This window comes from Magnolia sinica, chromosome 12, assembly GCF_029962835.1.
Source record: "Magnolia sinica isolate HGM2019 chromosome 12, MsV1, whole genome shotgun sequence".
NCBI classification, from domain to species: domain Eukaryota; kingdom Viridiplantae; phylum Streptophyta; class Magnoliopsida; order Magnoliales; family Magnoliaceae; genus Magnolia; species Magnolia sinica.
In genome coordinates, this window is record NC_080584.1 from 7,482,120 (window position 1) to 7,554,208 (window position 72,089).

The window sequence follows — 72,089 nt, forward strand, 5'->3', positions numbered from 1 at the left end:
GCTCTACTCGAGTTCGAGCTTGGCCTCAAGCTCAACATTGAAGCTTGACTTGTTTATCAAAACTGTCGAGTTAAGTTCGAGTCGAGCTAGTGGTTTGAGTCGAGTTGAGTTTACCTTGAGCTTGCTAGGTGAGAGAGTAATGGATTCTGTTCTTGATCCTCCTCCATTGATGAAAAAATTACAAATCTTACGAGAATCAAAGTAAAATTCGACGGAAAAATCAAACAAAGCTTCGAATCGGATGAGAAAACCTGTAAGAATCGATCTGTTATTAATCTTCTTCCACCAGCAGAAATCCAAATACTAAAAAAGAAATAGAGCAGAACACATATCAGAAATCCAAGTAAAGAGCTCTAGCCAATCAGAGCATTGGATTTCCTTGAAGAAGCTTCAACAAATCTGAGAAGAGCCCATCTCGGATTTCTTAGGTTTCTCGCTCAAGAAGTATATCTCAAGAGATTGAAATCATACTATTGTGGAGCTGAAATGAAAACTAGTGGTGGTGGTCCGGGTGAGCATACGGTTGGAAGCGGATAGAGAAAGAGAAGAAAAGGAAAGGGAGAGGGAAAGGTAGTTTACTTTGTTCTTTTTTTTTTTTTTTTTTCTTTTTTTTTTTTATAAAGTTAAAATATATATATATATATATTTATTAATCGAGCCGAGTCGAGTTAGAGTTCGAGCTTTGAATCGAGTCGAGTTGAAATGCCCCCTAGTCGAACTCGGCTCGAACTCAACTCGAGCATCAAATAAGTAAGTTGACTCAACCCGAATCGGCCATTCAAGCCGTGTCAATCCAAGCTGGCTTGATCCGAGTCGAGTGAGTTTTTCGAGCTAGGTCAACTCGTGAACAATCATGAACATTGATTCAACGGTTACAAACATAGTCTCATTCGTGTAGTTCAGGACTATGGAATTTTGGTGGGCCACCATAGAGACAAACAGAGACATTGATCTGGTGGGCCACCGAAGATAAATCTGGTCTGTTGATCTGGCCGCCATCTAGCCAACTGGGTTGATACGGTGGGATACCAAGTGGATGGGCTACGGCTCAAATTTGCAAGGGATCGAAGGACAACAACCGTTAGATTGTTGCAATCTTTACTTGCAGAATCTGGACTGTTCTTTTACTGGGTCAACTTTTTGGTAGTCATCCATCGGCAGTCTGCTGATTGGATAGATACCTTAGTCTGATTAATTACTCTAAATGTACGGTAGAGATCAAGGTGCATTTGCCCTCCCTCTACGATAGAAACATCTTGAAACTTATGAATCGAGGCCGTCCATCTAGTGGGGCCTATCATGGATGGACCACTCTTCACAATCCAAACCTATCAGGCCATCCTTACTGTCCTCAGTTTAATCGCTGACTAGATTGCTTTCTTCAGTCGGGTTAAAGGACATTGATTGGATGGCCAAGATCGTTTGGTGCAATTCTGAAACATTCTCCATCTACATTAGGGATGAGGGCGACATGATAGACGGTTCAGATTGGTAAATTCCCATGACACGTGTACATAGGAGAGATAGCTCTACCATATTTTAGTTCTTAATGCATGCATCATATCCTTGCTTCAGTTTCAGGGTCATGGTGTGGCCCACCTAAAAACCGCCCATCATCGGCATGCGTGCAGTCGAAGAGGAGACACGTGGCAACACAGGACTAAGTCATATTTGTTAAAAAACTCAAATACTCTGGCGGAGTGTGACGGATGATACGCGGGCACCTAGAAATTGCATACGTGGCATCGAGATAACTCAAATTAAACCGTCCAAAATGTGGCTACCAGGTTAGATGTATCTTGAACCAAAAATGAAAATTATTTGATCATGTGAATATCGGATTGATGGACATTTATTGGACGGTTAAACATGAAACTAATGGTTCCTATTTCAAGAACCAAGTGTCCACGAATCAGATCTTACGACAGTTCAACCAATCTGATTTTTGGAGTATGATTTAACAACAGTATGTTACACAATTTAGACGATTTAAGTTTAGTTGATTAGTGATACGTGTACAGTTTCTGAGTACCTGCGTATCAAATGCCCCAAGTGCCTGAGTATTATTTTACTCCACTTATTCCCATATTTTCTAACGGTTAGTTAATTAAGAGAGGATTAATTACGGTTAGCCGATTCTCTCGCACTGGATATAGTGATTATCCAAAACGTTGGAAATGATACGGTAGAATCGTCTCTATGAAAATACGATATAGCCACCCATACACCATACACGTGGCATGGAAGATGGTGGATCGGAACCGTCTATCTGGTTGGGTCTGCATTGGATTGACTACGATTTGAATATAATACCAATAGACCAATCATATCCGTCCCATCCATTTGGAGGACACTGATTGGATGGGACAGATCATCCATTTGGAGTGAATTTCTAAACATGGTCCTTCACTGTTATGCTGCCACGTGGACACTTGGTTGTTGATCTGGGACATACCATGGATGGGATCCAAAGCATCCAATCAATGCTTTGGATGTGGACCTTTTTTTTTTGTACGTTTTCGTTTCCCTATTGATCTACGGTTAGGATTCTTCCCATGTAATGTGTGCCCAAATGCATGTGGTAAGCGACTCATCCATACATCCAAGCCGTCTACCAAGTGGTCCATTGTGTAAATTCTCGGACATAAGATCAAGATTCAAGATGGCCCACTATAACGCCCTGGAATTCGGGGGCCGTGCGTACACTCGGCTCCCGAGTTCTTAGGGTCACTTATAACCAATTTTTATTAGTTGCGTTCAATCGGGTTTAATTGCGTATCCTAGAATTTCCTGAATATGAAACACAACCACACAAGTCTACTGAAATGAGAGAGATCAAGTATATATATACATGTCCAAAATATACATGGGTCGCACCAAGCGTTGTCCAACAAAATCACAAAAGAATGTTATGTCCCAAAAAAATAAGACTGAGTCCACAACTCAGCGATCTAAATTTCACCCTCAAGCCGATGAAGAGCCACCCATCAATTGAAAGTAGGATAGCTCGTCATCCTCGTCTAAGCTCGCGTCGACAGGCTCCTCGTACTCCTCATCTAAGCTCGCGTCGACAGACTCCTCGTCACCTATAGCTACAGTAGAGTCTGGTTGGTATTTTAAAACACCGTCCCAGAGTGGGAGTGAGTGATTAAATCAGTGGGTGCTATTAGTCTTAAGTTGTAACAAGCATCAGTTATAACATGAATTTAATGAAAAGCATTCATTCATAAACAACTAACTACTCTTATTAATGTATGTGCATGATGGATGATATAATGCGTGCCCTCGCCACAACACTCCCTCAAGCCACTCCATCTAACGATCACATATGAACGACACTCTCTCAGAGCGACCTCAACTGCCGAGTCACTACCCTATCTAATGCGATGCAATGCGATAGTGTTAGTCGAGTTCTTAGTTAAGCCTATTCATCCAGCAGGTTGGGGATTCTATTAAACCCCGCATATCAAATGTCTTGAACTAGTTGCGAGGTCGAGACCCCCCAATGTGTGAGGCCGACGCCCCGCGGTCCTAGATCCCATCGAGTTCCCCATCCCCGACTTCAAGCACATGAGGAGTGCCGAGAAAAAGGGATTTATCGCGATCATTACGGGGAGGCGCAATACCCCAGCGTAGGCCGACAACTCGGACACAACGTCCCATTCCACCATGCCCGGCCCACGAGACAGTGGATCAGTTTTTAATTTGATTATCGATGGGCTATAACGGTTGTAGGGTGTTCTAGGGTCCATACATATGTGAGTATACAGGGTTAACGAATAAGGTTGGTCAGTAAGTAGGCTGGACCGCACGAGTCAGGCGAGCAAGTGACGAACGACATCGAGCGCAAGAGGCCCATGTAGTCGAACTACTGCCGCCCATGCGCATCCGCCCAACTCCATGGATTTAGCCTCAGGGTAGCCCTACCAACGGAACTATCGTCTTTCCTTGTGTTTCCTGACCAATCCAAAAGTTTGAGAACGATTCATAACATGCCAACCATCAAGGTGATCAATTAGCGTAACAGTATCATGTTTACGTACATCTCAACATATAATTCAAATACTCCTAACAAGCAAGCTACAACATTATGAACAAGGTGCATGTGAGTGGTGTGGATTGGGGAGGAAGTTAAGCATTTCCTACACCTCAAGAGATTAATTACATAAGAGTAATGAATTCTACACGCTATGAAGCAACACATATGAGAAAAATCAAACAACATGAGCATGTAATCATCCACACTAAATCATGTGAGAGGCAAGAATCAACATCATATGAAGGAAATCAAACAAGGCATATAACTTCATGCAATTCCCAAACAAACCAAGCAATTCTTAGGTTTTCTCTGAATTCTTCATTACAATATCCTAAATAAACAAAATCATTAAACTCATGGTATAATTGGTGCTAGGCCACCTAAGGATAATAGTCCGCACCTATGGATCGTTGAGATCTTGGAAACGACCTAGGAGGGTGGATTTGGGGTCGATCGGCCGGAATCCCTAAAACACATATTTACATGTTAGAAATCCATATCAATCCCTTCTCAACACAAGGGTTTTAAGAAAAAATGATGAGGGATCTTACCTAAATGATCAACGAAACGATTCTTATGGTTGTGGTGTAGGGTTTCCCTTTGAAAAAGGGATAGGGAGTTGTAAGGTTTAATTTTCCTTGGGCCCCACCTCAATCTAAGGTCCACCAAACTCTCCCTCACACTCACTTTCTCTTCTCTTCACTCTCTTGCTCTCCCTTTACTCCTTGGTAGTTGTGGTAAATGAGAGAGTTATGAGAGAGCTAGAGTTTATCTCCTAGACTTGGGCCCTTTGGCCTTAAGTTCTAACAATTTTCCAAAATAGCCCCCTAGGACTCCCTATTGGTGTTGGGGCCACCCTAGCACCCATTATATACCAAATTTGGTGAGCAGGTGCCTCATGGCCCGATGAGGGGTCATGCAAAGTTTGGGAGTAAATGGATGAACGAATATAGGGTTTGATCATACGGTTCCGATCTTTAAATAGCCCTATGAGGTTCATTCCGGTGACTGGAGCGGTTCTGGTGGCCCTCTGGCCATGAAACTCGTAGGATATGGTGCTCCATGACCCGATGACCGGATATAGGGTTTGATCGTACGGGTCCGGTTTATGATCAACAGTCACCGTTCCACGATCGAGTCCCAGACTTTGTGGATGGGCGTAGAAAAATACATTAGACTTTCACCGTAAATGTAGAAGAGATCCGACGGTTGGAAAGCCTAGTATCTCGGTTTTATTCACAAGTGTCAGATTCCAATTTTGGTATTGGTGGGGTGCATTTGGCAAGTGCTGGATTCCAATTCTGGATATCTATTGGGTCCGTGGTCCGCGATGGTCCTTAAGCCCAGTGGAGTCTATGATTCCCTAAATTTTTATAATTTTCTGACCTTCCCGCGTCTCGGTATAGCCCGCACGGGTTGTTGCTAAGTGTAAATAGCCATCTGGCTTGGCGACCCGCACTTGGTCCTATCATGACCCGTTTGGTCTACTTAGTTGGGATAATCCTTGATTAATTTAATTGCGGTACCGCACCACGAGTAGTTTAATCGAACAGTCCTGCGGCAAATCCTACATGGACGCCCCAGGACATTGTTCTGGTTGGATGAGACATTACACCCACTATCAGGGCATCGACACCGTGGGACCTGCCACATGAAAATCTTCATTGACGCACACATACCATGTTGGCACATCTGTTTAGGAAGCAAACTGGTTGGGGTACCTCACATCAGCTATATAGCTATTGTATTTACGTCAACAAGTTACGTGGGTTTGATCATGAGGTATATGATATATCCAAACTGTTCATCCGACGAGCTTGTTTTAAGGCTTAATAAGCAAAATAAGAGAGATATAACTATCAATTGGACCACACAGAAAAAAGTAGTGGGGGATTGAACGTCTACCATTGAAACCCTTTTTAGGGTCACAAAAGTTTTGGATCAATACGAAATTTGTTTTTCCTCTTAATTCATGCTTATGTGACCTCATGAACAGATTGGATGGAAAATAAACGTTATGGTGGGTGCTATGAATTTTTTAACGGTGAAAATCATTATCTCAGCTGCCATTTATGGTGTGGTCCAGAAGATCTTTGGATATGATTTATTTCTTGAGTAATGCTATAAAATGATCTCTAAAAATAGATGAACGGTGTATATATAATAAATACATTGCTGCGGGCCAACATAACTTTGATCTCCTTTGAATCATTCGTACAACTCGGAGGTCGAGGAGCGTCAGTGCTCGTCTTCGCACGACACGTACCTACAGCAGCTATATTGCTGGTGTGTGCTACACCAGCCAATCCGCTTCCGTCCGTTTACGAGAGAAAATGATACTCTGTCAGATGCAGCGCAGGTCCTTAGAATTTACGTAGAAATTGCATAGGTGGCATGTAAGGCATTCAAATTAAAATGTCTAGATTATGGGCCCCAGCTTATATGTATCACAAGCTGACAACTGCTTTCATCTGACCATCAGATTATCAGATTGTTGGAAATTTAATTGAATGGTTAAAATGAAAAAAATCGGACGGTCCACTTAAAAAAAGAGTTGTCTACGAATCAGAAATTACAATTGTTTAACCTATCCGATTTTTTAATTGTGACTTTGCAACAGTTCCTTTCACAATCTAATCCGTTCAATTTGAGTTACTATGCGCCACGTGTATAACTACTCAGCGCCTGAGTATCAAGTGTCGCACTCTGACAGAGTATCAAATAACTAAAATCTGATACTCGGGAAAACAGCGATGGATGAGGCACTGAGAAATTGTACACCTTAGTATATATGTAAATCAAAATTTAACTGTACAGATTACGTGTATAAGTATACATTTTTCATAAACCCAAAATTATACTCATTCGAGCATATATTATCGGATTGGTGGACATTTATTGGACGCATGAATTAAAAACTATCCAAGAAAAGAGATTTTAACCAATCTGATTTTAAGATTATGACTTAGTTACAGTGGGGTCTACAATTTAAACGGTTTGATCTGAGTTAATATATGGCAACTATAGTGCCTGCGTATCAAGCATCATCTAACGCCAGGGTATCAGATGAATCACGAAAGATAAGAGAAATTGACCAATGTAAACCACCTTTTACCCAACGTCTTTTCAAAGCGCTCCCCGACATTACTTTCTCAGACTAAAACATTCTGTACGGACACACTATTTGCAGGCGAAATTGCCTTTGCATTAACTACCTATAGCTACGGATTATAACCGTAGCTATAGGTAACCGTGAATGCATAGATACTTTTGTCTGCAAATAGTGTGTCCGTACAGAATGGTTTACTTTAGGAAAGTAAAGTTTGGGAGCGCGTTACAAAGACGCCGGGTAAAAGGTGGCGTCTACAATGGTCAATTCCTCCGAAAGATAACGTAAGCGTCCTGCCCGGAGCTGTGGCTTGAGAAATCATTTGCATATGTACTTTCGTATTTTAATTTTCGTATTAAAAAAGGCTTCTTTGTGTATTATTTTACACCTAGAAGTAGAAAAAGGGGAGTGTGTATCAAAAAAGAAGGGTGTAAATATCATTTCTACAATGTAAAACGCGCGAGTTTGCCTGGAGATCAACGTCAGTGATTCAAATCGTTAATGCAGTGGGGCCCAAAACTCAATGAATGTCAATCGTTGGTTTTTATATGTTAGATGTCCAGTTTCGGCCCACTAGGGCTAGAGATCACCCAATAGGTAATATCTTTGTGATTAATTCTATTAGCAATCAGGACCCATGAAATGAACGGCTAAAATATCTTGAGGATGGTCCCTATACTACAGCAGGTTTTAATCTTGCAGATTGACGGATGAATGGCTTAGATGCTGTACATGGATCCAAGTGTACGATTATAGATTCAGGAGCACCAATTTTCAGTGTTCACGAGGTGGAACTCAGGTGGGCCCACAAATGATTAGCAGATATATACTTGGATAGAGGAATCGGGATTGGATACGCAGCCATACAACTAGCTTCATTTGTAAAGACAGTAGAAGTAAAATTTGTTTTACTGTCCATTTTCACCCCATTATTTGAATGGCTGTGGTCATTTGATAAGGGTGATAAGGGGCTGGGCCGCAATCAATGGTGGATCTGTCACATCCAACGGCTCATGGTAATCATAGGTTGTCCATTTGGACCCCACATGATATCTTCTTAAATAAATGCTAAATTAAAGAAAATGAAAAATAGTAAATCCATTTCTTGAAAAAAATACAAATTTACAAGAAAAGGATTACAACAACAAGGTAAAAAAAGGTGGAACATTAATATATACAAAGGAGGAAAAACACTTTTAAAAAAAATTCCAACTCTTGGATTGACTTGAATTAGCTGACTCATCATCCCATTGATTGGACCAAGAGATCAAGATCCCTGGAAATGGACGGTCTTGATTGAGTCTCTTGATCTTTTGCAAGTGCTTCAACTGGTCCTTTTGGGACCATGCATTTCTCTTCTTCATAAAGCTTCTCCTGGATTTTGGAGATGATAGGAGGATAGGCAGCCCTTCCGTACGTGGTGCTGCCTTAGATTCCTGCATCTACACACCAGGTGCATGTTAGCAACAGCTAAAATAAAAGATAGAATCTAAATAACAAAAATGGGAAGTCCAAAAAAATATAAAGTCATGGAAATGGCCAATTGAAGCCAATTCGTATTTAGTGGTGGGCCAAACAGATGGACGATGGAGATTTTTGGGCCCACCAAATGAATGGTTGGGATCACAAAACTGCTAAAATAAAACATCTGCATTTTCAAAAATAGGAATACCCAAAAATACAAATGATGGAATTGGCCAATTGAAGCCAACGGTCCATATTAAGTGGTAGCCCCCAACAAATGTTTGGGATAATCCAATGATGGGGAATTCTACCTCAATCAGGGCCCACCAAATGAACTGTTTGGAACACAAATTTATATATTTATACCTACTCAATTCAAGTGTTTCCTATGGATGGTGAGGATGAGAAGATTCACCTGAGTGGGGCCCATCAGTTCAAGAATCCCAATCTGTGCTTGTAAGAACTTCATATACTTGAAAGCTGCATGAAACATCTCAGCTGTATTTAACTTATTCCCTCCAGGAATAATCTTCCCAAGCTCTTGAGTCTTCTCACTGATCTTCTTCCTCCTCTGCCGTGCGGCGACACTCCAATCGGTTTCTTCGAGCCATCGAACCCATTGGGAAAACCCATCACTGGAATTTGTAACTCGGGCGGAGAGAGTATGAATTCCGACGAGAACTCAGGTGAGGAATACCAACTCCCCAGAGACGAACCGAACGTGAAATCTGTTGATTGGAAGTCGCTATCGCTCTTAATTCGTTTTGGGCAGTAGTTGAATTCAAATTCATCAGGCGGGAAGATTTCAGGCGGGAAATTGAGTAAAGGGTCTGTGGTAGAGAACTGTGGGAGGAGATGGGTGTTGTTTTCGGACTGGATGAAGTCGTCTGGATTGAAGAACGGGTCGATTAATGCATTCAGAACAACGCAGCCATCGCAGAAACAGAGATCTCTCGATGCATTTGAGTGCAGAAGAGTAGCCATTTCTGGATTTAGATTCTGAAATGCAGCCAAGTTCGAACAGTAGCTCAACGCCATGAGAAGATTAGAATCTGAGAAACCCAAAGAAACAAGAAAGTTAGAAATCTTCCAAGTAGAAAACAAAGTATTTTGCTCTGTTTCTTCTGTTAGTGAAATCTAACGGTTTTAACTATCAAAACACTAGTTCCCAACATGAAAATCATTCCAACAGCAACAAAAAAATGAAATAAAATAAAAACTATAAAACTAACAAAAAGAAAAAGACCCATGTCTATAGTTACCTGCGAAGGGAAAGACTTGAAAGATACTGGTCAAGGCAAGGTAGATTTTGGAGTGTAAGATGTCTTGTGTAGAAGGAAATAACCGACTTAAGAGAGAGAAGGTGCAGCTAACGGCCCTCCGAGATGAGTGGAGAGTGGATTAGGTGTTACACGGGTAATACTGTAATGGGTGTTGCCGTGACTGTGGGGCCCACCTTGATATACTTGTTGTATATCCATGCCGTACATCGGTTTCCCAGTGCCTGCGTATCAGGCTTTATATGCTGTCAGAGTATCAAATAACTCGCCTTTTACTAATGTTCAGTTAGGTGGTGAAGGGTGTGGGGTGCATTTGTAAAAAGGAAAAAGAAAAAAGAAAGAGAAAATACTGGGGGCCTGAATTTCTAAACGTAGGCTTCTTGGTTTTGTAATCAAGACCATTGATCTGAAGGTCCTTGCGTTGAATGACTCACAGCCAGAAAATATCGGTGTTGGACTACCGAAACTCTCCAAACGTTGGATAACAACTGGGAGTGTATTCCATTAGATCAACAGTCAGGATGTTCAAACTGTAGGCCCCACAGAGGGCTACACATATCTCCCTATGGACTTATAATATTTTAGCTGTGATCTCTCGTCAACAGGACATGTGATCTAAACCATTGATATAATGGTTTCCAGTGTGGACGGTTAAGGGTGGCAATGGGCCGGGCAGCCCATGACCCAACGACTCTGACCTGGCTTTGGTTCGAGCCATCCAGAGTGGGGCCCATCAAATGAATAATACGGATCACTAGACCATGGCCTTACTCGTACAAACTGAAAATGATAGTGTATCGGACAGACTCTTGGCTTGAGCATTAATGCATAGTACTTCATCAGACTCACATACATATTGGCCGTAAATACAAATGTGCGGTCCACCTTGGATGGATATTATCCTATCGGTGTGATTGTAGACCATGGCCAATCCATGGAGGGACCCAAGATGAACCGTCAAGATCTGGCAAGTATTACTCCGCCTGCGGCATAGATATCAAGTGCAAGGAACGTGTACGCACCATATCATGCCAGCAACCTGGTACGTGGATGGGACCCACGTTGTTTTTCATATGCAATCCAGTCCATTCAGAATATGTAACCAGCCAAGATGAACGGACACGCTAAAAATTGGGATATTAAAAAGCTCAGGTAGGTCACACAACTTGATTTATTGGGTTTATGCATGATAATAAGTGGTGTGGTCCATCTGAGTCTTGGATTAACTTTATATTTGGATTCGGATAATAACATGACGGGATGCCCATGATGGACGGATTGGATATTGTATAAACATCATGGTGGGTCACCGTAGATGCATCAGGGCTGTTAATCTGGCGGCCATTGAGCCAGCTGGGCAGTTTATATGGTGGGATACCAAGTGGATGGGCTACAGCTCAAATTTGCAGGGGATCGAAGGACAACAACCGTTAGATTGTTGCAATCTTTACTTGCAGAATCTGGACTGTTCCTTTACTAGGTCAACTTTTTTGTAGCCATCCATCTGCAGTCTGCTGATTGGATAGATACCTTAGTCTGATTAATTACTCTAAATGTACGGTGGAGATCAAGGTGCATTTGCCCTCCCTCTACGATAGAAACATCTTGAAACTTATGAATCGAGGCCGTCCATCTAGTGGGGCCTATCATGGATGGACCACTCTTCACAATCCAAACCTATCAGGCCATCCTTACTTTCCTCAGTTTAATCGCTGACTAGATTGCTTTCTTCAGTCGAGTTGAAGGACATTGATTGGATGGCCAAGATCATTTGGTGCAATTCTGAAACATTCTCCATCTACATCAGGGATGAGGGCGACATGATAGACGGTTCAGATTGGTAAATTCCCATGACACGTGTACATAGGAGAGATGGCTCTACCATATTTTAATTCTTAATGCATGCACCATATCCTTGCTTCAGTTTCAGGGTCATGGTTTGGCCCACCTAAAAACCGCACATCATCGGCACGCGTGCAGTCGAAGAGGAGACACGTGGCAAACGTGGCAACTTAGGACTTAGTCATATTTGTTAAAAAACTTAAATACTCTGGCGGAGTGTGATGGATGATATGCGGGCATCTAGAAATTGCATACGTGGCATAGAGATAACTCAAATTAAACCGTCCAAAATGTGGCTACCAGTTTAGATGTATCTTGAACCAAAAATTAAAATTATTTGCTTATGTAAATATCGGATTGATGGACATTTATTGGACGGTTAAACATGAAACTAATGGTTCCTATTTCAAGAAACAAGTGTCCACGAATCAGAGCTTACGACAGTTCAACCAATCTGATTTTTTGAGTATGATTTAACAACAGTTGGTTACACAATTTAGACGATTTAGGTTGAGTTGATTAGTGCCACGTGCACAGTTTCTGAGAACCTGCGTATCAAATGCCCCACGCGCCTGAGTATTATTTTACTCCACTTATTCCCATATTTTCTAACGGTTAGTTAATTAAGAGAGGATTAGTTACGGTTAGCCGATTCTCTCGCTCCGGAAATGGTGATAATACAAAACGTTGGAAATGATATGGTAGAATCGTCTCTATGAAATACGACATAGCCACCCATCCGCCGTACACGTGGAGTGGAAGATGGTGGATCGGAACCGTCTATCTGGTTGGGTCTGCGTTGGATTAACTACGATTCGAATATAATACCAATAGACCAATCCTATCCGTTCCATCCATTTGGAGGACACGGATTGGATGTGACGGATCATCCATTTGGAGTGAATTTCTGATCATGGTCCTTCAATGTTACGCTGCCACGTGGACGGTGGAAGTTGGGAATTATCTTATTATGACGATGGAGTCTGCTCTAAGTGGACACTAGGTTGTTGATCTGGGACATACCATGGATGGGATCCAAGGCATCTAATCAATGCTTTGGATGTGGACCATTGAATGTGGACCTTTTTTTTTTTTTTTGTACGTTTTGGTTTCCCTATTGATCTACGGTCAGGATTCTTCCCATGTAATGTGTGCCCAAATGCATGTTGGAGGTGAATCATCGATACATCCAAGCCGTCTACCAGTTGGTCCATTGTGTAATTTCTCTGACATAAGATCAAGATTCAAGATGGCCCACTATCAGGGCATCGACACCGTGGGACCCGCCGCATGAAAATCTTGGTTGACGCACGCATACCATGTTGGCACGTCTGTTTACGAGAGAAAATGATACTCTGTGAGATGCATGATACGCAGGCCCTTGGAATTTTAGTAGAAATTGCATACGTGGCATGTAAGGCATTCAAATTAAAATGTCCAGATTATGCTCCAACCTACATGTATCACAATCCGACAACTGCTTTCATCTGACCATCCGATTATCAGATTGTTGGAAATTTAATTGAATGGTTAAGATGAAAAAAATCGGACGGTCCACTTAAATAAAATAAAAATAAATAAATAAATAAAAAGCTGTCCATGAATCAGAAATTACAAGTGTTTAACCTATCCGATTTTTCGATTGTGACTTTGCAACAGTTCCTTTCACAATCTAATCGGTTCAATTTGAGTTAATATGCGCCACGTGTATAACTACTCAGTGCCTGAGTATCAAGTGTCGTACTCCGACAGAGTATCAAATAACTAAGCTCTGATACTCGGGAAAACAGCCATGGATGATATTCAGGCACTGACACCTTGCATATATGTAAATCTAAATTTAACTGTACAGATTACGTGTATACGTATACATTTTGCATAAACCCAAAATTATACTTAGTTGACCACATAATATCAGATTGGTGGACATTTATTGGACGGATGAAATTAAAACTATCCAAGATAAGAGATTAGGATTGTTTAACCAATCTGATTTTAGGTACAATTTAGACGGCTTGATCTGAGTTAATATATGGCACGTATAGTGCCTGAGTATCAAGCATCATATGATGCCAGAGTATCAGATGACTAACAAAAGATAACGTAAGCGTCCTACCCAGAGCTGTGGCTTTAGAAATCATTTACACATATACTTTCTTTTTTCACTTTTCGTATTAGAAGAGGCTTCTTTGTGTATTATTTTACGACTTAAAGTAGAAAAAGGGGTGTGGATTAAAAACGAAGGGTGTACATATCATTTCTACAAGGTAAAACGGGCGAGTGTTTTAGTTCGAAAGAGTACAACGAAATTATGGAGCCCAACGTACAAATCGTTAATGCAGTGGGGCCCACAACTCAATTAATGTCAACCGTTGGTTTTAATAGGTTAGATGTCCAGTTTCGGCCCACTAGGGCCAGAGATCACCCAATAGGTAATATCTTTGTGATGAATTCTATTAGCAATCAGGCCCCATGAAATGAACGGTTAAAATCTTTTGAGGATGGTCCCTATAGTACAGTAGGTTTAAATCTTGCAGATTACCGGATGAATGGCCTAGATGCTGTACATGGATCCGAGTGTACGGTTATAAATTCAGGAGCACCAATTTTCACTGTTCACGAGGTGGAACTCAGGTGGGCCCACAAATGATTAGCGGATACTTGGATAGAGGAATCTGGATTGGATACGCAGCCATACAACTAGCTTCATTTGTAAAGACAGTAGAAGTAAAATAAAAATAAAAATTAGTGTCCATTTTCACCCCATTATTTGAATGGCTGTGATCATTTGATTAGGGTGATAAAGGGCTGATCTGCAATCAATGGTGAATCTGTCGCATCCAACGGCTCATGGTGATTATAGGTTGTCCATTTGGGCCCCATATGACATCTTCTTGAATAAATGCTAAATTAAAGAAAATGAAAAATAGAAAATCCATTTCTTGAAAAAATACATATTTACAAGAAAAGGATTACAACAACAAAGTAAAAAAAGTGGAAGGTTAATATATACAAAGGAGAAAAAACTCTTTAAAAAAATTATATTAAAAAAATAAAATCCAACTCTTGGATTGCCTTGAATTAGCTGACTCAACATCCCATTGATTGGACCAAGAGATCAAGGTCCCTGGAAATGGACGGTCTTGATTGAATCTCTTGATCTTTTGCAAGTGCTTGAACTAGTCCTTTTGGGACCATGCATTTCTCTTCTTCATAAAGCTTCTCCTGTATTCTTGGAGATGATAGGAGGATATTGAGCCCTTCCACATCTGTTGCTACCTTAGATTCCTGCATCTACACACCAGGCGCATGTTAGCAACAGCTAAAATAAAAGATGAGAATATACAATTATAGAATAAATAACAAAAATGAGAAAATGAGAAAACCCAAAAATACAAAATCATGGAAATGGCCAATTGAATCCAATGGTCCATATTTAATGGTGGCCCAAATAGATTGATGATGGAGAATTTTGGGCCCACCAAATGAATGGTTGAGATCACGAAACTGCTAAAATAAAACATGTGCATTTTCAAAAATGGAAATACCCCAAAATACAAATGATGGAATTAGCCAATTGAAGCCAACGGTACAAATTAAGTGGTAGCCCCAACAATGTTTGGGATAATCCAATGATGGGGAATTCTGCCTCAATCGGGACCCATCAAATGAACGGTTTGGATCACAAAATTGTATATTTACTCTACTCAATTCAAGTGTTTCCTATGGATGGTGAGGATGAGAAGATTCACCTGAGTGGGGCCCATCAGTTCAAGAATCCCAACCTGTGCTTGCAAGAACTTCACATACTTGAAAGCTGCATGAAACATCTCAGCTGTATTTAACTTATTCCCACCGGGAATAAGCTTCCCAAGCTCTTGAGTCTTTTCACTGATCTTCTTCCTCCTCTGCCGTGCGGCTACACTCTGCGCCGACACTGATGTTCCGATCGATTTCTTCGAGCCATCGAAGCCATTGGGAAAACCCATCACTGGAATTTGAAACTCGGCTGGAGAGAGTATGAACTCCGACGAGAACTCAGGTGAGGAATACCAACTCCCCATCGACGAACCGAACGTGAAATCCGGTGATTGGAAGTCGCTATTGCTCTTAATTCGTTTTGGGCAGTAATTGAATTCAAATTCATCAGCCGGGAAGATTTCAGGTGGGAAATTGAGTAAAGGGTCTGTGGTAGAGAATTGTGGAAGGAGATGGGTGCTGTTTTCGAACTGGATGAAGTCGTCTGGATTGAAGAACGGGTCGATTAATGCATTCAGAACAACGCAGCTGTCGCAGAAACAGAGATCTCTTGATGTGTCTGAGTGCAGAAGAGTAGCCATTTCTGGATTTATATTCTGAAATGCAGCCAAGTTCGAACGGTAGCTCAACACCATGAGAAGATTAGAATCTGAGAATCCCAAAGAAACAAAAAAGTTAGAAATCTTCAAGTAAGTAGAAAACAGAGGATTTTGCTCTGATTCTTCTTTTAGTGAAATCTTATGGTTTAAACTATCAATATACTAGTTCCCAATCATTCCAACATCAACAGAAAAATGAAATAAAATAAAAACTATAAAACTAACAAAAGGAAAAAGACCCATGTCTGTAGTTACCTGTATAGGGAAGACTTGAAAGATACTGGTCAAGGCAAGGTAGATTTTTGGAGTGTAAGATGTCTTGTGTAGAAGGAAATAACCGACTTGAGAGAGAGAACGTGCAGCTAACGGCCCTCCGAGAGGAGTGGAGGGTGGATTAGGTGTTACACGGGTAATACTTTAATGGGTATTTCCGTGACTGTGGGGTCCACCTTGATGTACTTGTTGTATATCCATGCCGTACATCGATTTTTAAAGAACATTTTATAGGGTGGTACAAAAAATTAAGGAGACCAAAATCGCAAGTGGTCCACACCAAATGAAAGAGTGGTCCTTGAAAGCCCACCTTAAAAACTTCCTAGGGCCCACATTAATGTTATTTTCCATCCAAACTGTTGATAACGTCACACGGACCTGGATGAAGGTGAAATGCATATATCATCTTGATCCAAAACCTTTTTGGGGCACATGAAGTTTTTAATGGTGGAAATTTAATCCCTACTTTGTGGTCCACTTGAGATTTATCTCTGCTTATTTTTTGGGAACATGATCTAAAATGGCATACAAAAACGGATTTACGGAATGGATATATAATATGTACATCAATATAAGCCCCACAGTCAAGGAAACACCCACTAAGGTCATGTTACCCGGTTAACACCGAGTCAGCACGTGGCCGCCTCTAATTTACTGCAGGATTTACCCGCGCAAAACGGTTACGTAGACGGATATTGTGCTATCCATACACGCACTACTCCACACGCACATACTCATACAATCATAGCGGGTGAGTAGATAATCGGAGCCGTTTATCAGGTGGAGCACACCATAGATATTACTTGGACAAACGTTTACATTGTTAGGTTATAAGATAGTCTACAGAATTTACGAAAATAATGGACGAACAAAAAACTTACTATTTATTTTTATTTGTTCATTCATTTTAGCCGAATATTTTGAGAAGAATCACCTATGATCTGTGGACAAGCATGATTAACGGATCGGATCTCGCGCATATATATCTTAGGTTGGTCCTTGCCACTGCGTATGGAAGTGCATGTGGGGATAGCAAACAGCCGTTGAAGCCCTAACGTTCGGGGTGGTATTTGATGCTCTGGCTGCGTTTGACGCTTGATACGCAGGCACTTAGAAATGGTACATGTGGAAAATATTTAATCAAATTAAACCTTTTAAATTGTGAATCTCACTGTCTCTAAGCGGAATTTTAGAGATCAGGTTGGTTGAAAGATCATAACCTTTGATTCATGGAATTTGTTTTTTTCGAAACAAGATCGCTGGGCTTTTTTCATTTCGAGCCGTCTAATACGTGTCCAGCAATCAAATAGTTAGGTCACCAGACAATCATAAATTTTGGTTATTGATACATCGATGCTGATATATTAATTTGGATGACTTATTTTGAATAATTATTTTTTAAGTACGCAATTTCTCACTTATTTCTAACTGCTTGCGCATCATCCATCACATTCTGCCAGCGTATAAATATTTCACTAACGTTCATTAGAGAAAAAGAACGGCTTGTGATTGATATTAATCACCAAAATGCAACTGGAGTTTTGTTCCATAATCTGTCAGAGTTTGATTTTTCATGGTCATGCACACTGAAATTACAAAAGTGGAATGTATGTGAACATTTTTTTTTTTACACACGCAAACACACCCCCCATGTACACACGCTGTAGTGGGATTTCACCACCCATGGATGGTCGAACCCTTGACTGGGTGTTGAAACTCGGGTGTCCACCACCGCAGCAAGAGTAAGGAATGCATGCGAACTTAAATAAACCATTCAAACGACTAATTGGCTTTTGGATAATCTTAATTGATCAATGCGTATTTGTTTTTTCAGGAATTAAATATTTTTAATATATATATATATTGCATTTTCATAATGTTGAGAGTAGCTTAAAAGTACATACATTGTTTGCTTTTTGAAGGTAGTCAAAGCCTTCCTGCTTGTTTGTTGGTTGTGCAAGAAATTTGATTATATTATCTACAGAATTCAATTAAGCATTGCTCAATTTAATTTTTGTAACGTTTTAGATTTTTGATATTTTGAATTTTCAAAAACCTTTGAAAATCTTCGATATGACTAGCCTGCATTGTCGCTTGAAGTGAACCTATACACGGGTGGTACTGGTAAAGAACTGCATAAATCTTTTTAATCAATCGTAAGAAACCAACGAATCTGCCCGATCACTTAAACATCGAGCTTAGCCTTGAAATTTGTTCACGTATGGTCCAAATCTAGTTGACCTATCACTGACTAATTGAGATGACTGTAATTAAATAAAGACCTGCCAAAAGTTGAGTCAACTAGGGGTCAGATCTTAATTAACAAACCAAATCGATCCAGTTACTTCTTTAGCTTAAGAACAAACAGTTTAAGGTTACTAAGATTGAATCATTGTTTCCACCAATTACAAATAGGTCACCCTATGTATATAACTAATCCAAACTCTAATCATTGTGCATAAGAAATCTCAATACCCAATTCATTTTAGAAATGCCTTGATTATCTAAATAAGCTCTAGACCACTCGTTAGTGGGCAACTAAACCTAAGGCTATAGAAATATCTTCGTCTTAGTGGGCTTGACGTCTACCGCGAGACATCAAGCTAAGATCGTGTCTCGAATCGTTCAACTTGGACTCGCAAGTCGAGTACTTAGGTTGTGTAAATACCTAGCTTATATAAAAATATGAAACTTATGTGAAATTAGGGGTGCACACGGGTCGGTTTGGTTCGGTTCTGGGGTGGAATCGAAACCGAACCGTTCCTAACGGTTCTATAATTTTTAGAACCGGAACCGGACCGTTAGCACCCTGGAACCGAACTGGAACTAGACAGTGAAAAACGGTTCGGTTTCGGATCGGTTCCATGTTTCTGGACTTTTAAAAATCCAGCCTAGTTGTGAGGCTACCTTAAATGGTTGTCCCCAATTCCCGTCGTATATATGGCCAAGTAAAATGATCAGAACCTTTGAACAAGTGGGCTCCAACAAGGATGGGCCAAGGCCCAAAAATCACGACCATCGAAGAATCCAGTCTGATCAATGGCCTCCACACAGACAGTTTTAAAAAGTAGTAGTATGATAAGAAGAAGAAGAAGAAGAAGAAGAAGAAAAGGCCAACAGTTAATATTAGAAGACGAAATCCATTTATTAGACTTTGTGGCCCGCCAGATAGATGGCAACAATCGACAGGCATCAACCATTTGTTCAGCGGCTATTGTAGCAAGCCTCATTCTGTGTCTTTCTTTCACAAATCAACCAATAATACCAGAAAGAAACCTTACTTAAAATTGGGTCGGATGTAAGGCTTTGCCACCATCTGATCACGTTTAAGCATGAAAACCTTCTGAATCTCCAAGCTATCAGACCACACCGAGCAAATGAATTCCAAGACATCGCAATTCTCCCCCTTCAAGACATCAACAATCAAGCTGATGTGCAGCTTAACATCATCACTGTTGCCATCATTACCCGGTCTCGCAGCAGGAACGGAGCCATCAAACATCGTAACTTCAACTTTAATCTCTTCCTTCTCACCGTGTTTACTCCTCAATTGGATCCATTTCTCTCCCAGCTTATCTTCAACTGTAAATGAATTGAATTCTATAACAGGCTTTATTTAAAAGAGCAGATAAATCAAGGGTCTTGATATAGCATAGTTAACCGTGTTGTACCTATGATACAAGGGCGGCAATCGGTGAGAGAGAGGGCAGGAGCAGGGCAGGGGTGGCAACAATCGGACTGGAGAGTTTAGATATTTAGGGTTTTTTTTTGTTTTAAAGTCAGGGTTTAGATCGACAGTTCGGATCCACGGTTCTGGTCATGGTTCGGACCAACGGTTCGGATCTACAGTTCGGATCAACGGTTCGGTTCACAGTTCGGTTTGGTTTAGTTCTACAAGGCCCTAAATCGGAACCGATTTGTATCCAACGGTTCTCAAAATTTTGAAACTGGAACCGGTGCTGTCTAGAACCGGACCAAACCAAACCGATCCAACGGTTCCGGTCCGGTTCTACAGTTTTACCGGTTCGATGTGCACCCTTAAGTGAAATAAGTCCATTTGTTCTTTCAAAAAGTTATAACTTTCGGACCGTCAATTCACGACCAAAGTTGGGGTACCAACTAAAGATATTTTTCCAAACATATCAGTATAGTCGCGGCCCCAATCGACTATCGGTGACCGTTGAACAGACTTCTAATCATATCTGTCGATTGTCGCATCCAAATGGTGAGCCGATCATATCCATATATAAATCATCATTAGGGCTAACTATCTTATGATGTGTATCGATATGTACACCCCGTAGTAGGCCCTAGAGGTTAGAAATATCCTCCCATAGGGCTAGTATAATGAAAATCCAGCCCTTAGGGCCATTTGCACAACTTCTTGAACTATGAGGCCTCCATTTGGGCACCCCATATCTCCATACGAATTTTTCCCAAGAAGGAAAGAAAAAAAAAGAGAGAAGGAGAGGAGAAGGGAGATCTTGGGGTGTTCCTAATGAATTCCCTTCGATCAAGTCCTAGCTTCGACCGTTTTTCTCCATCGAATCTATCTCACTCACGATTGAGAGATAAGATACGAACCCTACTTCCCAACGTAGACTTTTTATGTTGAATTGCATGAATCTCACCTAGTTGCTTTGAGATTGGTGTAGAAATAATTTTTTTCTCAAATTTCCAACCTTAGGAGCTAAAAAATCGAAGATTTCTTCTTAAAGGTGTAGATCATTATGCCTAGGTTTCCATTTATCGACCCTTGATGATCTTAGTTAATGATTAGTTGCTTGTAGGTAAATTTGCATATGTTAATATGTTAACATTTTGATTTTGACTATAATATATTTTATTTGTTGGATATTGATGCTCACATGTTTGATGAAATGTCTGAATGGTGGAATGTGTTGCTTTGTCAATACTCATGTGTTTGATTTAATGCTTAAGTGATTGTATTATTATAACACCTCGTACTTTTCAGTACTTGGGTGTTACCATGTGAACGAAGTCTCGCAGATCAACGGATAGGATTATCAAAATAAGCTTAACTCTACTGTCAGAGCTATATTTTAAAATTGTACCTAGCTAGTGGGAAGAAGGCATTGACCTTAGAACAATCCATCCATTGATTTTTAAAATATAATGTCACGTTATTTGAAGGACCTATATCTTTAGTAAACCTAATCATCCACTACAAACCTATAGTATTGGATTATCAAATCCATTAATCTTTACCCTTAGAAATGGGTCATGAACGATACACAATTAGACTATAGGAATTGGGCCTCAAATTTAGCCATAAACCACTAGGCGGATGGTCCTTAGACCCCTAAAATGCTAGATTAGTGATTATCAGATCTAGGAGAAAATCTGATCATCAGATCAGTGTAAATCCGTGATTAAAGTCTGAAATTTTAAAGTATGGCCCTCCTGAGCCTTGGATTTGCCTGGATTTTGGTCAGAGACCCTGATGGGGACTCCCAAATCAAATGGATGGTATGGATCTGTTGAGCACCTCATTGTGGAACCCACATGATGGTGCATGTACACGAAGGTTGTGTGCGCTTATGCCACACCAAACCAAGAAACCCGGTCAAGCGGGTTTAACCCGCCAGAAGCTGAAAGAAGAAAGGATTCTTCTTCCTTTCTTTTTCCCGCCTTCAAGCATTTTAAATGTACGTCCATTTGGATGTGATTGGGCCCACCATCAATGAAGGATCTAAACCGTTCATCGTATCCATACAATGGTTCCAAACAAACCCCAAGTGGTTGTAGATGTTGGTGCGCATCTATATGCACATGACTAGCAGCGTAAGAGGAGTCATGCGCTCGGATGGCTTCTGAAACCAAGAGTTGTTTCTTTGGTCAGTGGGCCACCATCTTCGACGTTGAAAATGATATGAACCGTCCATTGGGTCCACTTGATGGAGCCGAGAAAAACTCCATCGATTTCGCATGAAGTTGTACCTATGCATGTACACAAACTCTTGTGTAAAAGGAGTTGCGCATGCTGCGTGTTTCCAAAAATGGAAAACCTCTTCCTTGTGTAGCTGGCAATTTGCATGCGTCTACCTTAGGAAATCTTGGCCCTCACCTTAGCGAATCTTAGCCATTCAGTTCGAGCTAGCTCTAGGGCATCTGTAGCTACCATTTGAATCCTTCCACCGCCACTGCCTGAACCCAAACACATTAAGTGAAAACACTAACACCCGTCCGTTTGGAGGGTCCCATAGTGATCATGGGACCTATCCACACCATCTAAGTGCCTTAGATCGAGGGATGGGCCACTCGATCAAAACTCGTCATGATTATGGCCATCATCATCTCCGTCCGTTTGAAAAACCCACCACTTGTACGTGGGTCCCACTTGCTGATCTCGACCATCCTTTAGGTAGGTCAAGGTCCCAAAAATTCATTCCCGAGGTCTAATTGAAGCCATGCAAGGGTTTAAGGGTGATCAACATCTAACTGACACAATAACACCAAGTTTTCGCATCACATACATAGCACTGAGCATGCAATCGGTATAAGTATGCTTCTGGCTTGCCAACATAGTTGTATCCTACTCATCAGAAATTTGGGCTAATTGATTTACTACTTTGACAAGTGGAGAAGTTGGAGTTGATTTATTTGACTCGAACCAAGGCTTGTCATAGGCATTGCATTTGACGCAACATACATAGCTAAGCACCCAATCGGTATAAATGTATGCTTTTGGTTTGTCGACATAGTTGTATCCTACTCATCAGAAATTTGGGTTAATTGATTTACTACTTCGACAAGTGGAGAAGTTGGATTGGATTTATCTGACCCGAACCAAAGCTTGTCATAGGCGTTGCATTTGACACAACATTACACATATTATTACATCTACATTGCGTGAGAACTAATCCTCAAAATTAGACATATCCGATGAAGTAGATACCATGCATCTATACGGATAGAGTGGATACCTAACACATTCCTTCTTTGTAACCGTGGTCTCTTACCTCAAATCTTCAGTCGCAGATCAAGGAATCACTTTAGGATTGAGAATCTTCGGATCCTCTCTCCTAGCATTTCTATAGGGCTTTGCCGACTGTGGAGACGAAATAATTGATTAATGGCAACTCCAGTCAGATATAATCTCTCTAAATACAACACAAAGCCCTTAAGAAAGGAAACCCATCAAAAAGTGCAATCTACTCAGAATCCAACGTCCACAGGGTCATGGCCTAGACTGATCTATCAAAACAGATGGACAACGTGGATGTTGAATACATACATTAAGGTGGGCCTATAGTAAGGGTTGCATGAAGTTGAAAAAATCATTTTCCCACTTGAATTTTCCTAATCTATTCATTGATCAAGTGGGCCACACGTGCATAAAGAAATAACTTTTTTAGAGATGGCATATTTATAGAATATAATACCTGTACATATAAAGTCGAGCTAGGCCAGGCCGAAGCCTAGCCCAAAGATGGTTGGGCTCTTGGTCGGCTACCCTTGCCCATTGTCACCCTTAAATTATTTCAATAGTACAACTTTGTATTGTTGCTAGAAAGTTAAAAGAAATGGTTAATCCACCAATATTGGTGGGCCTAAATAGTATCTCAGTTTAATCATTTGATTGATCGAGTTTCTTGCATCGTGCATGCCTAAAGAAATCATAATCGCAGATATGGTGGACCACCACAGTGACATCTCATAACATGAAAAATCAGGTGATCAGATAATCATCCCCTAACCAACTAATCGCCATGATTATTTATACAAGGACCGTTCAAGTAGTGACCCACAAGGTAACCAATTTCAGCGGCTGTAAGAGTTCTTCATGTTGACGGTGGAGATTCGCTAGGTTCAAATATTATATAACTGAAGAGGATTGCGCGGTGTGCCTCACAACATCCACCTCGGTGACGTGTTGATGTCACTTTTGTGGGTCCCACCATGATGTATGTGTTATATCCACATAATCCATTCATTTTGCGAGATTATTTTAGGGTATGGGCTGAAAAATAAGTAAATCTAAAGCTCAAGTGGACCACACCACAAAAGGCAGTGAGGATTGATTGCTTACCATTGAGAACTTCTTGGGGGCCACAAAAATTTTGGGTCAAGCTGATAGTTGTTATTTCCCTTGCCCCATATGTGTGTGACCTTATAAACAGGTTGGATAGAAAATGAACATCATGGTGGACTCTAGGAAAGTTTCAACTGTGCCTATCATTGTCCCATTGCCTTCAATGGTGTGGTCAGTTTAGCTTTATATCTGCCTCATTTGTGGAAAATTTATCTCAAATCATCTACAAAAATGTATGGTTGGTATAGATATAACACATATATCATGGTTGTGACACACTATGAAATTCACGTCTTATATAATATATTAGTTCAAAAAGAACAACTTGATCGCGTGGCCTAATGGATAAGGCGCTCGCCTCCGGAGCGGGAGATTGTGGGTTCGAGTCCCATCGCGATCGTTTATTTATACATTTTAACTTTTTACGATCGACCCCACCGAATCTATGCGCCTTATATCCACGCCGTCCATCCAATTCATCGGATCTTTCATCCAGATCTTTGGAACCTTAGTTTTGGTTTTGGATGAAGATGATATTTGTACGGCCCTTTCATCCAGATCTCTGTGACGTTATCAACGGGTTGGATGACAAATAAACATATGGAGAAGTTTTTAACGTTGGGCGTTCAATCAGCACTGTTTCCTATGGTGTGGTCCACCTGAGATTTGGACTTGCTGCGTTTTTTTGGCTCACATATTAAAATGATCCGATGAAACTGATGGATGGTATAGATATAAGACACATATTACGGTGGGCCCCACCGGCAAGTGGTCCATCAAGATGCCCGTTAGTAATCCACTCCGTCCATCGTTTCCCAAGCTCACAATAGCACACGAGTCTAAAAAGATAGGTAGATGAAAACTCATGTTGACGACGCCACCAGAACAGCGGGGATTGAAATCCCACCATTCGAAACTATGTGGGGCCATGGAAGATTTTGATCAAGATGATATTTTTGTCTACGGTTCATCCCAGTGGTAATAATCTTATGAACGGTTCGGATGACATATAAACATCATCATAGGCTCTGAGAAGGTTTCAACGGTAGTTGTTTCCCATCGGATCTTCCTCATGTTTAGACTACTCTCCTAATATGAGCTTTCGAAACTGATGGACGGAGTAGATTTCTTAGGGGCATTTCGGTGGCCCCACATGGCCCAGCTGAAAATCAAGGGTGGGACTTTACCCGTCACCCGCATGTGGCCAAACCATCACGTGGATATGTTAGAGGAGCCTGAGGGGAGGTGGGACCCATATCGACGTTCATGTTTTATATACGAATTTCATTTTATATCGGCCCAAACATTCTTGCCACGTGTTACGCTAACCGTGTGGACCCATGTCGATGTATTTATTATTATTATTATTATTTTTTTGTATATCCAAATCCTCCCCATGTTTTATAATTTCATTTTAGGAAGAGATCTCAGATGTTAAGAAGATACAAAAATCAGGAGGATCATATCATTAGAAACAGTACTATGATATTTGTGGGCTACAAAGGTTTTGTAGGAAGCTGATATTTGTATTTTCCCTTCATCGAGATCTTCAACAGGTTGGATTGCAAATAAATATTAAGAAAACCTTATGATAAGCTCTTTGGAATTTTTCACGGTAAGGCTCTCAATCACCATTGTTTCTGGTGGCGTGGTCTACCTGAGATTTGGATCTTCATACTTTTTAGGATCCCATCCTAACCACTGTTTCCTGTGGTCTGGTCTACCCAAGATTTGGATTTTCTTGATTTTTGAGATCCCATCCTAACCACTACTTCCAGTGGTGTGGTCCACCTGAGATTTGGATCTTCATAATTTTTGGGATCCCATCCTAAAATGGGCCGGACAAACGGATGGACAGCGTGGATATACAAAACATCATTAAAGTGGGCCCCACGGCAAAGTTAACACTCACTGAGCTGCCACCCATGTAACACATAATCCGCTCCCACACCCAGGATGGTACGGCCCCTAGGGCCCACCTTGATGTATGCTATATTAACATCGGACCTCTGGTTTTTCATATCGTTTTAAGGCATGAGCCCAAAATTCGACCTCGTGTTCAAATCTCAGCTGGACGTTAGGAAATAGTGGTGATTAAACATCCCATTGTTAAAAACTTCCTTGGGCTCACAATAATGTTTTGGTGACGTATATTTTCCATCCAAGCTGTACATAAGCTCAAATAACATATATATATATATATAGCAAAACTTGTGGCCCACAAGAAATTTTATAGTCAGTAACTATTGTTTCCTTTGATACAGTCCAGTTGTGATTTAGGCTTCGAGTTGGGCCCAGGCCAATGTCAATAATAAATGGCCCAGTCCAATAATCAAGTGGACCACTGCTATACAAAAAAAAAAAAAAAATGATTTGAAGGCACTTGTAGTGATCTCATTCATGTACATGTACATGTGTAATTTAAAATTATTTTAGATTTAAGATCATGTTTCTATATAGAAATGGATCCCCCTTGCAACAAACGAAAAAATAAATCATACTTGTTGCAGTTTAATTGGACTACATCATCATAGATAACATATAATGCAGTAGTGCTGATAATATCAGTGATAATGTGGACCCACTACAAGAAAGTAGGCCTTTAGCCTCAATTTTTTAGCCTCAGTTGAAAAAATGGAGGCTAAATGTGTTTTTTAGCCTCAGTTGTTATGGAATTGAGGCTAAAAGTTCATTTTTCGCTTCAGTTGCTACAGAACTGAGGCTAAAAGTCTACTTTTTAGCCTCAGTTGCATAGTAACCGAGGTGAAAAGTCTACTTTTTAGCCTCAATTGCATCGGAACCGGGGCGAAAGGTTTACCTTTTAGCCTTGGTTGCATAGGAACCGAGGCAAAAGGTCTACATTTTAGCCTCAGTTACATAGGAACCGAGGTGAAAGGTCTAATTGTTAGCTTCAGTTGCATAGGAACCGAAGCAAAAAGTTTACTTTTTAGCCTCAGTTGCATAGGAACCAAGGCGAAAGGTCTAATTTGTAGCCTCAGTTGCATAGGAACTGAGGTGAAAAATCTACTTTTTAGCCTCAGTTGCATAGGAACCGAGGCGAAAGGTCTAATTTGTAGCCTCATTTGCATAGGAACCGAGGCGAAAGGTCTAATTTTTAGCCTCATTTGCATAGGAACCGAGGTGAAAAATCTACTTTTTAGCCTCAGTTGCATGGGAACTGAGGCGAAAGATCTAATTTGTAGCCTCAGTTGCATAGGAACCGAGGTAAAAAATCTACTTTTTAGCCTCAGTTGCATAAGAACCGAGGCAAAAGGTCTAATTTGTAGCCTCAGTTGCATAGGAACTGAGGTAAAAAATCTACTCTTTAGCCTCAGTTGTATAGGAACCGAGGTGAAAAGTCTACTTTTTAGCCTCAGTTGCATAGGAACCGAGGCGAAAGGTCTACTTTTTAGCCTCAGTTGCATAGGAACCGAGGCGAAAGGTCTACTTTTTAACCTCAGTTGCATATGAACCAAGGCGAAAGGTCTACTTTTTAACCTCAGTTCCATAGGAACCGAGGCGAAAGGTCTAATTTTTAGCCTTAGTTGTATAGGAACCAAGGCGAAAGGTCTACTTTTTAGCCTCAGTTGCATAAGAACCGAGGTGAAAGGTCTACTTTTTAACCTCAGTTGCATAGGAACCGAGGTGAAAAGTCTATTTTTTTAACCTCGATTACACAGGAACCGAGGCTAAAAGTCTACCTTTTAGCCTCAGTTGTATAAGAACCAAGACGAAAAGTCTACATTTTAACCTCAGTTGCATAGTAGCCGAGGCCAAAAGTCTACTTTTTAGCCTCTGTTGCATAAGAACCGAGGCCAAAAGTGTACATTTAAGAATATTTAAAAAACAAAATTGAGAATATTGAAAGAATTAATAATTTTTAAAATTTTTGACAATTGTGAAAAAATTGAGAGTTTTGAAAAAGATTTGAATTTTGAATTTTTTTAAGAACTAAGAATTTTTTAAAATTTTGAGAACTTTTAAAAAATTAAGAATTTTTTTTGAAAAATTAAGAATAAAAAAATGATAATTATGAAAAAGTATGAATTTTTTTTTAAAAAAAATTGAGAATTTTAAAAAAATTAAAAATTTTGAAAATCTTTGAAATTTTTGAAAAAAAAAAAATAGAATTTTGAACTTGAGAATCTTGAAAAAAATTAGATTTTTTTTTAAGATTGAGAATTTTCAAATAATTGAAAATTTTGAAAAAAAATTAAAAAAGTTAAAATGAAACGGGACTTCTTAGCCTCGATTGCATAGGAACCGAGGCCAAACATCTGCTTTTCAGCCTCGGTAGTTCAGGAACCGAGGTCAAAAGTCCAATTTCGAAATATAAATTCACAGGCGCTCTGCTTTTTCCCCGACTCGAGTGAGAGAGATCTTCGTTCTCTTTGTAGGGTTTTCCCTTGGGATTTTCACATCTCGATCGTCCATCCTTTTTTTTTCATAGAAAACCCTAGCTCCGGCTCCTCTTCCTATACTGAGATTCTCCAACGCCGCCGCCTGGCGTAGTTTCTACCGAAGCAGCTAAAGCAGAACCCTTCCATGGCAGCGGAATCCGTTGCTCCGACTGCAAGAGACCTCCCGCCGAAGGTCTTTGGGACGGAGACTCCGCCGGAAAAGCCCCGGGGTCGGGTTCTCCCATCCAGATGTTCAGCAGATGGCGATGCTGGAGCTTGGACCCTCTCGAGCATAATGCAGAAACTATCCAAGGGAGACGAACTTGAAAGCTCGCATGATCGGTATGAATTTTCATTTCTTTCGTCGATATAGGGTTTCTGCTTTGAGATGATTGTAGATTTAGCGTTTCTGAAGGTTTGTGATTGTTTATGGGGCTTCATACATGCTGTTGAATTCGAATTTGAGTGTGGATTACAGAAATAGGAATTCGTTTTAAATCTAGATTGTTAATATTGTTAGTTTGTTCACGTCAATTTGATAGCACCGATTTGGGATACGCTGTTCTCACTGAAAACATGGAGGGCAAAGTCGACTGGCCTCTAGAACGGTCCAAGGCCTATTTCTTATTATAAAATAAATAGGCCAATATAGAGTGAGCTCTGTTCAGTCCAAATCAGATAGTTAGGTTTTTTTAATAACTGTTTCCTTAGAGATCCTCTGCTTGGAGTGAATTTGGAGAAAAATGTGGCTTTAAAGCAGGATGCAGCCCACGGTAGCATTTCAAATCCCAACTGTATATTTGGAGTGGATCCACGTCAAGCCTCATTTGTTTTAGAGAAGAAAAAACCTATGTTTCTTTCTAAGAAATGGAGAAATCTTCTTTGCAAGTGTAATGCTTGCACAGAATTCTATGTCCAAATGGGCATTGGCTATCTAATTGATGAGGACTCAATTGAGGAATATGAAAAGGTGGCAAAGGAAAAGAGGAAGGAGAAATTGGAGCAACAGGAATGGGTTCTATGTCCAAAGGTATGGGTTCTATGTTCCGAATTTCCTGTTTTTATATGTGATTTTGTCTGTAATTCTGAATTCTTATTTTAAAGGGGCTACTATAGGGGAGGGCCACAAATTTCATTTTCTTTCATCTGAAATTTCTTTTTTATCGGTTTATGGTTTAGAGTGCATTTGGTTGCATCAAATATCATGAAATTTCATGATTAGGTGCAATTAAATGCACAGCTAGTGAGAAAAGGGAAGTGCCATTTTTAGGTCTTCCATTTAATTGGTATTGAGAGTTTGCAGAGTTTTAGATCATAAGGACTTGAAATCAGTGTTGATATTACTTCAGATTACAGGTAATGCACTTACATCTTTTTGAAAATTTTATATTTGGTGCTATTTGTTAGGGTTTTATAGGGGGGGTCCTCATATTACTAGCTTAGGATGCTTATGAGTGTGAGGGTGTTGAATCTGCTGGTTTTGCATTAGTCTGATGAAAACAGATGAGTTCTTGCCTTTACTTGACATCTTATTTATTTGAATAAAAATCAGGGGCTATCTTTCATGAATTTTCTCAATTGTTTGCTTGTAGATACTAATAAGAGTGTTAGGAAAGAAACCAATGCAAGAAGAAAGAACACAACAAAGATCTACATATAATAAAAAGGACTAAAAAAATCAAAAAGAAGCCAACACCTGCAAGCTGCATCCCTTTTCTGAAGTATTCAGACCCTCTTTCTCAGCAGACTTGCATGAAAAGATCCATGGAAAACCATTTTTTTTTGTATTGTTTATTATGATGAAAATGCTTTCTTTCAGTTTCTTTTGTTTTACAGAACAAAGGTATATTTCAGCAGTGGGTGATCCAGGCATGAGAAGAGATGGATTGAGAGTGGCATTTGAAGGCTAGAATTTTTGCAATGAAGTTGGCAATGAAATTCCTGAGATGGGAAGTCCTAGAGCAGCTGACTGTTTTGATTTCTTAAGTAAGCTCAAACAAACATTTATGGTTTCAAAAATGTATTTCAAGCTCAAAACCAACAGAGAAAAATCTTTATGGTTTTTGTCTATGACTCAATACTGCATTTCAACATCCCAATAAATAGACCAAAAAAAAAAGAAAAAAAAAAAAGAACTAGTCTCTTTCTGTGATGTCAAAACTGCATTTTAAACTCACAAGCAACATGCATGAAAAAAAATCCTGTGGGTTCTTTACCAATTTCAAAACTGCATTTTAAGTCCAAAACAGATGGATGATGGAACTTTCCTATTTCCTAGGATTTCAAAACTGAAAATGGAATGCAAAGAAAATTCTTTGTTGGTTTCTTTCAATGATTTTATAATTGCATTTAAACATACAAAAGAAGCAACCTTCATGGGTTTCTTTCTACGACTTCAGAACTACATTTTAAGCCTAAAACAAACATGCAGAGCGAGTTTTTCATGGTGTTTTCTTCTTCATCTTCTTCTTTTTCTTCATATGCAATCCTCATCACAGTCTTTGTTTCTCTTTCGATTGAGCTGATAATTCTTTGGAGCATAAAGTAACAGAAGAACAGAACAAACTTGGGGTAGGAAAATCATTCCCAGGTTTGAACCCAAAGGCTCTCAACAATCCAGACCTTAATGTGATCATTTGACATAGCTGTTCTTAAGGAAAAATCCCGACACATTAATCAGATATACTGCATTTTTACATACATGTATGGGTCATGCAGTTCAAACTTGGCAAGCTGACATTTAGTCAATTCATTTGCATAGGATGTCTTTTATATTCATGATACATTGTTTCTGGATTCCATGTTCAGCATTTGTGATTTTGTTGCCTAATCATTTAACTCTTGTTAGCTATGAGTAAAGAGAAAAAAAGGAACTCCATCATTTTAGCTTTTATACAGTCATATTATAGAAAGAAAGAAAAGAAAAACTTATTGTGACCCACTTGTAAGTTATATCATGATGCTTCTGCCAATTTTTTATGCACTCTCTGAAGATAGCAATTGTGTTGTTTCTTTTTTCCTTGAAATTTCATTCATTTATTTATTTTGTTAATTTCTTCTTCCTCGTCTTCTTATATCTACTACTGATAATGCAATCATATTGGTGCATGTCATAATCTCAACGAAGGGCTTCTTCTGTGCCAGAAACAATGTTTGTACCCATCCTGTATGTAGATGATTATGCTTGAAGGTGCAAAGGCAACAACAGAAACTGTAGATGCTCTGAGGACAGGAGCATCAGCAATGAAGTCTATCCAGATCTCTTTGTAAGTTAAATCCTCACCATCAAAATTCTCAACACCCATATCACAAATAGTAACTGGCTATGGCATCTGATCTGAATTCTCTCGGTTATTTGTTCTCATCACACCAAATTCACCAAAAGCAGGAGCAATCTTTTTACCTCAATATCTCGAAATATTCACGTATGCACCGTAGTTTTGTTGTTGCATATTGTTAAACATACCTGGAGCAGTCTATATCCACAAGAGCCATATGAGTTTGCTTTCAACATTACTTTCTCAGAAGGTAGTGCTGTTAGAAGGCAGAGCGTCTTCTTTTATCAGGTAACTCATGCATTTTGAGTCTTCACTTTAATATACTGACAGCTCGTGTTGTGTTTTTTTTTTTTTTTTTTTTGTCACAGTTATGATTGTTACAGACAAACCCTCTTGTGTGCCTTCAAGTCTTGTATCCTCCATCTCATGTTTTAGAACTTTTTAAATTGATATCTTCTTAGCTTATAGATGTTAGTAAAATATTCTTGGCATGCATTACTATGGTAAACAGTGAAACAATGAAAGAGATGAAACCCAAGCACTTGAAGATCCTCCTACCTATGTGCACTAAAAAAAAATGTTCTCCAGTAGTGTGCTGGAACTGGAAACAGCGTGAACCATGGTGCATCAATCAAATCATGTAATAGTCACCTTTGAACCCAATTTGAATATCAAAGAAATAAGTTTTTTGAAGAACTGTCTATCGCAAGGATGAAATAACATGAAACTATGCAAATATGGGGTAAAATGATTTCTCTGCTCATGTAATTGTCTATGGGCTCAACTTTTAGCCTGATAGTTTTGTTATTCTATCAAAACATTGTTATAAAACCTTTGAATTTCTTCTCTTAATACTTTAACTTGAATGTCGGCTTAGGAAATATACATGAGCCTTTTGCAGCCTGTCTTTACCTCTTGCATGCTCCATGATTTTCCTTGTTCAGCTTTCCTATTCATTTATAAAGGAATGCTTCAGTCTAAAATAGATGAGCTAGGACTCAAATCATTCACTTCTTCTTCTTATCCTACTTACTTTATCTTTGGACAGGTATCAAGACCCAGTATGCATGATGATTGTTTTCTTGAAGGAGCTGTGGCTAGATGTAAAGGACTCAAATTTATTTCAGGTTTGCAGCATTCCCTCTAAAAATTTTCTGTGTATCAAGCATTCATTTAAATGATCATTATGTGCTCCATTGCATTTTGAATTTGAACTTCATTGCATTTTGATGTGCTTCATTACATTCAAGAAGTCCAGATACTAAGTGTTCTTCCCATCCGCTTTGTGCAATTTTCATGATAATGTTTTTGTAAAGTGATCATCAGTCAAGTTTACATCAGGTGTCAATTGATGTATCATCTTTGAACATACTTGTAAAAAACGGTCCTCTTGTAATGATGCTGGGTTTTCACAATAATGGTACAATGAAATGCCTCCAATATACAACATTGTTTAGTATTAGTGTTTGCTTATGTAGGCCTGCTTTACTTTTCATATAGAATATATTGCCATCTTGTCTTTAGAATTTCATTAGTATGCTTTTACTCATGCCTTTGCAAGGGACCAAATTGGCGCATCATTAGCTTTTTGATTCCATGTTCTTCACTATCTTCGTCTTCTAGAAACAGATTCATTTCCAACAGCTGATAAGCTATTCCGAAATAAAATTTGGGTTGGAACAGTCGAAGGTCAGCGATAGTTCCTCATTAATTCTTAGCTTCCATTTGCAAATGATGTTATGATTCATGTTGATTAAAATTGTTAACAGGTCTTCCTGTCTATTTCATTGAGCCTCATCATCTGGCTAAATTCTTCTGGAGAGGACAGTTTAATGGAGAGAATGATGATTTCAAGTGTTTTTCATTCTTTAGTCGTGCAGCACTTGAATTGCTTCTTCGAGCTAGCAAGAAACCAGATATAATCCATCGCCATGATCGGCAGACAGCATTTGTTGTATGCACTGGCAACAGTTAGAATTTCACTAGTTCCTTTTCATAAATAATTTCTGATGTTTTTTCCCCCCTCTAATAAGTAAACTTGGCTTCTCAGGCACCACTCTATTGGGATTTGTATGCTCCTAGAGGTTTGAATACGGCTAGGATTTGCTTTACATGCCACAATTTTGAGTATCAGGGGACAACACCTGCTTCAGAGTTGGCACCCTGTGGCATTGATGTTCACCAGCTGAGTAGACATGATAGGATGCAGGAAAATGCATCACATGATAGAGTCAATCCAATTAAGGTAATTGATTTCAATGGTTCATTTGAATTAAGAAAAAGGCATCAAGGTGAGATGTGTTTTACATGTTCCCATTCTTTAGGGTGTGATTGTGTTCTCCAACATTGTAACAATAGTATCTCCATCTTTCTCTCCCTACCCCGACTCTCTCTCTATGTCTCTGCCCTGATTTTGCTCAAAAATATGATAACATGGGGGCTGAAATGGCTGTCCTTGTTCAGGTGATACCTCTTACCACTAACTCCATCTCCAATGCATTTTGAACTTGCTCCTCTTTCTAGACTGTTAACATGCCACACAGATTTTTGTTCCTGGGTCCATCTCACAGCTAACTTCCTTTCTGAATGTTAGGAGGTTTGATTGGATTACTGCGTGGGATAGAGAAATTTGATTCTTCAAAAGGGTACAAAATATCAACTTATGTATATTGGTGGATTCGTCAGGTGAGGCCATGGTTTCCTTTGTCATAGCAAACCAAATAAATATCTGCAAATGCCAATTTTTTATTTTTTATTTTTATTTTTTTAAAAAAATTATGTGATACCAAAAAGATTCACATACACACTAGACAATGCTATGATATGGCTATTTTAAAATTGGCGGATAGAAATGCTGAATTTCTCTTACAAGAAGTTATGACGATAACAATATTAGGGTAAGTGAATTGAGAATGTCAACCATACTCTAATTTAATTAAATATGTCACCTGATGTTCAGGTTTCCATCTCCTTTTATTGTCAAATGATCCAGCAACTGAAGTATAGAAGCCTCAGAAGAACCAGCTCCTACTACCAACATCACCCAGCCAACTAGTACAGAAGATAGACTCTGTTGCAAGTTCTATTATCAATATTATTTCCACTCTTTAAGTTCTGAACATAAAGAACATCATTGTTGTTATTTGCTGCAAATTTATTTATTTATTTATTATATATTTGTGGTTCTTTTTTTGACTGGATTAAATGGGCCTGGGTTGTATTATTAGGTGGTTCTTTCACCTGTAACATTATAAATAAAGTGGTGTAGAGGGATCTTTCTACACTTTTTCTTTTGCTTTAACACACTAGGCTCTAGCAGTTCACATGATGAAAAATAAGGATTGCTTACAACTATTCTATACAAAAAAAGATTTTGAATTAAGTTCTTGTGTGCTTTATACATTTTGCCTCCTCCTTTATGAGATTTGTAACCTCAATTTGTAACCGAGGCTTGAATTTAGCCTCGGTTGTTGATAACCAAGGCTGAAATTCCCGTGGCTAAAGACTTTAGCCTCGGTTGTTGAGAACCGAGGTTAAAAATAGATTTAGCTTCGGTTGGAGGCAATTGAGGCTAAAATTTGGATTTAGTCTCAGTTGAAAACAATGGAGGCTAAAATTTTGATTTAGCCTCATTTCGAAAAAATTGAAGCTAAAAAGGTTTTTGGCCTCACTTGAAGAACCAAGGCTATAAAAGTCATTTTAGCTTCGGTTGCTAAAACTGAGGCTAAAGCCTTTAGCCACAAGGGTTTCAACCTCAGTTTGGATAACTGAGGCAAAACTGAGGCTAAAGGCTTTAGCCACAGTTTTTAACCTTTTTAGCCACAGTTTTGAACCGAGGCTAAAACCCCCTTTTCTTGTAGTGACCGGTGGTGAAATTCCACTAGCGTGAGTGTGTGGGGGGTGTGTGTGTGCGTGTGTAAAATAAAAAATAAAAAAAATGTGGACCAATAACAATGTAAGACAACATAATATTTTAGCTTGTGGCAAGCAAAGAATCCGGATTCTTTTATATAAGACTTTCAAGAGCCAACTGTCAGGATGGCTGGAGCCCCACATGAGTCTTGCGAGGCCAGGGCCAGGTGAAAGCCTTTTTAGATAAAAACCAAGCGTGAATTAGGGTTAAAGATTAGAGTTTTTATTTTTTTTTGGCCCACCTGATGATCTAACAGGCTTCATTTAAGGCCAAAGAAAGTGTTGTGGACCTGATGAGCGGATTGGATTTTATTTTGGACCACCTCATAGAGCGTTTAGACTGTCCAATCAGAAATATGGTCCACAATCAACGGAGTTCATGATTTCTTACCCAAACTACTCGAATATTCCTACTATGGCTGTCAATGGGTCGGGTAGTCCCGACGGGCCTTCGGGCTTGGTCCGTATTGGCCTCGGTTTCGGGTGCTGTAATAGGCCTGACCGATGGGAGCCTGATTGTAAATTGGGCCGGGCTCAGGCTAAGCACTCAAAAGTCCATAAATCCAGCCCGGCCTGATTGGTCTTTTCTAAACCCAATTTTCGCTCGTTTCTTTCATTCTCTTCCTCTCTCACACATGAGACACCAAAATATCATTTATTCACAGAGAAATTCATTGCTCGGGGTGAGCGGACTCAGGTCAAACTTTGTGTAAATGTTCCGGGCCGGACTCGAGCTGGACTATTTCAACCCATCATATCCAGACTGGATTTTGGCTTAGGGTCAAAATTGCAGGCCGGGTTTGGACAAAGCTCAGCCCAGCCCTAATTTCTACAAACATTCAGGGAGAACAAATTTCTGAATACGTAAAACATCCTAGCCCTCCAAATAGTGGCCCCAGCCAAGGGACCGTAGCCCAATGTACCGCTGACCCAACGATCCTTTTGCTCATCAAGTAAGTTTACTTTGCCGGCCATGTATATAACTCATAACCATCCATTGGACAGCCCCCAACTTATTTATTTATTTATTTTTATTTTTATCGATTTAAACTAGACCACTCCGGAATGTGTCCTTGCCTAGCTTTAATGTGTGGATACTTTGTAGGTGGGCCACACATGTTTATATAAAAAGGATGAAAGAATTAATCACATGTTATCATTGTTCAATCTAGACATATGGCCACATGTGCAGTGTAATGATCAATAATCCATATGCGCGGAGGTTAAGTACCACATACCAGAGTTGTAATCAACTCGAATCAAACTAAATACCTTGTGACCTCATGCACTAAATTAATTAAATTAGAACTAGACATGTCCTAAATTAACCGAATTAGGACTAGATGTAAGAAGATTGGCTGCTGAATTAGCCAGATTAGGACCAAATTTGAGAAGATTGCCTAAATATTTAGCCACCACTGATTGTCAAAGCGATTGGTGATTTTTGAGAGGCCTTTTTCCTTGAAGGCAAGAAATTTTCTTATAACAATGATAGCTTTGGTTGTGTTTCTCAATACAATCAATAAAAATAAAAAGAAACTAAGAAAAATTGTTTAATACTGATTTTTTAAATATGAATATGAATGCAAAACAATGGCAAAAGAAAAATAACAAGAAGAGATTAGTGACAACGATCTATACTAATGAAACGGCTATGGTCTTGACAATACTACTCTAGACTTGAACAATTAATTGTAAGATAGCTATGAAAAAAAATAAAATAAGACAGTCATATTGCATGGTCAACATGTTGTGATCAAAGATTTACCAAGTAAGAACTTGGCAATTTGTAGATTCGATGATGAGGTCGTGTATATTTATACCAAATTAGTCAACACACTACAATGATGCCTTAGTAGTGAAAAATTAAATTAAAAAAGTGTACTAAATACTAGATATTCTGAACTTGTAGCAGCATGGTATTAAACAGAAGTGGAGAAAATTAAAATTAAATTAATTAAAACAAGTGTCTGCTAAGAACGAAAGATAAAATAGACAACATGCAATTATAAAGTTTGTATGATTGTATTAGCATGGGGCCTTGAGCTCTTCTTTATGTGTTATTTCTATAAATTTGGATAGACGGTGTCCGCATATAAGATTCTATAACTTTTGTAAGTGTTTTTTGATTTAGTAACCTTTCTAGTAACATGATCTACTTGGTTTTGAAGTCTTTTAGGCATTACGTTACCCTGAGCGATAATCTGTGTCCTCGGAAGACTTCTTACTCTCTTTTAGAAGGATCTCATATGTTCTCTGGAAGTATTTTTCTCTCCAAATTAGAATCTTCGAATAACAATTTCTTTAATAAGAGACATGCTACATGATAACCAGTTAAACGAGAGTCTAGCAATGACAAGTCTTTGGTGAATAGCTTCTTTTACACACTGCTAATCGATTTTGCCTTGTATCCGTAAGTGTCACGTGTCATGAGATAGACAATCGTCTTTAGATTCTTGTCTTTCGTACATCTCTAAGTACTATCGTCAATGGATAAGTATTTGTAATTTTCTTTTTAATATAAGTATATTTGTTTCTTTTATCTCTTTTCATATGAGTGCACCAACATGTGGCAGCTTCTCGCTGGTTGATTTAAATTCCGCTAGACTAGGTATAAATAGGTATATCAATAAATCAACTTGAATTTTGCAAACAAGGTGGAGACGATGTTTGCGTGCCTCACGGTGATATGATGCGATCACCACACGTAAAGTGAAACAGACATTGCATTTGGCATGTGAAATAGCACCCACATCAGTAATAAACCATTAACCGACATTGAAAGCCTTGAAAACCATAACCTATATGTTTATAGTCCGCACCTTACGCCGGTAAACGCGTAACGGATTCGTTTTAGACACTTAGCCTTTATCAACGACGTATTGACAACCTATAACATGAATTAGGTTAGCTATTTCATAATTTACACTATCTGAAACCCTAAAACAGATTAGGGTTAGGTTTTCTTACCTAAGAACGGAATAGGAATCGCTTGTATAGCGATACAAGAATGACGGTTGAGTGAGTGGAATAGCGGGATCGAATCCCAGGAAGAATCTCCGACCCTCACTCTCACTTTCTCTCTTTTCTCTCTTCTCTCCCCTAGGGTTCCTCAAATTCGTATGAGGTGAGAGAGAGAGGGTTTAAGGTCCTTATATAGCTCAGGATTGATGGAAACGACCCCAGGGCCAAGGTATACTTAGGTTATATCTAAATACGGATAGTTCTGGTCCAACGGAGCACTTCTGGTGGCCCATTTTTCACGTGCGGTCGGACTTAAGCTCCCTGACCATGGATCTAGGTCAGGCTGAGTTTTTGTTCCGATCGGATTTATAGATCAGCCGTGGCAGACCAGTTTCAGTTTAACGGTCACCGGCACTCGATCAGGGCCACAAGTACACCGACATGTGTGGGACATTTCTCCTGATCCAAGAGTGTATTTGGGTGGTCTAAATCCTTATATTTGGCCTGCAAACGATACGACTCAGATTACTTAAATTCGAAATTTACTTTTAAATATATTCATGTTCCTCACACACTTTGCTCCAGGCTCAAGTTTTGCATTTTTAGACATAATTAAGACTTGATTTCCGAAGGGGTTGTCAAGTCCAGTAATACGGTCATAGCTGTATAATTTTGCGGTTATCAGACTTTCGACGTGCGGTTCAGGTCCGATACGAAGTTTCGGTGTGCTCCCGAGAGCAACCGGGTTTAGGGATACATTCTAGATTTTAGGGTAATGTAGCATCAATGATACTATACGGTTTGGGTCTTGCGGATCTTATTTAAAATGATTAGTGCTAATTTCATAAGTACTCTAGTTTAGCACTTGTTAATATTGACCTAATTCCTAAAGGTTTTGGTTTTGGGTGATTTCTGCCTGAGGTGGTACTTGGGCATTTGTAGTTTGTATAGAAAGTGATCCAAGCTATTAATACTTAACTAAATTACGCCATAATTACAACAAAATAAGGTCCTAGGGCAGTTCTACGTCCAAGGACGTCCATTGCTAAATTGGAAAAAATTTGAGATGTTACAGACATGCGGCCCATTGTGATGTGTATTAGGCCCATGTCATGCGGCCCATTGTGATGCTTATAAGGCCTATATGATGTGGCCCATTATGATGTATATGCGGTGCATGAGTGAGGCCCATAGTGATATGTATTAGGCCCTTATGTGAGGCCATGGGCCCACTATACGTTTGGCCTTATGTGGGCCACTCCGTGGGAGCAATGATTAGTTAAATGGCCACATTGATGGGCAATGGTGGTTGAATGTCCACATTGTGACCTTTCCTTAGGCCTTGTTCGGCCGATTATCGAGGCCGATTCTGATTACCGATTGATTCCGATTGACGTGACCGATTTGTCGATTCTGATTATCGATCGTTTCTGATTGTTGTGACCGATTGTCGATTCTGATTATCGATCGTTTCTGATTGTCGTGACTGATTGCCGATTCCGAATGACGTGACTGATTTGATGATTTTAATTATCGATCAATTCCGATTGACGTGACCGATTTGCCGATTTTGATTATACATCGATTCCGATTATCGTGACCGATTAACATGACCGATTTGTCGATTCTTGTTATCGATCGATTCTGATTGTCATGACCGATTGCCGATTCCGATTGACGTGATTGATTTGTCGATTATGATTATCGATTGATTTCGATTGTCATGACCGATTGCCGATTTCGATTGATGTGATTGATTTGCCAATTCTGATTATCGATCGATTCTGATTGTCGTGCCCGATTGCCGATTTCGATTGACGTGACCGATTTGCCAATTCTGATTATCAATCGTTTCCGATTGTCGTGACCAATTACCGATTTCGATTGACGTGACCGATTTGTAGATTCTAATTATTGATCGATTCTGATTGACGTGACCGATTGCCGATTTCAATTGACATAACTGATGGCAATCCGATTGACATGACCGATTTGCCGATTCTGATTATCGATCGATTTCGATTGTCGTGATCGATTGCCGATTTCGATTGACATGACCGATTTGTCGATTCTGATTATCAATCGATTCGATTGTCGTGACCGATTGTCGATTCCGATTGACGTAACTGATTTGCCGATTCTGATTATCGATCGATTTCGATTGTCATGACCGATTGCCGATTCCGATTGACGTGACTGATTTGCCGATTTTGATTATCAATCGATTCTGATTGTCGTGACCGATTGCTAATTCCGATTAACGTGACCAATTTGTCGATTCTAATTATTGATCGATTCCGATTGTCATGACCGATTGCCGATTCCGATTGACGTGACTGATTTGTCGATTCTGATTTGTCATGACCGATTGCTGATTCCGATTGACGTGACCGATTTACTGATTATGATTATCGATCGATTCCAATTGTTGTGACCGATTGCTGATTTTGATTGACGTGACCGATTGAATAGGTCGACTCCGATTGTCGAGGCCGATTCCAAGTGTCAATTCCGATTGTTGAGGCTGAGGCCGATTTCAATTGTCGAGGCCGATTTCAATTATTAAGGCCGATTGTCGAGACCTATATGATGTATATGCGACCCGTTGTTGAGGCCCACCTTGATGTGTATAAGGTCTGTTGTTGAGGCCTACCTTGATATATATGAGGCCCATTTGATGAGGCTCGATGTAATGTATTTTGGGCCCATGGGTTGAGGCCCATTATGATATATTTTGGGCCCATAAGTTGAGGCCCATTGTGATGTATTTGGAGCTCATAGGTAGAGGCCCATTGTGATATATTTGAGGCCCATAGTGTTGTATTTTTTTTGGCCCTCTTATGAGGCCATGGTTCTACTATATGTTAGGCTCTATGTGGGCCATTCTTTAAGGGCAATGTTGGTTAAATATCCACATTGTCGAGGTTGATTGTCTATACCGGTTATTGATACCGATTATGTGATAACATAACATCATGATACATGCCATACGCATCATCTGCATATTTGTTATGAGATGTGGTTGACCATTGCATATGTCATTGGGCATATTGTTATGAGACTCCCTGATTGGCGGAGATTGTCTCACATGAGTACACGGTATACGTCGGATTGATGTATGACTGGATTGTATGACTCATGCATCTTGCATTGTGATTACTATACGCCTTAACGATATCAGGGCCGTATCCTCCACAGGCATATCGTGGATGGCCAGAAGGGACACCGAAAATTTGTTACTAGCATCAGGCTGCCATAAATGGCCCTGGGTGAAAATCTTTAAACCTTCGGGCTAAGAGATGCCCCAACGTCGAGACTGAGTGAATACATAATCGCCCGAGTGCCAAATACTAGGAGGTCACGTCTCCCTCTGTGTCGTAGTCGGTTGGGAGAGGGTGTGGCCTTCCCCGCCCGAGGGTATGGGGCATAGCTAGGCTGAGTTTGACCAGCTCGTAAATGGGTCCGTTATCGACGTGCCGAATAGATATTGACAGACTATTGGCCAGGTGGATAGTAAGGTTTCTTACGCTCACTTGGACTGTGCTGCTGGGAGAGGGGCAATGCCATTTGGAGTGTACTAAACCCTGGTGATGATCCCAGAGATAAACAATACTGATATGTGGACTTATTGAACAGGAGTTGCATACTCATTCATTCATTCATTCATTCACTATCCACTCGGGCTGGTGGTGCGCAACTATTCGTTACGTGTACCTTCGCAATGGCCAGGATTTCGGTTGGGGCACGTGACTAACCTGAGACCAGGAGTTTACCACATTAAGTCTGACTATCCAAATTTAGGTATGAGACTGGTTTTGATAGAAGTCCCTTGTGATGGACCCCATAACCTACGATACTACGTACTATCATCCCGACTTCACACTTCAACATGGTCATTCCATTCGCACCACATATTGCATTACATCCGTGGCATATGGCATTTTGGGTTACCTGTGTTTCTGCATTTATATGGTTTAGATATGACTAATGGTATCCGTGAACTCATCAGGAATTGTATATTACATTGCATCCTCGGCATCTGATATTGTTCCTCATTTGTATAGTTGATCTGTATCACATATTCTGATATTGTTCCTCATTTGTATAGTTGATCTGTATTGTGTATTCTGATATTGTATGATTCATGATCTTGTCAGTATTTTCGCTTACTCTGATAACATATGATTCAAGATCTTGCGCCTATTTCGACATTGTATGATTATGGCATTGCATTGAATACTTGACACTTACCTTGTGCACACACTTACATCACCCTCTAAGCTTTCTATAAGCTTATGCACGATAGATGCGTGTAGGTAATGTTAGGTTTCAGCAGTATTGAGCTTGGAGCATGCAACGGTCTTCTGGAGCCTTGATTTTTTTTTACATATGTATTTTCCTTTTAGCATTGTATTCAAAGTTTATTTTAGTGGATATATGATGATGATGTTGCTTTTATGATTTGGGTAAACTTGCAGTTATACTTTTTATGAGATAAATGTATGTTGAGAAATCCTCCTTTTAGAATCCCAGAATCGGAACCTAGCATAGAGGCGCTGGGAGCCGAGAATGGGTACTACGGAGGCTATCGGCACCGGATTTGGTGATCGGGATTCCTGTGAATCCGATTTTTGAGTTTGGGGTGTGACAATGAATGCATGATATTGCATATGTTAGTTGATAACCCTGATTGTTGGCATGTTATAGATTACCACCAGGACCCTTGGGTTGGTCAGGAATACGAGGAGGGTGAAGATAGTCCCGTCGGTAGGACTATCCTGAGACTAAACCAATGGATTTGGGCGGGTGCGTGTGAGCGACAGTAGTTAGACTACATGGGTCGCTCGTACCCAATGTCATCCGTCACATGCTCGCCTGAACCCGTGCGATCTAGCCTACTTACTGACCAACCTTGTTTGTTAACCATGTCTTCTCACACATGTATGGAACTTGGAACACCCTTCAACCGTTGTAACCCATTGATAACCAATTGAGGTCGATCCACCGACTCGTGAGCCGGACATAGTGGAATGAGATACTGTGCCCGAGCTGTCGGCCTACGCTGGGGTGACGAGCTTCCCGTAGTGACCACGAGTTATCCATTTTCTTAGCACTCCCCATGTGCTTGAAGTCGGGGATGGGAAACCCGACAGGATCCAGGATCGCGGAGCCCTGACCTAGCAGGTTGAGGGGCCTGGGCATCGCAACTAGTTGAGGGCATTGATACGTGGGGTGTACCAGTTTTCCCAAACTGCTGAATGAATGGAATTAACTAAATACTCGGTTAACATTACCCATGCATTGCATTAGTTAGGTTGACGACTCGGCAGTTAAGGTCGCAATGAGGGAGTGCTGGATCGTTAGACAGAATCGCTCGAGAGAGTGTTGTAGTGAGGTCATGCATCATATCATTTATCATGTACCTACATTAACAAGATTCGTTAGGAGTTTATGAATGCTTGCCTTTCATTAAATTCGTAATATAATTGATGTTTGTTACAACTTAAGACTAATAGCATCCACTGAGTTGATCATTCACTCCCACTCTGGGACGGTGTTTTAAAACACCAACCAGACTCTCCCTTAGATGCAACTGATGCTGAGTATGAGGAGCCTGGCGGCACGAGTCTCGAGGAGGAGGACAAGCTGTCCTACTTCCAGCTGATGGACGGTCCTCCATCGGCCTAGTGGATGGGTTTTGGATCGCTGGGTGGCAGACTCAGCGCACTATTCTTTTGGACATGCTATTCTTTTGTGATTTTGTTAGGCAACACCTTATGCGACCTATTGATATTATTTTGGACTTATATATATTTGACCTCTTTCATTTTAGTAGACAAGTTGTGGTTGTACTTCATGTTTCAAGTAATTCTATGCTGCGCCTTTAAACCTGATTAAACACAATTTAGTAAAATCGGTTATAAGTGATACATGGGGGAACTTGGGAGTCGAGTGTATGCACGACCCCCAAATTTTCAAAGTGTTACAGTTAACACCCGGGAACTTAGGATCAGAGTCTATGTACTCGAGTGCCGATTTTCGAGACGTTACAATATGTATGATCCATCGATTACATGTAGTTGTAGAAATTTTTAGTTTCAATAGGTCTATTTCGTGTAATGTTTTTAGCACTTTTAATTACTATATTATTTTTATATATTTTATTATTGTAATTCATGATTAAGTCTATTTTAGCCTTATAAAATTTCATTTTATTTTAAGTTTTATAAAATTTTTAAAAATTCTAAAAGTACCAATTGCCTGAAACTAATGATTTTCAATACAGTTTCGAAAACGTCTTAAAATTAACATCCGTTTAGTTTTGTTTCTATCTCTTTCTTTCTTTCTTTCTCCTTTTTTTTAAAATTTTATTTTATTTTATTTTATGTCTATGAAATTATATTTATTAAGCTTTAATCTAACTTTTAAATCACCTCAATGAGAGTTGTAAAACAAAACATATGATTCTTTTAAGTCAACACTCGAATTTGCCAGTTTCTGAACATTATTGTTTATTATTGAACATAGGGTAGCAATGACATCGCCGACTGTTGTCCAATTTTGGTGGTGGCATTATTGGAGTCTGTCCAAAAATTTATTTATTTTGTTTGTGGTACCGCAGGGGTCAGTTCATGCCTAGTAAATTTTGAACTTATTCATTCTTTTAGATAGTTTTGATAAACCCCACATCACTCTTTTTGATTCCGAGTGCAAATACATACACGAACATGCACTCAAATACATACACAAAAAGCTTACCTTCGATGGTGCATGACTTTCCTAGCAAGAAATGTATCCTTCATTGTCTTTTTGTGCTGCAAATATTTAGTTATTTTGTTTTCTTATGAGTGTGAACACAAGACGATCTTTCGTTGATTTGGACAGTTAGATCAGATGTAACCAATTGTATCAATGAATCAGCTTGATTTTTGGAAACAAGGGCTGTGGAGATGATGTTTATATGCCTCATGTTAATTTGATGTGATCACCACACGATGAAGGGAGGGTGGAGATGAAGGAAAAATGATATCATAGATTACCGTAGATAAGGGTGGAGATGATGTTTGTGCGCCTCATGGTGATCGTGATATGATCTTCATTGATCCACTCCATCCATACTGTGGGCCCTTCAATGTTAGAATGTGAGGCCAAATATCAGCTTTATCAGAAACTTGGGTTGGCTACAGCAAAGGGAACGGCTGAGGGTTGCTCAACCAATTCAACCACCCAAACTATTTTCGAAGGGCCCACTACGTATGTTTTATATATATCATCCAATCCATTCATAGATAAATAGTGAGGTTTTATGGATGATTTTTTATTTTTCCCTCCCGGTGTGGCCCACCCAAGTGTCTGATCGGATGATATTTGTTGGGCTGAGTGAACTTGATGCGGCAAATAGGATAAATGGAACGGATATCATGGAAAATAACACTACGAAGGTGATATTGGATCTGAATCCCATGAAAGGCCAGATCTCTCACACGAGTACCACACTGGCACGTGTTTTCGAAGCGATGGCTGCTTGGAATTTCGTTATTTTGTATTTTTCTTTTGGATTCAACAACCGGCCTAACCTGCAATGACCGGAAATTCGGGAAATTTAATGCATTGTCTCTGGGCATGACTTTTACTTTCCTCCCATCTTACACGTCTCCTGGCAGGGTCCACCTCCTTTCAATCTGTACACGTTGTTACCTCGTATGCTTGACACGTGGAAGTTCAATTCCAAATTTGCACGTCAACCATGTGAAGCGAAGATGCGAAAATGCAAAATTCTATCCCTATTCGTCGCGGATTGATCCTGTAAGCTCAGAAGCTAGTTGGGGCCCACCGTGATGTTTTTAAAAAATCTACCCTGTTCATCCGTATCTCCAGATCACGTCAGGACAAGAGCCCAAAAATGAAGAAGATCCAAAATTCAAGTGGACTACACGACAGGAAAACGTCGGTATTGAAATGACTACCGTTGAAACCTCCTTGGGTCCACTGTAATGTTTATATGCCATCCAAACCGTTCATAAGTTCATTCCTATAGGATGATCTAAAAACACAAAAAAATTTCACTCGGATCCAAAACTTCCGTGGCCATACGAATGTTTCAACTGTGGACTTTCAATCCTCACTATGGCATATCGCGCGGCCCACTTGAGTTTTGAATTTTCCTCATTTTAGGACTCGTGTCCTAACACGATTTGAAAAAATGGATGAATCGTATGAATTTTTCACAAACATCTTGGTGGGCCCCACCTAGTTTTCTGGAGCAAAAACTTCTTACTATCGTGACCGAAGGACTCTATCAGCTCAAAATTGGAGGATATCCAAAGCTCAAGAGGACCCCACTATAGGAAATAGTGGGGATAATGATGTCCACCGTTAAAACATTACTTGGGGGCCCACCGTGATGTTTATTTGTCATCGAAACCGTTCATAAGGCCAGGCAGACCTGGATGAAGGGAAAACACAAATATCATCTCGATCCAAAAACCTACATTCAAAGTTAGGCATTAAATCCCTACTTTTTTCTGCAGTGTGATCGACTAGAGCTTTGGATATGCTTCAATTTTGGGCTCATTACCTAAATAGAGCTGGAAAAACGGATGGACGGTGTGGATAAAAAAACATCATGGTGGACCCCACAGAGTAATGCCATCATGGAGGTGGCAGGGTCCGCACGCAATCCGCGGATGAATTTTCCATAGACCTCTCGGTCAAAGCTCATCATGGACTTGGGTGCATCCCATCCCATGGTATATGATATGTTAAGAGCCATCTCCGGACAGTACACGTGGCAGATCAACAGATCAACTCGAACCATCCATCTGGTGGTCCACACTATGGATGTCAAATATTTAAAGATATAGAAAGATTGGATGACCCTATCAATCTGATCTCTGATCTTCAAAGTAACGGTGGAAAACAGAAGTAGTTAATGGTCAAGATTAAGTGCTGATAAATGAAGAAAATAGAAATCCAAAATAATCCAATGGATGTGATTCTAGAAGAAACGTCCATCCATAACTAGGTCCACAAGATGAACCGTCCCGATTGCCATGAAACCATGCTACATCTACAAAGAATAGGTGGCTGAACTTGATTCTGGGTCATCCGGGTCATACCATATCATCACCTTCCGTTCTTCCTACCTTCACATTTCCAGTCCAAGTCTAGTGGGCCCCACCAAAGTCAAGTCAACAAAAATACACTACAATTATCCACGTGGATCAGACTCCGCACCCACCCTCTCTCTATAAATACCTCCTCACTCTCCACACAAAAACCACACAACTCCAAAAGCCCACAAGCCCAAAAAAGGGCCCACCATCTCTACACCTCTCATCATGGCCATCCAATCACATATCCCTCTCATCTTCCTACTAGGACTCTCTCTCTTCTTCACCCTCACCCATGCAGCCACCTTCGAGATCCGAAACCAATGTCCATACACGGTCTGGGCCGCTGCAGTCCCCGGCGGGGGCCGCCGTCTAGACCAAGGCCAGTCATGGACCATCAGTGCAAACCCAGGCACGACCCAGGCTCGTATCTGGGCCCGAACAGGCTGCAACTTCGATGGCAATGGCCAAGGCAGCTGCCAGACTGGCGACTGTGGCGGCCGCCTCGAGTGCCAGGGCTATGGCCAGCCACCCAACACACTCGCCGAGTACGCTCTGAAACAATTCAACGACCTGGATTTCTTCGACATCTCACTCATTGACGGTTTCAACGTCCCGATGGACTTCAGCCCAGTGTCCGGCGGTTGTAGAGGGATCAGATGCACTGCTGATATCAACGGTCAGTGTCCAAATGAGCTGAGGGCCCCTGGTGGATGTAACAACCCATGCACTGTCTTTAAGACTGATGAGTACTGTTGCAATTCTGGCAATTGTGGGCCCACCCCATTGTCTAGGTTCTTTAAGGAGCGTTGCCCAGATGCCTACAGCTATCCTAAGGATGATCCGACCAGTACATTTACGTGCCCCAACGGTGCAAACTATAGGGTTGTGTTTTGCCCATGAAAACCTTCTATGTGATGAGATTGGACAACCATATTATATGTGTTAAGGTTCAAAAATAAGAATTTTCGAAATCCTGGTTTGGGTTTCGGAAGAGTAGTGAAATAAAAGTCGTGCACACGTGTGCATGAGAAAATGGTTTTGTTATGGCTATATGCATACGTGTTGGTTTTAGTAGCAATCTTGCATGTGCATGTCACCTATCCTGTAGGGTTAAGGTTTGGCCTGTGGGCCCACTAATGTGAGTGATGAATGTCCTAATTCAGTAATTAAGTAGATCACTACTATATAGAAAAAAAAGAAAAAAAAAAAAAGAAAAAAAAAAAGAAGATAATTTGAAGACACTTATAAGCGATCAAGTTCACATTCATTGCCCTGGACTAGTCTTACAGGGCTAAGCCAGGCTATGGTTAGTGTTAATTGGGCTGTTTAGCGCAATCAACACTAACCTTGAGCCTCTGTCCATTGCCAACCCTAATATATTACAGGGTTGGCAATAAGCCACTCAAAGTTGAGTTAGACGTAGATGGAGGTAAATGGAAAATGAAATTAGATGTAAATGAATTAAGAGTACATGTCTTATTCAGTTATGAGTGGTTGAGAGTATATATAGGAGGAATTAAAATGTATTGAAAATTTTCAATATATTCACAAGAACATATGCAATATCTCAAGTTAATTTTATTATGTCAAATTAGGTCACATATGTGATATTTCAGAAAATTGTTATAACAAACTCATTGAAATATATATACTTAAGCCAAAATGAGAAAATTCTGAACCTAAGGTGGACCATAGATATAAGGATCACAAACAAGCAACTTGCTAACTTAAGAAGTTTTCAATGGCAAACGTTCAATCCTTATTGCTTTTTTTTTTTTTGGTGTGGTCCACTGGAGCTTTGGATTCGCCTCATATTTGGCCTTATGCCCCAAAATGATCTAAAAATATAAATGGACAGCATGGACATAACATGTACATACATTTAGATGACCAACTTTTAAATGATTTGGACCATTCTATTGGTGCGAGTTTAGTTATTATATAGTCTATTATTTAATGGTTTTGGATTATCATAAGCATGTCATGTGTTTGGTAGACATGTGCCTAGTGGCACTTTTGTTTACCTGTGTGACTCTCCAACGAAGCTTAAAAAGATATTTTACCAAATTTACTTTTAAATTCTCATTTAAAAAAGGATTACATTTACAAGAATTTCTAATCCTTTTATTGATAAGTGGGCCAAAAGGAAAATGAATAATAATAATAATAATAATAATAATAGATGCCAAAAAATTATAATAAAACTTCTATTTCCCACGCAAAGGGTTCTGATTCATCTGTTGATTAAGAAGGCATACATGAATAAAGAAATGGACATATATATATATATATATATATTAAAAGGAGAAAAAGAAAGAACGGTCCACATGCAAGATGCATATGTTGCATAATAGAGGATTGATAGCCTAGCTAATAGATCAAAATTTGAGTTGACTTAGTCTAGTTGATTTTGGGTGCGGTAACAAGTCATGTGATCCGAAAGGACTTGTGATATAATGTCAGTATCCTAGTTTCACCAATACGTTGGATGCATGGAATTTAATAATTACTTGGCTAACATACACATCAATCACATTACATTAGATATGATGTGACGATTTGAGTCGCATGATGATGGAGTGTTGACATTTGCGAAATAGGCGTTGAAGTCGCTTGTAAGAGAGTGTTGGATTGTAAGGTGCACACATAATTTCATAATCTTATTCATACATTTAACAAGAGTATTTAGAAAATGCTTAGTGTCTTATTTATACTTAACTGTTCTGATTGAATCGATAACATGTGTGACTTAGAACTAATGGAACTACTGAGTTAGCTACTCACTCCTACCTGGGACGGTGTTTTAAAACACTAACCAGGCATTGTTGTTTACGTAGGTTCTATCTGTTGGGGGCCTTGCACAAAACCTTAAGATCTAGTCTCTGAAACAAACTAGAATTATGGAATAATAATGCAATGAACTAAATTAAAACATAAACCACACCACACCAGAGATTTTTAAGTGAAAAACCCTCGAAGAGGAAAAAACCAAGGGACCTCGTCCAGATCAACAATCCATTATAAAGTACAACGTTACAACCGATCACAAGCACACACCGCTTGGATCAAACCTTCTTCACTTACGCATGAGTAGCTAAACAATAAGAAAAACAAAGAAGACGGAGAGATCTCACCGATTATGAGGATGTGGAAGCACTGAGATATGGTAGATTACCCTTACGAGCATAGCCTCCCTTCCACAAGCTTCCTCTCTCTCTTTCTTTCTCTCTCTCTCTCACACCTTTGATAACCCTAAACCCTTTAGCAAAACTCTTGCAAAGCTTTAGAAAAGCCTAGAATGCCTTGAAAATACACTCCAATCCTGCATACACCCCTTTATATAAGAATAGAAAGAGAGAGAATCCAAATAGGAAATAAAATTCGCAGAATTTGCGTTTCCTCAATCGCATCTGTGTAACTCTTCGATGATATCGAAGGTCTCTCGATGACAGCCTTCGATTTCATCGACAGTCTTTCGATGATATCAAAACAGGACCAAAAACTATCCAGCGATCAGGGGTGAAAAATCCAACAATTATCGATGTCATTGAAGGTCTCTCGATGACAGCCTTCGATATCATCTAAAGTCCATCGATGATATCGACATGACCAAAAAACTGTCCAGCGACCAGCGGTAAAAAATCCAGCAATTATCGATGATATCGAAACTGGTTCGATTTCATTGAACCCAACAATGAGGAGAAAATCTCCATCAAATCTCTCCCTTTTCGACTCAGGAGGAATCCACCTTCTTCAAGCCAGCTCGGTTTCTACAAACCTTAAACTTGTCCTTAAGCAATGCTTTGGTCATCATGTCTGACCCATTATCGTCCGTGTGGACCTTCTCAAGCTGTAACACTTTCTGTTCCAAAGTATCTCTGATCCAGTGATACTGAATCTCTATATGCTTCGACTTGGAATACTGACTTGGATTCTTGCTCAAGTGTATAACGCTTTTTCCTCTCGCAATAGACCACGTGCTGCTCTTGCTTCAGGCAAAGTTTCTATAGGAACCTCTTCATCTAAAACATCTCTTTACATGCTTCTGTGACTGTAATATACTCGGCCTCTGTCATCAACAATGCTACGACCTTCTGTAGCTTGCTCTGCCAAGAAATTGCTCCCCCTGCAAACGTAAACATGAACCCCGATGTAAACTTCCTGGAGTCTATGTCACCGGTCATATCTTCATCTGTATAGCCCTCTAACACAGGTTTTCCGTCACTATAGCATAGGCTCAACCTGGATGAGCCTCTTAGATACTGCAGTATCCACTTCACCGCTGCCTAATGCTTTTTGCCAGGATTGGTAAGATACCGACTGACAACACTAATCGCATATGCTATGTCTGGGCATGTGCACACCATAGCATACATTAAACTTCCTGCTGTTGACGCATAGGGTATCTTCTTCATATCTTCCACCTCTGCCTTTGTCTCAGGACACTGCCTGTCGCTCAATTTGAAGTGACCATCCAGTGAAGTACTGACCGGCTTCGCTGCATTCATATTCAACCGCCCTAATACTTTCTCAATATACCGCTCTTGTGACAGCCAAAGCTTCCTGCCGCTTCTGTCACGGGTTATCTCCATTCCTATGATCTGTTTAGCCGGGCCCAAGTCTTTTATCGTAAACGACTTACTCAACTCCTGTTTCAGCCTGTCGATCTTCTTGATGTCTTTTTCCATGATGAGTATGTCATCAACATATAACAGCAGAATTAAGAAATCACCATCTAAGAACTTGCGTGTGAACACAAAGTAGTCCGACTCTGTTCTGTCATACCCATGCTGTAACATAAACGAGTTGAACTTCTTGTACCATTACTGTGGAGCTTGTTTCAGCCCATAAAGGCTCTTCCTCAGCCTACACACCATATGCTCTTTGCCCTTGACTTCGAACCCCTCTGGTTGGTGCATGTAGATCTCTTCCTCCAGGTCACCATGGAGGAAGACAGTTTTAACATCTAAATGCTCTATCTGCAGATCCATGCTAGCCATCAACCCAAGCAACACCCGTATGGATGTCACCTTCACCACTGGTGAGAATATCTCCTCGACGTCTATGCCTTTCCTCTGATCGAACCCTTTCACTACAAGTCTGGCCTTGAACATCGTCCGTGAATTCTTCTGCTCAAACTTTTTTCTGAACACCCACTTATTGCTCAAAACTTTCTTGCCCTTAGGCAGTTTCACCATATCATTGGTGTGGTTCTTATGTAAGGATTTCATCTCCTCTTGCATAGCTTTCAACCACTCTCCTTTATGCTCGTCGGTTAGGGCCTCAGAATAATCTTGTGACTCTCCTCCATTAGTCAGCATAATGTGCTTATGCGGTGAGTACCTCTTGGATGACTGTCTGTCCCTAGATGACCTCCTCACTTGTGGCTCAATAGGTGGATCAAGTGGGGGTTGCTCCCCTGGTCCATCTTCTGAAGAAACTCCCTCGTCCTCTGCACCTTGTTGTACTCCCCCGTCATCAGGCACCACGGGTGGAATAATCGGATCCATGTCCTCTAGCTCACCTGAACTAGCTGGTTCTTTTCTGGCTTACCAATGTTTTTGATACACTGATCTTCAAAGAATACCACATCTCTACTCTTGACGAGCTTCTTCTCGGTCGGATCCTATAATCTGTAACTGAATTTTTCATCACCGTACCCCAAGAACACACAGTCTAATTTTCATATCAAGCTTGGACCTCTCGTCCTTTGATACGTGAACGGATGCCCTGCATCCAAACACCCCGAGATGACTATACGATGGATCATGTCCAGTCCACACCTTCTCAGGTACTTCTCCATTCAATGGGGTTGATGGAGACCTGTTTATCAAATACACCGCCGTGTGCATTGCTTCTCCACAGAACGTCTTGGGCAACTTCGCATGGGATAACATGCATCTGATTCTCTCTACAATGGTGCGATTCATTCGCTCAGCCACATCATTATGCTGGGAGGTCTTGGGAACCGTCTATTCATGTGGTATACCCAGGGACTTGCAGTACTCATGAAAGTCGCCAATGTATTCACCACCATTGTCAGTGCGAATGCACTTCAATGATCTACATGTTTCTCTCTCGACCATAGCATGAAACAATTTAAACACACCAAAGACCTCGTCCTTAGATTTCAAAGTATAAACCCAAACCCTCCTAGATGCATCATCTATAAAAGTGACAAAATATAATGCCTCATCCAAGGTTTTTGTCTTCATAGGACTACAAACATCATAATAAACCAAATCTAATGCATGCACTTTATTAACATACGAAGCAGATTTAATAAATGAAACTCTATGCTGTTTCCCTGATAAACAATTAAGACAGGTTTTGAGAGGTGTGCATGTCACGTTTGGAAGGAGCCACTTCCTCGTTAATAACTGAAGCCCTTTTTCACTCATGTGGCCTAGACGCCTGTGCCACATGTCAATAGCTGAATCTTCCGCTGCGTTCAACCCACTCTTGCACATACTGACACTCGCCTTGTAAAGGGTGCAACACTTTTTTCATCTGGTTACGATCTATGAGCCCTTAATGAGCTTCTAGCGCCCACCAGCAAACCGACTTTCATAGCCATCATCATCCAACCTTTCCATCGACATCAAGTTAAGGCGAAAGTCTGGGATATGCCTCACATCCCTGAGAACCAATGTGCAGCCCACATTGGTCTTCACACAAATATCACCGACCCCTACGATCTTCGATACGCTAGAATTTCTCATCTTCATGGTCCCATAGTCACCTAACTTGTAGCTTGTGAAGAAGTCCTTACGTGGAGTCGCATGAAGCGAGGCTCCCGAGTCTATCACCCAATCGGTGTCCTAACTCGTAGCTATGAGACATATATCGTGATCTGCTGAAAGAATAACTACAACGTCGTCATCTGTAGCGACTACAATGAAATTTGATTCATCTTCCTTCTCCTTACATTTTTCTTTCTTGTCGTTCTTCTTACCACGACATTCATGCTTGTAGTAGCCCTTCTTGCCACAATTTCAGCAATCAACATCCTTTCTATTATTCGACTTACCTTTTGATTTATCTCAGGCCTTCCCGCCCTTCATGTTCTTTCCTCTCCCCCATTCCTGTGTCACAAGGGCCTCTTGTTGAGTAGACCCATGAGACTTCCTCCTTGTCTCCTCATTGAAGAGACAATTGGTTACCTGTTCCATGGAAATCTTTCCATCTGGCGCAAAGTTACTTAGAGACACTACCAATATCTCTCAACTGTCAGGCAATGAACTAAGGAATAACAAAGCCTGCAATTCATCATCCAGGACCATCTTCATAGCAGATAACTTGTTCACTATATTGCTGACCTCATTCATGTGCTCAGCCATAGAACAACCATCCTTGAACTTGAGATTCCTAAGTCGCCTAATCAGAAAATTTTTATTATCGGCTGTCTTCCTCTCATACAACTCTTCTAATTTCAGCCATAGGCTAGTGGCTGAGGTCTCTGTAGACACATGGTAGAACACAGAATCATCCAACCATTATCTAATAAATCCCACCGCCTTCCGGTCTATCTTCTTCTAATCATCATCAGACATATCCTTGAATTTTGCTGATGTGCCTAAAATTGGAGAGTATAAGTCCTTGCAATAAAGCAAGTCCTCTATCTTAGCCTTCTATATGGTCTAGTTAGAACCATTGAGGCTGATCATCCTTAATGAGCCACCTTCCATAATTCAAAATCGATCCTACCTGTTCAATGAACTTAGCTCTGATACCACTTTGTTAGGGGCCTTGCACAAAACCTTAGGATCTAGCCTCCCGAAACAAACCAGAATTAGGGAATAATAATGCAATGAACTAAATCAAAACATAAACCACACCACACCAGGGATTTTTACGTGGAAAACCCTCAAAGAGGAAAAAACTACGGGACCTCATCCATATCAACAATCCACTATAAAGCAGAATGTTACAACCTATCACAAGCACACACCACTTGGATCAAACCTTCTTCACTTACGAATGAGTGGATAAACAATAAGAGAAACAAAGAAGATGGAGAGATCTCACCGATTACGAGGATGTAGAAGCGCTGAGATATGGTAGATTACCTTTATGAGCATAGCCTCCCTTCCACAAGCTTCCTCTCTCTCTTTCTCTCTCTCTCTCTCACACACACCTTTGATAACCCTAAGCCCTTTAGCAAAACCCTTGCAAAGCTTTAGGAAACCCTAGAATACCCTGAAATACACCCCAATCCCACATACACCCCTTTATATAAGAATAGAAAGAGGTAGAATCCAAATAGGAAACAAAATCTGCAGAATTTGTGTTTCCGCAATCACGTCTACGTAACTCTTTGATGATATTGAAGGTCTCTCGATGACAGCCTTCAATATCATCGACAGTCCTTCGATGATATCGAAACAGGACCAAAAACTGTCCAGCGACCAGGGGTGAAAAATCTAACAATTATCGATGTCATCAAAGGTCTCTCGATGACAGTCTTCGATATCATCTAAAGTCCATCGATAATATCGACAGAACTAAAAAACTGTCTAGCGACTAGCGATAACAAATCCAGCAATTATCGATGATATCGAAACTGGTTCGATTTCATTGAACCCAGCAATGAGGAGAAAATCCTCATCACTAATGAGGCCTTTGACGGGTAGATTTTGGTCGGCTTGTGCTTTCATCGTGATGCCTTAGGAGCGTCAGGCGAAGTTAGAAGACCTTGTTGTTATTTTAGTTATGTGTTATATATGTAAATCTTTTCGCATGTTCGTTGTGGCTTATATAATCCCCATTTGGGCAATCATCACTATTGAAATTGTATTTTTGACTCTTACCCATATATTTTGAATTTTTTGTTATCTTTACTTCGCTTTGGTTCTGCTAAGTTGAAATGCGCAAATCTGATTATATTTGTATGAAATGAAATTGAATCTTAATGAGGACACATGTGCATTTTCATTGGTTAACACCCGAGACTCGGGATCAGAGTCTATATACTCGAGTGCTCATTTTTGAGGCGTTACAATATGTATGATCCATCAATTACATGTAGTTGTAAAATTTTTTAGTTTCAATAGGTCTATTTCGTGTAATGTTTTTAGCACTTTTAATTACTATATTATTTTTATATATTTTATTCTTATAATTCATGATTAAGTCTATTTTAGCCCTACAAAATTTCATTTTATTTTAAGTTTTATAAAAATTCTAAAAATTCTAGAAGTACCAATTGCCTGAAATCAAAGATTTTCAATACAGTTTCGAAAACAATTTAAAATTAACATCATTTTTTAGTTTTGTTTCTATCTTCTGTTTTTTCCCTTCTATGAAACTAGACTTATTAAGTTTTAATCTAACTTTTGAATCACCTCAATGAGAACTGTAAAACAAAATATATGAATTTTTTAAATCAACACTTGAATTGGCCAGTTTCTGAATATTATTGTTTATTATTGAACATGGGGTAGCAATGACACCGTTGACTATTATCCAATTTTAGTGGTGGCACTATTGGGGTCTGTCCAAAAATTTATTTATTTTGTTGGTGGTACTGCAGGGGTCGGTTCATGCTCAGTAATTTTGAAGTTATCCATTCTTTTAGATGGTTTTGATAAACCCCACGTCACTCCTTCTGATTACAAACATGCGCGAATACATGTAACTGAGTCTAATAATAACACGTCTTTGATAAATATTCCTTTACACGTGGGAGTTCACCAAAAAAATCATACACACGCACCCTTTAAGTTGTTGCCTTCGGTGTTATCTCTAAGTGCATGGCTTTCCTAGCAAGAAATGTATCCTTCATTGTCTTTTTCTGCTGATATTTTGTTCTTTTGTTTTCTTACAAGTGTGAACACATGACGATCTTTCGTTGATTTGGACAGTTAGATCCTATGTAACTAATTATATCAATGAATCAGCTTGATTTTTGGAAACAAGGGCTGTGGAGATGATGTTTGTGTGCCTCATGTTAATTTGATGTGATCACCACACGATGAAGGAAAATGATATCATAGATTACTGTAAATAAGGGTGGAGATGATGTTTGTGCGCCTCTTGGTGATCATGGTATGATCTTCATTGATCCACTCCATCCATGCTGTGTGGGCCCTTCAATGTTAGAATGTGAGGCCAAATATCAGCTTTATCAGAAACTTGGGCAAAGGGAACGGCTGAGGGTTGCTCAACCAATTCAACCACCCAAACTATTTTTGAAGGGCTCACCATGTATGTTGTGTATATATCATCCAATCCATTCATAGATGTAACCCCTGAGACGAAGAAAAAACATAAAAACATAAGCAATCCAAGTAAATAGTGAGGTTTTATGGATGAATTTTTTACTTTTCCCTCCCGGTGTGGCTCACCCAAGTGTCTCATCGGATGATATTTGTTGGGCTGAGTGAACTTGATGCGGCAAATACGATAAACGGAACGGATATCATGCAAAATAACACTACGGAGGTGATATTGGATCTGAATCCCATGAAAGGCCAGATCTCTCACACGAGTACCACACTGGCACGTGTTTTCAAGCGATGGCTGCATGGAATTTTCGTTATTCTGTAATTTTCTTTTGGATTCAATTAATGACCGGAAATTCCGGAAATTTAATGCCTCATCTCTGCGCATGACTTTTATTTTCCTCCCATCTCACACGTCTCCTGACAGGGCCCACCTCCTTTCATCCACTGTACACGTGGTTACCTCGTATGCTCGACACGTGGAAGTTCATTTCCAAATTTGCACGTCAACCATGTGAAACGAGGATGCGAAAATGCACAGTTCTATCCCTATTCGTAGCGGATTGATCCTGTACGCTCAGAAGTTAGTTGGGCCACCGTGATTTTTTAAAAAAATCTACCCCGTTCATCCGTATCTCCAGATCATGTCAGGACAAGAGACCAAAAACAAGGAAGATCCAAAATTCAAGTGGACTACACGACAAGAAAACGTGGGTATTGAAATGCCTACCGTTGAAATCTCCTTGAGTCCACAGTAATGTTTATATGCCATCCCAACCGTTCATAAGGTCATTCCTATAGGATGATCTAAAATCACAAACAAGTTCGGTCTGATCCAAAACTTCAGTGGCCTTAGGAATGTTTCAAATGTGGACGTTCAATCCTCACTGCTTCCTATCGTGCGGGCCACTTGAGTTTTGAATCTTCCTCATTTTAGGATTCTATCCTAACATGATCTGAAAAAACGGATGAACGGTATGGATATTTCACAAACATCTTTGTGGGACCCACCTAGCTTCTAGAGCAAAAACTTCTTACTAATTTGACCGAATGGCTTTATCCCGTATCCAAAGCTCAAGTGGACCCCACTGCAGGAAATAGCGGGGATACCGGGATTTTTATTTGTCATCCAACCTGTTCATAAGGCCACACATACCTGGATGAAGGGAAAACCCAAATATCAGCTTCATCCAAAAACCTACATTCAAAGGTAGGCATTCAATCCACACTTTTTCCTACGGTGTGGTCCATTAAGTATTTCGATATGCTTCAATTTTGGGCTCGTCGCCTAAACGGAGCTCGAAAAACGGATGGACGGTGTGGATAAAACACATACATCACGGCGGGCTCACAGAGTACTGCCATCACGAAGCTGGGAGGGTCCGCACGCAATCCGCGGATGGATTTTCTATAAACCTCTAGATCAAAGCCCATCATAGACTTTGGTGCACCCCATTCCATGGTATATGATATGTTAAAAGCCATCTCCCGACAACACACGTGGCAGATCAACAGATCAACTACAACCATCCATCTGGTGGTCCACCACTATGGATGTCAAACATTTAAAGACAGAGACAGATTGGATGACCCTATCAATCTGATCACTAATCTTCAAAATAACGGTAGGAAACAGAAGTAGTTAATGGTCAATATTAAGTTCTGATAAATGAAGAAAACCAAAATCCAAAATTATCCAATGGATGTGATTCTAGAAGAAACATCCATCCATAACTAGGTCCACAAGATGAACGGTCCCGATTGCCATGAAACCATACCACACGTACAGCAAACAGGTGGCTGAACCAGTTTCAATGTCATCCAGGTCCTACCATATCATCGCCATCCGTTCTTCCTATCTTCACATTTCCCGTCAAAGTCTAGTGGGCCCCACCAAAGTCAAGTCAACAAAAATACACTACAATTATCCCTCTCTCTATAAATACCTCCTCGCTCTCCACACAAAAACCACACAAGCCCACAAGCCCAAAAAGCCCACCATCTCTGCACCGCTCATCATGGCCATCCAATCACACATCCCTCTCATCTTCCTACTAGGACTCTCTCTCTTATTCACCCTCACCCATGCAGCTACCTTCGAGATCCGAAACCAATGTCCATACACCGTCTGGGCTGCCGCGGTCCCCGGTGGGGGCCGCCGCCTTGACCAAGGCCAGTCATGGACCATCAGTGCAAACCCAGGCACGACCCAGGCTCGTATCTGGGCCCGAACCAACTGCAATTTCGATGGCAATGGCCAAGGCAGCTGCCAGACTGGCGACTGTGGTGGCCGCCTCGAGTGCCAGGGCTACGGCCAGCCACCCAACACACTCGCCGAGTACGCGCTGAAACAATTCAACGACTTGGATTTCTTCGATATCTCGCTCGTCGACGGTTTCAACGTCCCGATGGACTTCAGCCCAGTGTCCGGCGGTTGTAGAGGGATCAGATGCACTGCTGATATCAACGGTCAGTGTCCAAATGAACTGAGGGCCCCTGGTGGATGCAACAACCCATGCACTGTCTTTAAGACTGATGAGTACTGTTGCAATTCTGGTAATTGTGGGCCCACCCCATTGTCTAGGTTCTTTAAGGAGCGTTGCCCAGATGCCTACAGCTATCCTAAGGATGATCCGACCAGTACATTTACGTGCCCCAACGGTGCAAACTATAGGGTTGTGTTTTGCCCATGAAAACCTTCTATGTTATGAGATTGGACAACCATATTATATATGTGTTAAGGTTCAAAAATAAGAAATTTCGAAATCCTGGTTTGGGTTTTGGAAGAGTATGAAATAAAAGTCGTGCAGACGTCTGCATGAGATGGTTTTGTTATGACTATTGTTGTTGGTTTTTTTAGAAATCTTGCGTGTGCATTTCAGCTGTGCTTTTCTCTTTTTAATATGTAGGGGGTGGGTGTGAAATGTTCCCTGTATGACTAGGGTTTGCCAACCCTAATCCATAATAGTGCTGGCCCACTCAGCTGAGTCCGAGGTAGAAGGAAGTAAATGAGAAATGGAATTAGATGTAGATAAATTGAGAGTAAATGACTTAACTGTGTTTGGTTGGGAGTACATGGGAGGATTTAAAATGTATTGAAAATTTTTAATATATTCACAGGAACACGTGATATATCCCAAGTCAACTTTATCATTTAAAATTAGTTTACATGTGTAATATTTAACAAAATAATTATAATAAATTCATTGAAATATATACTTTAGTCCAAATGAGAAAATTTGGAGTCTAAGATAGGCTACAAATATAAGGATCACAAACAACTAAATTGCTAGCGGCTTTAAACCATCTGAACCATTTTAGGGCATGGGCTAAAAAATGAGGTGGATTTGAAACTTCCATTGCCCTAAGAAGTTTTCAATGGCAGGCATTCAATCCTTGTTAGTTTCTTTTTATGGTGTGGTCTGCTACAGCTTTGGTTTCGGGTCGTATTTGGGGTTATGCCCTAGAATGATCTAAAAATATGAATGGACAACCACGGTATAACATGTAAATGCATTTTAGATGGCCAACCTTTGAATGACTTGGATAATTCTATTGGTGTGATTTTAATTATGTAGACAGTTATTTAATGATTTCGGATTATCATCGGCATGTCTGTTTGGTAGACTTGTGCATAATGGCACCTTTGTTTAACGAAGCTCAAAAAGATAGCTTACCCCATTTACTTTAAAATTCTATTTCACAGAGAGGATTCCATTTACAAATATTTCTAACCCTTTTATTCATAAGTGGGCCAAAAGAAAAATGAATAAAGAAATAGATGCCAGAAAATTATAAAACTTCCCTTTCCCACGCGAAGGGTTCTGATTCATCTGTTGATTAAGTAGGATATACATGCATATAGAAGTGGACATTTACAAAAATAAAAATAAAAAAAATAATTAAAAAGGAGAAGTAGAAAGAACGGTCCACATACAAGATGCACATGTTACGTGACAGAGGATTGATCTAATGGATCAAAATTGGAGTTGACTCAGCTCAGTCAAGTTGGTTTTGGGTGCAATCAAAGTCAGTCAATGGATCATCCAAACCGAATATCCGGGGAGTCGCACTTTTTAAATGGGAACTAGAACACTATAACTTATAGATCTTCTAGTTGCTTCTGGATGCTTAGACAATGCGATTGATCAATCTGAACCGTACATTAGGTCCACCACACACTTAAAGTTTAAGGTGGTGGTGACTCTTCGACTGCACACGCATGTCATGCATTGTTGTAGGGCAATCCAATCCGTCCAATCTACCAACCGGCTGTGGATATAGCATAATGCAAATAACACACTTTGCAAATGATAGTAACCATCTGATTTTGTCTATTTGAATTTCTAGCTCTCTCTATTTTACTTTTTATCAATCTTCTGGCAGATACCATTTGAATGGTCAGGATTGCTGGATAAGTGTGATTTTCGGGTCATGCTCCATATGTAGTGTGACCCACAATTTGTAGAAGAGACATGAGTGCGTGACTAGAAATGTAGTGTGGCACACTTGATAGATTCCTATTTCCTACGCATATATGATAAGATCAGGACCACTCATCGGGAGGAGCCCACCATTAATATGCCCTCTTCTGAAAATCAAGATAGTCCACTCATCAGATGGACCACACATACAGATATGTCAAATATATATCATTGACCATATTTTTAACCGTCCATTTCCCCTGATAAATGAAACTTGGCCTAGTTTTTTCAGTCCATATATTTTTCTGGTGAACTCTGGCCCACCTGATTATATAACTGGCCACCTGATGTACTGATTGGATATCATCTCTGCAAGCCACCCTGCCGGCATTTATAGCCTTTGAATCTGGTTCATCCAATTATCCAAGCCGTTTATAAGACGTTTCTCATTTCTACGGTGGAAATTCAACAAATAAAGTAACCAAATTGCATTATTTCAACCCATTCACTATTTGGCTCTTTTGCTTTGATGATGAACGGTCTCTAAAAAAATTATTTAATAGAAGAGTTGACGAAATCAATAGAGTAGATTTTTTGGTCTCGCCCTCACCATCTAGTGTTAGCCCTGTGGAATGAACGGTTTGGATCATTGAGAAGAAGTCAAAATCCAACCTCTAAAGTCGCGACGTATCTTTTATTATAATACATCATATGCATTCTACCAAATCTCAATCTTATCACCGTTTGGAATTTGTAACTTTGTTAGCGGGTTTTGACCAGATCCGGGTACGGTGACCCGAACCATGTTACTCTATAGTTAGGTGATGATCTAGAAGAAGCGGATTGCATCCGGCTAACGCCTGGACAGACTCGGTTCAGCAGGTGATCTGTGTCTGTGGTGCCCACCACGATGTATGGGTTTTATCTAAGCCGTCCATCCAATTTTCCAGATTGTTTTAGGGAATGATCTAAAAAATTATGCAGATATAAGCTCACGTGGACTCTATTGTGGGGATTGAATGGCCACCATTAAAAATTTCTTGAGTGCTACAAAAGTTTTGGATCGAGCTAATATTTGTGTTTTCCCTTCATCTAGGTCTATGTGACCTTATTAACAGGTTGGATGGAAAATAAATATCATAGTGGGCCCTAGGAAGATTGCAATGGTGGACATTATTATCATCACTACTTCCTGTGGTGTGGTTCGCTTAAGCCTTCAATCTGCATGATTTAGGGTATTTTATCTTAAAATTATCTATAAAAATATATGAACAGTGGGGATGAAACTCACACATCAAGATGGGCCCCACAGAGCCCCTGCCTGGACCGAGTCTATCCAGGTGGGGCAGGACGCCGCTTCCAATCAAGATCCGTTCACGATGTCTTTAGTGGGAGATTTTTCAAAAAAAAAAAAACTACCTAATCAATATAAAACTTACATTCCATACCTTTTTAAAAGAAGTTTTACAACAGCTACATCATTAATTAATCTACTATCATTTCATTGCCTTTCATACATTGGGTGGATGTCTATTCCAAAATAAATTTTTTAGTCCACATGAATCACAAGTCAACGATGTCATCAAAGGATTAGTTTCAATAACATCGGAGAATGTTCGATGCCATCGACAATTTCCATGCAATTTTACACAGAGTAACGATTTTGCGGGATTTGTTTCCGATTTTGCTTGGGATCCTTCTATAGGCTATATGTGGGTGTAAGTGGAATTGTGAGGTACTTTTAGGGTTTCTAATTAATCCAAGGGTTTTAAATGGTATAGTAAGGGTAAGATTCGAGATTGTTCGAATCAGGTAAGCTTTATTTTTTTTGTAAATTCTTCTTTCATAATGATCATCTGTCGCTTTGTGCCGTGGTTTTTTCATAAGAATTTTTTTACATTAAATCGATGTGTTCTCTTTATGCTTGGTTTGTACGATTAGATTACTCCTCTTGATTGTACTCTGTGTGTTTTCGCGATGCCCCAACAAGTGGTATTAGAGATAACAATGGGGCATAAACTTGAATTTGTAAGGAGAAGCATGAATGGCTGGAAATCCGAAGTATGACATTGAGAAGTACTTAGACAAAAATAAGTTTGAGTTATGGAAGATTAAGATGATTAGTCTATTAACTCAGCAAGGGTTAGTTGAGGCTCTTAAGGAGCGACGTGAGTTTATGAAAGATGATGATTGGAAGACTCTAGATAAGAAAACTAAATCCCCAATTCGATTGTACCTAACGGATGAGGTTCTCTACAACGTCATGAGAGAGAAAACCGCAACAAAGTTGTGGGCAATATTAGAGGACGTTTATGCCAAAAAAGTCCTTGAAAAATCACTTACACTTGAAGTTGCAGTAGTTTAACTTCAGGATGACAGATGGTAGAGATGTGGAGGCCCACATCAGTAATTTTAACAAGTTGATTTGCAAGTTGTTAGATATAGAAGAAGTGGTCAAAGATAAATATCATGCATGTATTTTGTTGAATTCTCTACTGGCATCATATGAGTCTTTCAGGGACTCTTTGTGTAACGGTATCCCTAAGTGTGGACACCGTTATCTCGGCCCTTCAACGAAAGGCCATGAGAAAGAAAAACAGTAGTGTGGGGACTTCTTCTGATGCACTTCTTACAAGAGACAGGAATACTAAGCGAGATATAGGATCTTCTCAATCAAGATACAAATTCAAAGGCAAGGGAAAGGGGAAGTTAAAGTGTCAAAACTGTGGAATGGCTGGGCACATGAAGAAGAATTGTACAAATCATAAAGTAAAGAAAGAAAACTCAAAAGCTTCTTCCAGGGAAGCTAACACTGCTATATCTGATGAAGAAATGAGTAGAGGTGATGTGTTCTCAGTGTCTATGATCAGACACTTTTACGATGATCATAGAGGCGAGCGAATCCTTGAAACAGGAGCTTCATATCACATAACTCCTCATTGGAGTTGGTTTGCCAGTTGTAGGGAGTACGATGCTGGACATGTATTTATGAGCAATGACAATGTCTGTAACGTTGTGGTTGTTGGTACGGTGTGCATTAAGATGTTTGATGGGATGGAGCATACCTTAATTGAGGTTAGGAATGTTCCTGACATGAAAAAAAACTCTATTTCTCTCGATGTACTCGAGGCAAAGGGTGCAAGTTCACTAGTGTTAATGGTGTCCTTAAAGTATCAAAGGGAGCACTCGTAGTTATAAGAGCATAAAGGCACTATAACCTTTACAGGTTGATCAGGAGCACTTCAATAGGTGGAGAGGCAACGACTGTTCCGGACTCCACATCTGCACGTATGTGGCATGCTTGTCTGAGCCAAATGAGCGAGTAGGGCATGAAGGCGCTGGAAGAAGGAGGTGTAACTCTGAAGAAGATTCACACCAACGTAAATCCGGCGAACATGCTCACCAAGGTGGTTCCTGTAGAGAAGTTTAAGTTATGTGCAACTTCTCTAGGCTTGGCGATGGCATAAAAGGAGGATGTAGTGTGCACGAGAAGCGTTGATGGAGCTATGATGCAAGACAGAGTTAAGAAAATAGGACAAGCACCTACACGTTTGATGATTGAAGACATGGTGGAGATTGTTGTATTTGATGTCTTAAATCTAGTCAGATATGGCTTGTCGATGCAATCAACAAACTGTTCGATGTCACCTTCAATGGCATCGAACAGTGTTCGATTCCATCGAGATTTTTCGAATTTTCTCCAGTTGGTCACTGAACTGTCAGAGTGTTTTTTTGATGCCATCAGAGAGCTTTCGATGTCATCGAAGGTAAGGTTCGATGCCATCAAACATAGCTCGATGCAATCGAAGATTTCTGAAAAATCATGTCTTGTCTCTAGATAGTTGAGGTGTTATTTCAATGCTATCGATGTAACTTCAATGCCATCGAAGGATCAGTTTTGATGACATCAAAGAATGTTCATTGCCATAAACAGTTTCCATACAATTTTACGCAGAGTTATGTTTTTGCAGGATTTATTTGTGATTTTGCTTAGAATCATTCTATATGCTATATATATGGGTGTAAGTGGGATTGAGAGGTACTTCTAGGGTTTCTAATTGGTCCAAGGGTTTCAAAGGGTGTAGCAAGAGTGATATTCGAGGTTGTTCGAATTGGGTAAGCTCTATCTCTTTATAATTTCTGCTTTCATAGCGATCATCCATCGCTTTGTGTCATGGTTTTTTCCCATAAAAGTTTTTCTATGTTAAATCACTGTGTTCTCTGTGCTTGGTTTATGCGATTGGATTACTTATCTTGATTCTATTCTGTGTGCTTCTGCGGTCCCCCCAACAAAAAGTTTTTTAGATTACAATAATTTTACTCTTTTTCTTATATGGCTGACCCAGCATGGTGAAAGCTATGGCTAGTTTGTAGCCTTTTAAGCCAGGTTAGGGCTAGGTTGTAGATAGGGCTTACAAACCTTTTTAGTCCAATAAGGGTTTGGATATAACATAATTCAAAGAATACAATTTGCAAATGATATTAACCATCTGATTTTCTCCTTTGACGTCACCACTCTTTGATTTACTTTTCATCAGTCTTTTGAAAGACACCATTTGGATGGTTAGGATTCCTAGATAAGTGTGATTTTAGGTCATACTTCAAATGTAGTGTAACCCACAATTTGGACGGTCTGAGTTGTTGTACATGTGAAGCAGGGTAGAAGAGATATGAGTGCCTGGCTAGTAATGCAAGTTTGCTCATGCAGAGATGAAAAGTATCCTGCATGGCACACGTGCCAAATTCTTATTTTCTAAACTTACACAAGATCGGGACCCCTCATCACGTAGGGCCCACCTTTACTAGACCCTCACCCAGATGGAGAGACGACCACTCTTGATTTTTACACGGCCCACCATAATGCATGCTTATATTAAGTTCACTCCAACCATTAGATTTCGTAAAAAAATAATAATAATAATTTGTCCATTCCTCAAAAATCATATTCATATATGATTCACTTGGGTCACACTAGTTTTAAAAAGTTTGAAAGCGAGTGCCCTATATTGCCTAATGTCTTAAATCTATCTATAACAAGGTCTTTGATGCCGTCGCCAGACCACTCAATCTCATCAAGTAAATGTAGATGATGTCGATGCTATCGATAGACCGCTCAATCCCATCGAGAAAATTTGAAAAAATCTTATTTATTTGCTCGACAGTTTTGGTCTTCAATGTCATTGATTGGTTTTTGATGTCTCTAGATGTCATTGAAGGTCCCATCAAACGCTCGTGTAGAGTTGCATAAGTGCACGATTTATTTCCTATTCCAATTGTGTAGTATATAGATCGGGTGTACTTGGGATTAGAGAAGAGATTAGGGCTTTTTATGTTGGTCCAAGAGCATAAATGAGGTTTCTAAGGAGATTTGAGTGTTGTTTGTGTCAGTAAGATATTATCTCTTGTAAATTATTTTTTTTTATAGCGCAATGCTTGTCACTTTGTTCCAAGATTTTTTCCCACAATAAATTTTTTCAACCTAAAATTCGGATCATCTTGTTGGGTTTGTCTGGAAGTGGATTGCGTACTAAGTAACTCAGTACGCTAAGCATACTGAGTAAACTCTGTGGGGTCAACCGTGATTTATGTATTTTATCCAGTTTGTTCATCCATTATACAAGATAATTTTAGGGCCATATATCAAAACCGAAGGATATACAAGGCTAAAATGGACTACACCATAGGAAACAGTATGAATTAAAGTTATACCGTTGAAAAATTCTTAGGGGCCACAAAAGTTTTGGATCAAGATTATATTTATTTATTTTTTCCTTTTATTTATGTTTGTTTGATCTTATGAACAGTTTGGATGACAAATAAACATCACCGTGGGGCATAGAAAGGTTTCAACAGTGGAAGTCATTATTTCCACTATTTCCTGTGGTATGGTCCACTTGAGATTTGTATAAGCTTCAATTTTGGTATCAACGCCTTAAATGAGATGGAAAAACGGATGGAAGGTGTGGATAAACCACGTAAATTCACAGTGGGCCCAACTGAGTTTACTGAATATGATAAGAGCGACTGAGTAACTCAGTACGGAATCCGATTTAGGTTTGTCTCTGCTATTACAATTACTTTGCTTAATTCTACGATGTGTAGGTTCTGTAAGTCTCAACCCCTTATACACTGCTTCCAATCACTTTGCTTCAATTGATTTTTAGTCCCTTGATCCAATATAGGGTGACTCACTGGTGGTTAAGATTGATTTTACGTAAACATATATCGTGCATCATGGTGGGACCCACACAAGTTACCGCTCATTTCCAAATAGAAATATAGCCATAAAAGTTTTTCCAATGAGGTACCAGATTGTAAATTCCACATTAACCAGGTAATTTTTTAGACTATTCTATCTTTTTCTAATTACTTGGCTAACATCAGCACCGATGACGTGGCCCAGACCATCTGCATTTTGGATTCAATTACCGGACTAACCTTCAATGACCAAATTAGGAAATTAATATATTGTCTCCATGCATGACTTTCCATTTCCTCTCATCTCACACGTCTCCTAGTAGGGCCCACCTCGGGTCTTCATCTGCACACGTGGCTACATCGAATGCACGACACGTGGAACTTCAATACCAACTTCCCAGTTTTCAACTTAACCAATGTGAAGCGAGGATATATACGAATATGCGTTTGGTGATCCATTCCGTTTTGGTGATTACTCGGGAAACTGTTATGGTGAAACCGTTTCCACAAGTGGGGCCCATGTTTCGGTGATCCAATCCGTTGGTATGATTGGTCCCACCGTCGATAGTAGACAACCCAAAAAATTTCGAGACTTAATGATTCTATCCATCCGATTTAAGACAATTAGTTTGGATCGTTGCTAATAGTTTTCCTAGCCGTGGGCCCATGTTAATGGTGATCCAGATCATAATAGGTTCCATTTTGGATGGCCCACAAATTAAAATCCATCCTTATCAGACCCACCTAATAATACATAAAGATCAATGGCTTAGATAGATGGTTTGGATCATCCAACCGTGGGACTCACTTGTACAGACTAGGCGCACCAGTACAATGCACGTACCCACGCATCAACCCTACAATTCCCCAATCTGACGCCGAGAGTTATCTTCCGAAGGAAACGGATTGGCTACTCCCCCTGACACCGGCCAATGGCTGGTGGTCGGTGCTCTGTGGACCCCATCATGATGTATGTTTTTCATCCATTCTGTCCATCTATTTTTATAGATCATTTTACAGTATGAGACAAAAAATGAGGTATATCCAAATATAAAATGGACCACATTACAGGAAAAAGTGTTGAATGAGCTCGACCATTAAAAACATTTGGGGGGCCATAGAAGTTTTGGATCAAAAGATTGTATTTCAAATAAACAGTACAGTGGGCCTTAGGAGGATTTTAATGGTGGATATCCAATCACTATTGTTTTCAGGTGGTGTGGTTCACCTGAGGTCTACATCCCTCTAATTTTTGGGTTTAAGCCCTAAAATGATCTTTAAAAATGGATGAACAGAATGGATGAAACGCATACATCATGGTGGGGCCCACAGAGCACCGACCATCAGCCACGGGGCTCGTGGCAGGGGGAGTAGCCAATCCGTTTCCTCTTCCGAATACTCTCTTCCAATGGTTCATATGCATACACACGGGAATTGTACCCGTGGTGTGCATGTAACATGAAAGTCCAATCAAAACCGTCCAAATCATGCGCCTAGTTCTATACAGATTATGTGAAAATTTAAGATTAATCAAACTGTACAAAACCCATATTAATGGACATTAATTTTTTGAGTTTGTTAAGTTGACTATTTTTAATTTTAACCGTCCAATAAATATCCAGCAATCAACCAGATAAAAGATTCATCCGTTAAAAATTTTTATATTTGTGACCGAAAGAGGGTGGTGCCACAATCTAGACGGTTTCATTTGAGTTACACATGTCCCACGTTGGTCTTTTTTCGTGCATGCGTATGAACCATCATTCTCTATCAGATCACCAAATCTTTTATCTGCGTGCGTAAGGCAGTCCGTCTAAGCGCGGATACATGTGCCAACCTCACTTAATCCCTTAAGATCTAATCCGTCCATCACGAGTGCCCGGCTGGTGTGGACGCTCCATCCCATAATCAACTGGACCATACATCAGGTGGGCCAATGTGTTTAGAAAGGGGTAATTAAAGAAAACTCTGCTCAAGCACTTGATTTGTTTTGGACATTTGGACGAGCATGATGATCTGTGCTGGTTTTCAAGAAAGATCATCTCAATGGTGGGACCCACCTGATGTACGGGTTAGATCTTGAACATACCATGCCAGGTTGGCATATATTGTGCACTGTATCATCTGTATATACATTAGCTTGCTTACACTAGTTGCAAGAGACTGCAATCCACGTGATATGAAATATCCAAACCTCTGGATGAAAGTCATATGGACTCGGGTGCGGACGCGGATTGCGTCCTAACCCCGCCTGACTCTGGCCACGAACAGGCGGTTCTGTGGGCGGGCCCACCGTAATGTATCTGTTTATCCACGCCGTCCATTCCTTCTCTAAAGATCATTTTAAGTATATTTAAAATAAATGAGGTAGATCCAACGCTCAAGTGGACCACACCAAAGATGACTCTTGTATTTAATGTTTTGTGCATCTAATGCAACCCAATATTATTATTTGGTGTGATCAACTTGAGTGTTGGATCTGTTTCATTTTTGTCCACATACCTTAAAATGATCTTAGAGAAGGGATGGACGGCGTGGATAATCAGATACTTCACGGTGGGCCGGCCCACAGAACTGCCCGTTCGTGGCTAGAGAAGGCTGGGGTAGGACGCAATCCGCGTCCCTCGGGTGCGGCCCATTCCATATGGTATATGACGTGGTAAAGCCATCTCCCGACAGCACACGTGGCAGATTATATAACTACAACCATCCATCTGGTGGCCCATAATATGGATGTCAAATATTCAAAGATACAAACAGATTGGATGATCCTATCAATTTAATCAGTGGTCTTCAAAGTAACGGTATGAAATAGAAGTATTTAATGGTCAACATTAAGTTCTGATAAATGAAGAAAATTAAGATCTAAAATTATCAAATGCATGCAATGCATGCAATTCTCAGACAAAGATCCATCCATGATTATATTCACAAGATGAACGGTCCAGATCAAAAACAAACCATGCCACGTGTACTATGGATATGTTGCTGAACCTGATTAAGGTTCTCGATCCATCTCCTACTATATCATAACCTACCGTTTTTCTCAGAAGTGCAATTCTTGTGGGGCCCACCAAAGTCAAGTCAATAAAAATACACTATAATTATCCACGTGGAACATACTCCATAGCCACCCTCTCTTTTAAATATCTT

At 40.0% G+C, this 72,089-nt stretch overlaps 4 protein-coding genes, 1 non-coding gene and 1 pseudogene across 10 annotated transcripts; 3 read left to right on the plus strand and 3 right to left on the minus strand.

Moving 5' to 3' along the window:
* Positions 1-8,126: 8,126 nt before the first annotated feature.
* Positions 8,127-9,650, minus strand: LOC131221978 (transcription factor bHLH53-like; annotated as a pseudogene).
* Positions 9,651-14,535: 4,885 nt separating this feature from the next.
* On the minus strand, positions 14,536-16,140 carry LOC131220354 (transcription factor bHLH52-like). Its single transcript, XM_058215299.1, has 2 exons — positions 15,487-16,140; positions 14,536-15,028 (listed from the first exon to the last, which is right to left on the minus strand). Exons 1-2 carry the CDS (start codon positions 16,126-16,128, stop codon positions 14,825-14,827), a joined length of 846 nt encoding a protein of 281 aa, XP_058071282.1. The 5' UTR covers positions 16,129-16,140; the 3' UTR covers positions 14,536-14,824.
* Positions 16,141-19,642: 3,502 nt separating this feature from the next.
* On the minus strand, positions 19,643-28,968 carry LOC131221980 (uncharacterized). Its single transcript, XM_058217283.1, has 2 exons — positions 28,941-28,968; positions 19,643-19,947 (listed from the first exon to the last, which is right to left on the minus strand). Exons 1-2 carry the CDS (start codon positions 28,966-28,968, stop codon positions 19,643-19,645), a joined length of 333 nt encoding a protein of 110 aa, XP_058073266.1.
* On the plus strand, positions 24,749-24,821 carry TRNAR-CCG (transfer RNA arginine (anticodon CCG)). The gene has a single exon. It is a non-coding gene; the product is annotated as a tRNA-Arg (tRNA).
* Positions 28,969-31,800: 2,832 nt separating the features above from the next.
* On the plus strand, positions 31,801-35,292 carry LOC131220860 (uncharacterized). Of its 6 annotated transcripts, none has more exons than XM_058215712.1 (6): positions 31,801-32,087; positions 33,148-33,226; positions 33,723-33,788; positions 33,869-34,424; positions 34,693-34,784; positions 35,059-35,292. In XM_058215712.1, exons 1-4 carry the CDS (start codon positions 31,996-31,998, stop codon positions 34,019-34,021), a joined length of 390 nt encoding a protein of 129 aa, XP_058071695.1. In that variant the 5' UTR covers positions 31,801-31,995; the 3' UTR covers positions 34,022-34,424; positions 34,693-34,784; positions 35,059-35,292. The 6 variants fall into 6 exon arrangements, 4 of the variants coding, with proteins under 4 accessions (XP_058071695.1, XP_058071697.1, XP_058071696.1 ...); XM_058215714.1 differs by having other exon boundaries at positions 35,092-35,292; XM_058215713.1 differs by having other exon boundaries at positions 33,869-34,344.
* A 12,979-nt stretch (positions 35,293-48,271) lies between these two features.
* LOC131220861 (thaumatin-like protein) lies at positions 48,272-61,149 on the plus strand. Its single transcript, XM_058215716.1, has 2 exons — positions 48,272-48,983; positions 60,403-61,149. The coding sequence occupies exons 1-2, from the start codon at positions 48,317-48,319 to the stop codon at positions 61,005-61,007; spliced, it is 1,272 nt and encodes a 423-aa protein (XP_058071699.1). The 5' UTR covers positions 48,272-48,316; the 3' UTR covers positions 61,008-61,149.
* The last annotated feature ends 10,940 nt before the right edge of the window (positions 61,150-72,089 follow it).

Coding starts and splice junctions, on each gene's coding strand:
- LOC131220354 (XM_058215299.1), bottom strand. CDS start 16,128: ATGGTGTTGAGCTACCGTTCGAACTTGGCTGCATTTCAGAATATAAAT. Junction 15,029..15,486: donor AACTGATGGGCCCCACTCAG/GTGAATCTTCTC, acceptor CCTGGTGTGTAG/ATGCAGGAATCTAAGGTAGC.
- LOC131221980 (XM_058217283.1), bottom strand. CDS start 28,968: ATGGAAGGGTTCTGCTTTAGCTGCTTCG. Junction 19,948..28,940: donor GTTCTGCTTTAGCTGCTTCG/GTAGAAACTACG, acceptor ATTCATTTACAG/TTGAAGATAAGCTGGGAGAG.
- LOC131220860 (XM_058215712.1), top strand. CDS start 31,996: ATGATTATGCTTGAAGGTGCAAAGGCAACAACAGAAACTGTAGATGCT. Junction 32,088..33,147: donor AAGTCTATCCAGATCTCTTT/GTAAGTTAAATC, acceptor ATCTTTGGACAG/GTATCAAGACCCAGTATGCA. Junction 33,227..33,722: donor AGGACTCAAATTTATTTCAG/GTTTGCAGCATT, acceptor TTCGTCTTCTAG/AAACAGATTCATTTCCAACA.
- LOC131220861 (XM_058215716.1), top strand. CDS start 48,317: ATGGCCATCCAATCACATATCCCTCTCATCTTCCTACTAGGACTCTCT. Junction 48,984..60,402: donor AAACTATAGGGTTGTGTTTT/GCCCATGAAAAC, acceptor CCCTCACCCATG/CAGCTACCTTCGAGATCCGA.